The sequence below is a fragment of the Primulina huaijiensis genome, chromosome 16 (assembly GCF_012295235.1).
Source record: "Primulina huaijiensis isolate GDHJ02 chromosome 16, ASM1229523v2, whole genome shotgun sequence".
Lineage (NCBI taxonomy): Eukaryota > Viridiplantae > Streptophyta > Magnoliopsida > Lamiales > Gesneriaceae > Primulina > Primulina huaijiensis.
The window spans coordinates 2,926,105-2,996,824 of NC_133321.1; the positions used below are offsets into that span (position 1 = coordinate 2,926,105).

The window sequence follows — 70,720 nt, forward strand, 5'->3', positions numbered from 1 at the left end:
ATAATTCTTCAATATTAACCAATTGGCATGATCGATTAGGACATCCTGGTTCAACAATGATGCGAAGAATTATAGAAAATACACATGGTCATCCATTGAAAGACCAGAAGATCTTTCAGAATAATAAGTTTCAATGTAAAGCATGTTCTCTTGGAAAACTTATTATAAGACCATCACCAGCCAAAATCCAAACTGAATCACCAATGTTTCTTGAACGTATTCAGGGTGATATTTGTGGACCAATCCATCCACCATGTGGACCATTCAGATACTTTATGGTATTGATTGATGCCTCCAGCAGATGGTCACATGTATGTTTATTGTCAACTCGAAATGTTGCATTTGCAAGATTACTTGCTCAAATAATAAAATTGAGGAATCAATTTCCCGATTATACAATCAAGAAAATTAGACTTGATAATGCTGGTGAATTTACTTCCCAGACTTTCAATGATTATTGTATGTCTATGGGAATCATTGTTGAGCATCCTGTTGCTCATGTACATACTCAAAATGGATTGGCTGAATCATTGATTAAACGTCTGCAAATGATTGCTAGACCAATGATTATGAAAACAAAGCTCCCTATTTCTATATGGGGACATGCAATTTTACATGCTGCTTCATTAATTCGCATCAGACCAAGTGCATATCATAAATACTCCCCATTGCAGCTTGCATTTGGTAAAGAACCAGACATTTCTCATCTGAGAATTTTTGGATGTATGGTGTATGTGCCTATTGCACCACCTCAACGAAAGAAAATGGGACCTCAAAGAAAGATTGGAATTTATATTGGTTATGATAGTCCATCGATCATTCGATATCTTGAACCACAGACAGGCGACGTGTTCACAGCACGTTTTGCTGATTGTCATTTTAATGAGGAAATCTTCCCAATGTTAGGGGGAGAACAGAAACATACCGAAAAAGAAATTACATGGTATGTATCATCATTGTTACATCTGGATCCAAGAACAAAACAATGTGAAAAAGATGTACAGCAAATTGTGCACTTGCAAAGAATAGCAAATCAAATACCAGATGCATTTGCAGACACAAAAGGGGTAACTAAATCATATATACATGCTGCAAATGCCCCTGCTCGAATTGAAATTCCGAAGAAACAAATTGAAGATAGTCATGATGTCATTAAACGCCTGAAGCGTGGAAGGCCAGTTGGTTCCAAGGATAAAAATCCTCGAAAAAGAAAATTCATAGAGAAACACAATGATCACAAAATAGAGAATGATGTTCCTGAAGAAACACATAATGATCACAAAATAGAGAATGATGTTCCTGAAGAAACACATGATGATGAAAATGTTTTGTCAGAACCACAAACTGACGAGAATCATGAAATCTCTATCAATTATATTAATACTGGAAAAATATGGAACCGAAAAGATATAGAAGAAATTGATGATATATTTTCTTATAATGTGGCAATCGACATCATAAATGATAATGAAGATCATGAACCAAAATCTTTTGGTGAATGTAAAAATCGGCAGGATTGGATAAAATGGAAAGATGCCATCCAGGTTGAATTGGATTCGCTAAATAAACGTAATGTTTTTGGACCTATAGTCCTTACACCTGAAGGTGTAAAACCTGTTGGATACAAATGGGTTTTTATTCGAAAGCGAAATGAGAAAAATGAAATAGTAAGATATAAAGCTCGACTTGTTGCACAAGGTTTTTCTCAAAGGCCTGGAATTGATTATGAAGAAACGTATTCTCCTGTGATGGATGCAATTACGTTTCGGTATTTGATTAGCTTGGCAGTATCTGAAAATTTAGAAATGCGTCTTATGGATGTTGTTACAGCCTACTTATATGGATCACTTGATAGTAATATATATATGAAAATCCCTGAAGGATTTAAGATGCCTGAAGCACAAAGTTCAAAACCCAGAGAATGTTATTCTGTGAAATTACTAAGATCATTATATGGGTTGAAGCAATCCGGCAGAATGTGGTATAATAGGCTAAGTGATCACTTGATGAAAAAGGGATATGTAAATAATTCAATATGCCCTTGTGTTTTCATTAAGAAAACAACATCCGGATGCGTAATTATTGCTGTATATGTTGATGATTTAAACATCATTGGAACAAATAAGGAAATTCAAGAAGTTGTGTCATACTTGAAAGAAGAATTTGAAATGAAGGATCTTGGAAAAACCAAGTATTGTCTGGGTTTACAAATTGAACAAAAAGAATGTGGAATATTTGTTCACCAGACAAATTATACAGAAAAGATCCTTAAACGTTTTAATATGGACAAATCAAATCCTTTAAGTACTCCAATGGTTGTTAGATCATTAAACATAGAAAAGGATCCATTCCGTCCATGTGAAGATGATGAAGATATTCTTGGTCCAGAAGTACCATATCTAAGTGCTATCGGTGCCCTTATGTATCTTACAAATTGTACAAGGCCTGATATATCTTTTGCCGTAAATTTATTGGCAAGATTTAGCACATATCCAACAAAGAGACATTGGAACGGAATTAAACATATATTCCGTTATCTACGAGGAACGACAGACTTGGGACTTTTGTATTCAAAAGATGCTAATCCAAGTATAATTGGTTATGCCGATGCTGGATACTTATCTGATCCACACAAAGCACGTTCTCAAACTGGATATGTATTTACTCGTGGAGGCACTGCAATTTCTTGGCGTTCACAGAAACAAACACTTGTAACAACTTCATCAAATCATGCCGAGATTATTGCACTACATGAAGCAAGCCGTGAATGTGTGTGGTTAAAATCAATGACTCAACATATCCAAATCTCATGCGGATTATCATTCGACGAGAAGCCTGTGATACTATATGAAGATAATGCTGCATGTGTTGCTCAAATGAAAGAAGGATACATAAAAAGCGACAGAACTAAACATATTCCTCCTAAGTTCTTCGCATTCACCAAGGAGCTTGAGAAGAATAAATGTATTGATGTTCGTCACATTCAATCAAGTGAAAACTCATCAGATCTCTTCACAAAGGCACTTCCTACGACAATATTCAGAAAGCACATATATAATATTGGGATGCGCAATCTACGAAATTTGTGAAGAATTGTTCGTGTCAACATGAGGGGGAGTTTACGTGACTGCACTCTTTTTCCCTTACTATGGTTTTTATCCCAATGGGTTTTTCCTAGTAAGGTTTTTAACGAGGCAGTATAAAAACACGTAATGTATACAATCATTATGATCATCATCACAAGGGGGAGTGTTGAAAAATTATTTAAAAATGTGTTAAATATTTGTGTTGAAAATGTGAATGTTGAATGTTGAAAATTAGGTAAAATTAGGTGTTGAATATTGAAAATTAGTGTGTGATGATGTAGGTAATGATGTATTTTATTTTTGGATTATTTGTAAAAATTTTCTATAAATAGATCTCTCATTTGTAAAGAAAATCACAATTGAGTTGAGAGAAAAATATTATAAAGTGTGTAGTGTGATAATTTTAAGAGTTTGAGATTTTTACTTTTTACCATAAATTTTTACTTTTTCACAACAAATATATCGTAATTTGGAGTAAAAACTATAGATTTAATAAAATTTTAATGAATTTATTTAAAATAAAAATAATAATAATCCACTAAATATATTACATGTCAAGTCATATATTAGATATATTTTATGCAATAATTAAAACTAGATTATATTTATTACAATTATATAATAAAATATAAAAGTATATACGTGGATGAATAAAGTATTTATTATTAATCATCAACTTTGTTTTTCATTTATATATTTTACAAAATACTGAAAAATTGGCCTAAATGTTTCTTTAAAAATAAAATAAATTATTAAGATATGATGTAAGTTGGAAAATATCATATGTTTTTTTTAAGTGCAAAAAATGTCCAACTAGTCTAGTGATACAATATACTTTTAATTGAGCAGTCTTTCAACAATGAGACTAGATAGAAATATATAATCAAATAGAAAGTAAACAACTAGAAATTAGGAACACATAATTTTACAGAATTTTGAATACAATGTTTGTTGGGTGTAATAATTGTCCATGTTTGGTAGAGCGATCGAATCGTGGTGCTTGAGCTGCTGTGCGGTTTAAAAGATTTGAGTTGCACCATTACCACCAGCTATAGCTTTTCGTAAAGCGGTAAGCACTCGGTCCTACAATTAGTATCAGAGCCAAGGTCACGGGTTCGATTCTCATTGATTGCAAGGAGTGCAATTATTGGGAGGGAGATTGTTAGGTGCAATAATTGTTCCTGCTTGGTAGAGCGATCGAACCGTGGTACTTGAGCTGCTGTGCGGTTTAAAAGATTTGATTTGCACCTTTACCACCAGCTATAGCTTTTGGTAAAGCGATAAGTACTCGGTCCTACAATGTTATTCTATGTCTCCCTTTCTTCTACTCAATGAAGGAACTCACTAAAGACTTTGATTTATGCAATCTTTATACAAACTCATTTCAGCTAGGTCTTACCACTGTATATAATGAAACTCTTAGTATAAACTATAGCACACTACAAAAGTAAACTATCTATAGAACCCTTGGTCCAGACAAATACAAAACACAACTCTTTTAACAAAAAAATTGATCAGCTAAAGTTGGTGATAAAACACAGATAGATCCCAAATGATCATGTAAAAAACATATGCATGTGTTGTAGATCAGATCGAAGATGAATCAATAAAGAGTTCTCCAGATCTTTGACAAGGCAGATTGTGAATGCTTCTATAATCTTCTTCATTATTGAATCATGCCTTTATAAATAAGACTTCCTTCAATTGTTAGATCTTCATCAAACAGATACTTGTACTGATTATCGAAAAAAAATAAGTTGTATTTTGTCTTTTTTTCCTTCTGTAGTACATGGTAGTTTATTCACCTTGTCATGTACCCAAATATGACAATAAACGACTTTTGATAAGTTGATACATGAGAGAGAAAAACATGTGTATCTTTTTCTTATTAGAAGACATTCTTAACAATATGTGCACTAATTTTCAAAGGATCTTCTGAAATGTCTGGCTGGTTTGCAAACAGATTGACTTGGTGATTGGGAATACCAGCTAAAAGTTCTTGTAATATCCGGTTGGAGTCCTTGAGGCAATTTGATGCAGCTAGATTTTACTATGGAGGATCAGAAATGTGTATAAGGGAGAATGAATAAAAATTTTAAAATTTTCTAAAGCAACTTGAGCTAGCCGTTTATACCTTTTTCTTGGCTGGCTAGATATATCTAGACAACTAAAAATAATTTTCAACTGCGGAAAAGGTCTAACTAGATTGGTTTCTTGCAGGTGATCAACTAAAAATAACATTCATGCATGTGTCATGAGATTTTGTGTAAATTTAGTTATTTTTATTATATGTTAGGAATAAGCATTACTTTTCATGTGTTTGGGTTGATTTGCAAGTGATACAGGCAAGAAAGACTGATTAATTCGAGAACTTTGCTAGGGCAGATGAAAATGTCCGCCTCAGCGCGCACATAAAGAAAAATGGACAGGAAAACTGAGACAGGCACGTTGGGGCAGAGTTTTCTGCCTGCCCTAGCTCGCCTGAGGAATTAACTGTGAGGTAGGCGCGCTGGGCCACAGATTTCCCCTTGCCCTAGCGCACGTGAAACAATTTTTGCACCGTAGGTGCACTAGGACAGAGAAATATACCCATCCTAGCACGCCAGAAGAAAGTTTTCTGCATGAAAAGCGCGCGGGGTGGGTTAAACCATCCACCCTAGCGTGCTTAAGAAGTAAGAAATTCTTCGTCGATTTCTTTCCATTTTCCTAGATGTTGCCTACTGAATACAACCCTAGCACACGTTTTTTAGGGAAGGAAGATAAATTTTATCAAGGGAGGAGCAGTTGCACGCAAGGAGAAATGGCACGAAGTCAAGGAAACTTGAAGAATTCGCCTTTTTCGAGAAGCGTATCTTCCGTTCTTCGAATACACTAGTATTTTTAGTTTAAGAACATTTATTTAATTATTGTATTGGACATTTTAGCATGAATTTTAGTAGCTAAACTTTCTTTTTGTTGGGATTTAAAGGGATCCTACCCCGAAAAATTGTTTGAATTAATTAAATACTGTACTTTTTTTTCATTATTGATTATATTATTGTTTTTCTTTGAATTATTAAAGTTAGCTAATTTTGATAATATTTTATATTTTGAGTGAGTTCGAGAGAATAATTTGCAATATGAACGAGTAATATAATCCGTGGATTTACATTTATATAGACATATGAAATTGAATACACGTTGATAGTTATAATCCAATAGGTCAAAAGCTAAAGGATTCCATAGATCGTGCATGCAATTCACCGTTGATAAATAATTAAAGGCATTTAATTATTTCATCATATCGAATTAGTTTAACATATCTTGAGAAAGAGTGTTGATTATTTAGGAAATCCCATCAAAGGAAATGAAAAATGGTCGAGAATAATTATCAAAATAACGAGAGGTAGGTGAACCGAAATTCTCAAAAAATTTACTTCATATTTGATTTTAATTATTCATTTTGTTTTGTATTTGATTTTAATTATTCATTTTGTTTTGTATGCTTAGCCTTGGGACAATTTAGTTATTCAAATTCTAGTAGTTAACAAATCAATTTAACTTATCGTTTGCTAAAGAATAGACAACTGACAATAATATTTGTGTAATACAGTCACGGTGGAAGAAAAACTCGATCACTAGATGTAACGTTCGAAAGTCAATCCACGTAAACCGCATCTATGAAAATGATTTAAATTACTTAATTGCTTTATTTAATTGATTTTAAATGTTTGTTTTTGTCTAGATTTCGTTATGAACTAATTTTCCAGTCTAGAGGATGATGTAGCTTTGTGGATACGATAATTTGACTCGGTTGTTTATATGATGAATGTTTTTTTGTTTAATGGTGTTTCTTTGTCTTTATCCGACTTCAGTTTACTGGTCATAAATTGTTTGTTGTCTGATTAATTCTATACTCATGAGGGGTACTAGGATTGAAGATCATTAGAGACACGTCGTTGAATGTTTATATCATTCGGAAGGCGTATAACTTTAGCGAGACATGGGTAAGAACATCGTTTGTATTTATCATTTAAACTTAGATTCTTATTAGGAATGTTTGGATCCAAGTTTGAATTATACAATTTATTCGTCACGTGAGAAAGTGAGAATACAATAATTAAGTGTTTTTGGTCATTAAATAACTGGAATTCATGTATATAAATTCAACAGGAAATAATTATCGTGGAATTTAGTAAAATCACTCCTTAAGATATTTTCTCTCGTTGAGGAAGCCGGTTTTGGTCAAACAAATAACTTTTAAAGGCCCGAAAATTATTATTTTTCAAAACAAATTTTGTAAACTATTATTATATAATTAAATAGGTATTATTGGACCTAATTTACCTATGATTGAAGGGCACAAGTACTGCTTAACTAAAAAGCCCAAAACCACAACCAATTAAGCATACAATTTTCGAAAAAAATTTAAAAGGAATCCTAGGGTCTTCCAACTCCATAGCAACCGAAATTTCACACCATCAGCAAAAATTTTGCCATAGGTTTTTATAAAACCAATGAATACTTGGTTAAATGTTTCCCCAAGTATTAAAAAATCATTTTCTGAACATTGGATCAATGGAAATACTTTATGTCTATTCTTCATGGAATTTGGAATCCCTTGGATCTGGAGATGGCAACCAGAATTCGGTTACACTGATGAAGACATTCTCTATCTATGGCAAGTTAGTTTAACAAAATTTTGGGACAAACTATTAAAAGATGATCCTGATACTGGAAAACTTATGGTTTCGAAACTTTTCACAATATTGAAGAAAAAATCTCTTTATATCAGAAAGATTTTAATAAACAATAAGAGAAAGAACATGATTCAATGAGTCCCTTTAAGCTGCTTACTCAGACATATTCTGATATTTATTCAAAAGAAAAAATATTTGAATTCTACATTGAAGAAATGAAGAAAGATCTTTATAAGAATATTGGATGTTCTGACTCCAAAGCGGATAAATTAATGACATCCGAATCAAGTGAAAATCAATTCATCCATCAAATGCAGATGCAAGATGCTCAAGACCCAGAGGAAGATATTCTTAATTTTTCTCATATTATTGATATTTTTGAAAATTTAAAAAATTCAATAAAAAACAATATTAAAGATGATTAGCATATTCATCTTTAATCAAGTTGGTGAAATATCACGTTGGTGGCTCAAGTTGGTGGCATATCACTATAGACTTTTTGACTTTTGTAATCATGTTACTATTTGTTTTACTAAAACATTATAATATTTATATTTTTAGTTGGAATCCGGGGTTTGATGTTTGGTTCTTCCATCTATATATAGGTTGTGTTGTGTTCTTAGGAGGATACGGTCGAGTTTGCTCTCCTCTATTCCCTCTCTGTAAACAACCCTTCTTACAAATATAAATAAAAGCTTCTGATTATAACTTTGTAAGTTTACTTTCTTGTTTATTTTTTATTTTTATTTATTGTTTAAAATTTTTATATTTCATAGATTAGTCTGAATGACAGGCTAAATCATTCGTGCTAGATCATTACCTTACTATGACATGATCTATATTTATTTGTTATTTGGAATAAAATTGAGATAATAAAAGATTTATTTAAGTTTTGGAATTTAATGAAATATAAGGGTTTTTGGTTAAAACATAAGGTAAAAAGATGAACCAAGAAATGGTAAACACAAGGTTCGAGTAACCAGAAAATAATAAATTCATGTTGTAGCCCTTCAGCCTGCTTAGCCGAGAAATGGCGTTTAAGGCGTTTATGAGTGATTTTTTTTTTATGAATTTATGTTTCTAAGGTATCTCGATAAAATCCTCTGTTATTTAATTTCTTTGGTATATCTTTAATAAATCCTTTTATTTTTTGTAAAAGTTCCATATAAGAACCGTATATATATTCATTATTATTCTGGAATTTAAATGTTTCCTTTTCTTAGCTCAATTTGTTTTGAAAATGATATATCGGTTGGAAACCTTGCGTAGCTGTATGTCTTTAGGCTATATGTTTTAAAGAACAGGCTCGATAGGTCTAACGACACCACATATCAGATTCAATTTGATTCCAAGCCTCTTATTTTATTTTATTTTATTTTTTTTAAAAAAAAGATTATAATATTTTACAATTTAATTATTGAACATTTAATTTAATTATGTAATGTGTTGTATCGTTAATTTTCTTTTTACTTCTATAATTCAAATATCAAATTCTAATTGAAATCAGTTCAAATCATAATCGAAAATGGTTATAAACAGAAACATAAACCATTAGAAAATAAAACTAAAATCATATTCTGCGGTTTGGTTTTGATGCCAACTTCTATCAAAACTGGAATCATCCATTTAAAACTTGAGTCGGGGCGTAGGTAGAAGTCTAGAACCATTTTTAGTCTAGAAGGTTGGCTCCAAATAACATTTAGATTTTGTTTGGAACGATAAATTTGAAATTATTGATTTCGATTATAGTTTTATTATTTAAAATTACAAATGATTTATTTACATATTTGTAAAATAAAAATAGAATATATTTCAAATGAAAATATTATTGTGTGAACTTTAAATTCATCGTAATTAATATAAAATATTATATATAAATATTTAAAAGTGAATTTGAAATTGAGTTCATAAAAATAAATTTCAAATAACATTGGCGCTAAATATAACAGTGGTAGTCTACAGACCAAATGAACACGACTACACGAGAAGGATTCAGTTCAGAATGAGAATCGACATTGAAATGAAATCAAAACAGCCTTCGATCAGGCCGGCGGGGCAACGCTCCATAACTTCTACCGTTCTCTTCCGTGGCCCAAAGCGGTAGAGCTAGGGTTTATTCATTTATTGTTATAATTTTTTTTATTTTTTCAAATTCTTGGATACCGGGGGTTTCTTGTTTTCTGCTCTCTTTTCAGTTTTCCAGATCTGGGTTTCGTTTTCAGGTCGAGTGTTTGTGACAAAGATGTTGGGATTAAAGCTTCTACTCAACAGGGTTCGCAGCTTTCGCTATCGGATTTCCTTAAACGGAAGGTGCGGAGGACTTCCGCGCCACACTCTTCTCGGGTAATCCTCAAAATCATGTAATGGCCCATGTGTTTATTCACAAATTAATAAAAAAAAATATCACGGTTTTGATGTTTGAGAGTCTATTGCGATAAAAACAAATAAGCTAATAGTTAGAATTCTATTTTCGTGAAGGGAAAAAACATGAGCCACTGGTTGGATTATTTCACTGGTTTGCTAATGCGCGCTGACCCATGGCCCCCCGTTCATGTGGGTTATTCTTTATTGGTATATGGCATAAGTTAATCAACAAGTAGGGATTAAATCATAATATTTTTTTGTTCGATTTCCATGGAGTGCTTAGGATATCTTTGTTGTTTTGCTAACTATTCGTTGAAGAAGAAGACGAAGGAAAAAATAGAAATAAGAGACTAAGATGTTTTCCAAGAAATTGGCGGAATAAAAAAAATAAATGTTGTATTTCCAAGTATTTGGTTTGCCAAAAGTAGTTGGAAGTTAGCTACAACGGGAGTGAGAATAAAAAGAGGGAAATGAAGTAAGAGTGTATTCTGATACAAATAATGAACTATTTTCAAAGGGAGGGAATGTCTCTTCTCTTCAACAACCTCTGCAAACATAACCAAACAAAACATTGAATTCAGAAATAATAAAATGATATCTCCCTACTATCAAATGAAGTTGGATCTTTATCTGTTCTTTGTTCATACCTTTTTGGTTTGTCTACCAAAAAAGTTGTGGAAGATGTTGCAAGTGCATCATTCAAGACTTTAGGCATGTGCTACATTTATTTAGACTGTTCAGAAGTTTTAAATATGTAAACAGGTAAATTACGTATGTACATACTGTAACATAAGGTACTATAAGCAGGGGAAGGAGCAGCCCTTTATGTCGCCCTTAAGTTGTGAAGTGTCAAATTCAAATGTAGTTGGAGTAAATTCTAATGATGGTGGAGAAGCAGATGCAAACCTGTCTATTGATAGTGTTTTTCAAATGTTAAAGAATAATGGCGAGGAAAAGAAAGATTGCTCAAACATCTCTGCTCCAAATGATATTCAAGACTTACAACAAGCAAGAAACAGAGAAAATCCGTTTGAAGGTATGCAACCATATATTTTAGTTTGGTGATGAAGTTTCCATACGCCACAACCCTGTTAAAAAGGATAAGTCGTAGTTAACCATACTCGATCAAAAATCAAAGCATTTCAATATTTGGTTATATGTCTACAAGTTGCTTTGTCATCCGGACTTAGTATTCAATATAAGGTAGTTGAAGTTGGCAGAACCATAGTACGCTAACACAATTTCCTCTATTGCTAAAATAGTGTCTATGGTGTGAACCAATAAAATTAGAAATTTCCAGATTAATTTTCCCATCAATAGTTCATGAATCATATTGAAATTTTTGATATAGAGCATATAGTGATGCCTAAGAAATTTGAGAGCACATATGGATAGTGATTTAAGTGTGATTTTAATGTGTTGCATCATCTATACAGATGAAATGCAAGAGTTCTCCTCGGAAATGTTGCATTTTTGAAATAAATAACCTCTATTAAGACTCTGGATATTGATGATATAACCAGCTTAAAAGTTTACTTCAATGCTATCAACGAAATTATCGCTCGAGTGATGTGATTTGGTAGATAAAGGCATGTGTAGTAGATGATGTTAAAGTATATGTGTAAAATTCCATTTTGAATGTCACAAGAGAATGTTTGTTCAAAAGGATATATATATATATATATCTAATTTCTATACGAACTGTGATTAGATCATGATAAGCCATCAGCTGGAAAGGTGTTGGCAGTTCTTGGAGATGATTTAAGACCGATACAGAGTAGGAAAAGGAAGAAATTTTCCAGCAAGGAGGAATCCAAGCCTCTGTTCAATCACTGTAATGGATATATTCTTAAACAAGAAAGCAAACATCGTATCATTTCTTATACATTTTCTTCCACTTTCCCCGATTGTTATTCATGCATTTTTCCCTAACTTCAGTTGTGTGACAAAAACCTTGTGATTTTCGAAACAGATGAGAATGGGGGTGGCTGGTGGGACGACAATATGGAAGGTATTGACAGTGAAAACGTCGGTTGCAGTTCTGCATGGGAAGGAGTTGGTTGTACTACACTCGGAGGGATCGAATGGCATTAACTAGTAGTGCTGTAGGCCGGTATTTTCATGAATGATTTCCAAATACTGAGTTGCAAGAATTGATGTAGGTATCCATTTTCAGTTTATGTAATGTGAATGATCTGTTTTATTGTGGACATCGTCTTCCACTTTTTCACAATCTATTCCCTTGAAGGGAATGTGATTTTATGATTTTTTTCTATCTTTTTAGCTTTGGTTCTATTTTTCCAAAGAAGTAATTTATCTTAGAAATAATTCTGAAAAAATAAAGTGGAGAATGCTTTGTTGAGAATGAACTAAAAAAAGTATAATATTCCATCCAAAACTCTTAAAACAAAGAATCCAAGTTAGGACAATATTGTTTCCACATGTAGAAGACAACGCTGATTAATGCATGATCCCAAAGCACAATATTGAAATGACACCAATAAACATGTGATTTTTTCTCTTCTTTTCTTTTGTATTTTTTTGACAGTTGAACCCCAGGACGGGATAAACATCGAACTAATAGAATAATTTATAAATTAGGTTAGTCAGATAAACTACATTGAGCAAACTCAATGCGACGTATTCGTCTAAAAAAGTGTTGGTAGGGAAAATCATACTCCTGACTTATGGTAATTAACATATAATTCTACATGTCTTACAATGTTTCGTTTGAAATTATTATTTTTATTTGTATATATAAAATGGCTTGATTTCAAAAAAATCTTGTACAAAACACATGCACAGAGACCCTAACAATATTTTAATTTTGATAATTCTGTTATACCGTAGCAAGCATATGATTTTACACCCCTTTTAATTTTGTTTTTGTTTCCTTTTTCTCTTATGTGAAGATTGGTTTGTAAGAAAGATTTGAAGTCGAAAAATGAAATCATATAATGACCTATATAAAACAAATAAATAAGAAAAAACATAATTGAGCAGCCGACAATAGCCTCAATTTTGGATTAAAGACTTTAGACTTTTGAAACAAGCATACACATATCTTTTTGACCTTCAAATCCCAATCTCACTCATTGATGGTATGAGAATGCCTATAAATAACAACGATGATATCCCTAAGCATAAAACTCACACAACCCATAAGAACAATAGTACACAATCTACAACGTGTTGGATTGATTAGAAGGCTTAGAGAAAAACGGAATACTTACAAATTATTCAATAGTTAGAGGTAATACTCAATCTGTTTCTGCGTATTTGTTTATCATGTTCATCGATGTATAGAAACATGATTTTGGTTGAGAAAAAAAAATCTAACATTTAGTATGAAAGCCAATATACATCTGTCTTGAATATATTTGTTCTTCATTTTTCAAAAATTATGATATCATGAACTCTTCAAAAAAATTTATTTTTGAAAGTTTATGTAAAAAGCTTGAAGATCGGATATCATCATATTAAGAAATTTACCTAGGAATTTCTATGAGTATATCTAGGTTGAAATCTTGAAGATGATAATTTGTTTATGAATTTTGATATGTAATAAGCAAAAACTTTGGAAGCATGAATTGAAGGTTGTATGTGGACAGAGAAATCTGTTAAAATTAAGAAATTGATTTCTAAAAGTTTTGGGAAAGGAAGTTGAATTTTTAAAACAAATGGCTGAAGGTAGAAGATGATGATTTTTTGCATATGTATTTGATTTAGAGATCACGTGAAGTGTAACGTCCAAAAATCCCATTACGTAAACCACATGCATGAAAATTTTAATTTGCTAAATTAATTTAATTAAATGATTTTGGACGCATGAATGATATATTTTGAGTGATTAATTGTGTAATTTTGTCCGATTGCATAATTTAAAGATTTTCAGGTGAATATCAGTGGTTGGCCCAGGACGGAGGACCAGAGACGATTAAGGTATTAAAGATTTAAAATCTAAGTTTTTATTTTTAGTTAAGAAAATATTTATTTTAAATAATATAAGAATTTTAGTATTTTAAGGTCAAATTTAAATTAATTAATGGGAGTAAAGAATTTATGTATTTTATAAAGTATTTTTGGAAATAGATAAATCTTTTAATTTGAGGCCTTATAATTTTATTAATCTTAATGAGCCTAACTTATTACTTAAAAACTAGGGTTAATTAAGCCCATCGATTAAGTAATTAGAAAGTCATTTTGTTTTTATATATATATAATTAAACCCTAAACCTAAATACACACACTCTTACATGAAGGGTATAGTCGTCAAAAGAAGTGAAGAACTGCGGCTGATTCCAAGGGACTTGCAAGGAGAAGTTTTGAATTTTTTTCTCATTCGTTCTTCGATTTTTTTCCTTGTTCTTCCTTCCAGCAACTATCACCCTACTCCTTTGCATCCCAAGGTTGGTTTTTGGTGGATTTTCGATGAGTTTTTGTCGAGAAAAAAGGATAGAAATCGTCCTCCGTCCGTCACCGATGTTCTACCGTATCGAGATTCATATTTTGAGTGTTTAAACGCAAAGACACGTTCTAAACCTTTCTTTTTTGTATCGTTCAAATCATATTATGCATGTTTATGATATTTTGAATTAAAAACACGATGATCAAGTTTTATCAATATTTTGAATAATTTATTTTAAAGTTTCGAAGTTTTTAATGCACGTTTGAGTCGCGTTATGATTCCTAGGGACTCGGTGCCACTAAGGGGAAGGGAGATGATGTTTAGAAGTCCTAAATGGAGTCTCATGTAGGTTAGAAAAGGGCTGAAACGAGGGGGTAAAGTGCCGAGCCTCACTTGCGATGGAAGGCTGCGTGTGGGCTGTCCAACAGTGATCAAGCCTTGTGTTGGGTCGATTCATGGTCTTAGAGCGTCCTAGTGTGGTTGGAAACAAGGGTGGAACGATAGAGAAGCGTTGAGAGCTCGGTTGGGGCCTAGGGCGCAGGTTTTGGGGAAAGAAATGGTGAAATACGACGCATGGTGGGCTGTGCGCGAGAGCTGGCACGTGAGTGGTCTAGTCGGATCCTAAGATGGTGACTAAGGGGCTGGAGTTGGTCTAGCTAGGGGTTGGTTGAAGGTTGATCGAGGTAAAGTTGGCCACGATGCAAATCATGGGAAAAACATGCGGTTTGGCCAAGGCTGAGGGAAGAGGCTGGACAGTGGTCTTGTGTGGGCTGGACCGTGGCTCATGAGGTTGGACTAGGGTCTAGTAAGTCGTGGTTCGATTTTGGGAAAAAGTTATTAAGTTTTGAGTTAAATCCGGTCACGAAACGGAATTACAGTTTAGCGATTAAGTTGAATAAATCGAAGGGCGCGAATTTACGCTTAAGAAATTAGTAGAAGTAAAAAATAAGGTTATATGATGGTTCGGGATAGGCTCAAGTCAAGAAACATTGGAAAAAGTCAAAAACGAGAAGTTCGGGGTCCAGGAGAAAAATTGTCATTTTACGTCCCGGGTAGTTCGAATGTCCTGGCAGTGTCCCAAAAGGTCATAATACATGTTAAATGATTTTTAAAATGATTATAGTGAATTTATGATATTTTTACGATAAATGCTACAGTTGAGCGATTTTCCCGGAAATGCTAATTTTACGATTTTTGGAAAATATCTTATGTTATAAATCAAAGAAAAGGAAAAATATTTTGAAAAATGTGAATTGACTGTGACTCAGAGGATTGGTGGGGGATCCGTTTTAAGAAGAGACCGTGAACTTATTTTATTTTAGGTCACAGCTTAGTGACAAGAATTGCTGACGCCCCACCGTTAGGTACCATGATTTATAGATTGATCAATCGAAAGAGGATAAAGAAAAAGACTAGTCAATTTCAAGGATCAAACTTCACTAAAATGATTTATGAGAAGGAAATGCTTTACGATATTATGTGCTTAAATGATTTACAAAAAATGTTTATATGTCTACGAGTTTTTATGTCAATTTATTTTATTAAAAATATTATTTTAAATGCATGTGCATGTATACTTATTACTCGTTACGTATGGTTTGGACGTGATGAGTCGTTAGACTCACTAGGTTTGAATGGTCGCAGGTGATAATGATGTTGAGGGAGGCTCAACGCTTGAGTGGATCGGACATGCTAGTATACTTCCGAAGACCTTACGTTTTCCGCAATATTATGATTATCAAAGTTTTGATTAAGATTTTGAGGATTATTTTAAAGAGAGAATTATGTTTCGTTTTCAAAAGTTTAGACGCTGGATTTCGTAAGATTGACATATGCTTTTATGATTGATGAGTTATGGATTTTTATCTAAAATTCTGATTTATTTTTAAAATTTAGATTCATGTTTTGATATGGTTCGGTCTTCATGGGAAAAAATTCTATTTTTATTTATTGAAGTAAGAGATAAGATACGTTTCTTGAAGACTTCAATCTCATTTATTGAGATGAAGACTTGTTTTTAAAAAAATGACATTCAACCAATTAGATTTAATTGGCAGCATTTTTTATGGAAAATTGTCTGCCAACTTGATTGACATTCTCAAATTTTATAAAGTGAGAGCCAATTGTATAAATAACATGCAAATTTTTATTATTAAAAAATAAAAATTTAATGAGTTGGCTCATGCGGCCAACTTATGCAGATAATACCAAATGCCCTCAATTGTGGGCATTTGAAATTTGTTTTCAGAATTAATGTGTTATATAATATTATTTAGTTATATATATAATTCGATATACATATAGCATTTGGTTAAATAATTTATACACATTAAAATTAGTTCTTAAAATTCATGTGTAATTTAATTTGTCAATTTAAATATTTATTGTGTTATATATATGTTTAATTTATTGTTTATATATATACATACAATACTGAGTGGAATAATATCAATGCATTGAAATTAAAATCATAAATATTGCTTATGGTTTTGTAAGTACTAAAAATAAGACGACGTAATCCAACTGCATGCAAATATAAAAATATGGAAAATAGCTAATTAATTGATTTTAATTGCTAAATTGATTATGTTGATATGTTTATATGATTTTTAAGTAGTTTTCTACTTGAATGCATTAAAATGTATTTTAAAGGTTATTCGAGTTGCCATCGAGGAACGGAGACCGAATGTTGAAAAATGAAAAATATTTTCATTAAATAATTGTTTTTAATTATTTAAAATAAGGTTGATGTCTTTTGTTTTTTTTGAAAATAAAGAGTTTTGGGGCGATTTTATACGTCGAGACGTAAATTTTATCGGTATTCGATTTTCAGTAAAAATACGAACTTTTTGACAACTCAACTAATAGTATCACGAACTTTACTAAACGAAATATTTTATTAATGTACTAATGGGCTTAATTGGCCTAACTAACCATGTTAATGGGCATAAGCTATTATTAGTGTATTGATTAAATATAAAATACTAAACCCACCCCATAATTCAACATCACATGCCCCTCACCCCTAAACAACTTACAAGGACTCTTTATCCTCCACCAAATCACACGGCACACACAAATTCAACAAGAGGAAAGCTTCGGTTCTTGAGAAATTTTCAGCCTAGGGTTTCCTCGTTGCCGTTCTTCGCATTGTCAACGGAATTTTAGTGCGTAATATTATACGCAAAGGCACGCCATATTTCTTCCTTTACTCATCCATCACACCATGATATGTATGTAATTATGATTTGTATGAAAAAACATGTTCTATTTTTATTATTTTCGTTTTATGCTAAACATGGGTTTGAAAGTGTGTTTTGGAATCAAATCACATTATATGTTTACATGAAGGGGCTGCCATGATTAAGGATCTAAAGGGCAACGTTTTACACGATTTAAGGAGTCCTAGGATGCACATAATAAGCTACACACGAACTTGGAACAAGCTGGAAACGAATTAACATGGTTTTGTGTCAAGGGCTCAGTCAAGAGGGTTAAACCTTGCATGGCTCGGCTTGGGCGCAACCAAGGCTGGGCTGGGACATGGTTGGGTTTGGGAAGGAGTCATAGCCACGCTAGGTGTAGAGCTCAAAATCAGTATACGTAAAAATCATGCATTTATTTAAATTGCTAAATTATTTATTTAATTTTAAAATGATTTTTTTGGCAATGAACGATTAATGATTTGCATTATTTTAAATTATTATATGATTATTTGATGCAAGTTAAAATGTTTTCTGGAGTTTCATGTTTCTGGCGATTATTCGATGCGGATTCGGGGAAAAGTGACCGGCGACGATTTGGACGATTTGTAAAATGTGGTAGTTTATTTCAAGTCAATAAAGTGTCATTTTAAATGATTTATTAAGTTTTTAGCATTTTAAAGCTTAATTTAATTATTAGGTGATTTTTAAGATTTTAAAGTTTCAAAGTTTATGACTTGATTATTTTATTCTAAATTATGGGATTTTTAGTAAAGTTAATAGTGAGTTAGTAGTCTTAATTAGCAAGTTAATTATTAATTAAAGTCCTTAATCCCCACTAATCCACTAACCCACTATCTCAAACACACACATACACGTTACACTCACACACACATGCACTATATATATTTAACACACACTTTTGCCTATGACACACACATCTCTTGCACCCTTTCATTTTTTTTTTTGGAGAGAATTTGAAGGGTTCTTAGGCTCTTTCTTCAGCAGCCCCATCTCCATCTTTCTTCTTCAAAAATTTCAGCAACCACACGTTGATTTTAATAGGAAAAATCGGGCCTCAAGTCGCCCGAATCGCTTCCCGCACCGCGTCGTTTTGTTATTCGCCGTATTTTGAGTTTTAAAGATCAAAGGCATGTATATTCTTTGTTTTTGCATCGATCTTGTCATAGTAATTATTTTGATGTATATTGTATGAAAAACATGTGTATGTTATGTAAAAGTTTGAGCAAAAATGTTTGAAACGATTTTAGATCAAAATTTTGGATCTCAAAAACTGAGTCTGCTGTCTTTTCGAATACTGAGAATTTTCGGTCAATTTTCTGGAAAAACTTCAACATATAAAACGTAGGAATTTTTGTTACCATAAATTCGTAATTTTTGGACAAGAAACGAGTGAGTTATGATCATTTTCGTGGGACTGCTCAAGCTATAAAATTTCTGCATCACAAAATCTGTCACCTTCTGTTATTTTAAATTCTGAGACTTATAGGTTGGTTTTCTGGAAATGTTTTCAACATATGATTTGTATTACTTTATGTTATCTTCTATTTGACAGTAAATTCGTAATTTTCTGATAAGAAATGAGAGAGATATGATTTTATCGTAAACCCGCTCAAGCTGTGAAAATTTGTGCATGTTCTTCATGTTTTCTCAAGTTTTAGTTGCAGGCTTCGTTGGGATCTTCTGAATCTTTGTTGCTTTGGTTAGGGTAGCATGTCCAGAGCATTCCAACGAATCCCTCGATGTTTTTAAGTATATTCGACGTGCAAAGAAAATATTTTTATGTTTTTGAGGTATGCTAAATGTCTCGTGACCAATTATGAACGGGTTTGGAAGTCGGTGAACGTAGCCGAGGACCTCTCCACCCCGGTAAAGTATGACCAGGGACCAATCCACCCGGTAAAGTATGACAGGGGATCTTATGTATGTGGTAGTGGACATCCCTGCTAGTTCAGTCAGTACTGTGGTTTAGTCTGATCAGGCGCACTATGTTACGTGTCACTTGCTTTGAAACATATCTCTACACAAAATGATGAAGTTATGTATGTTCAAGTATGTATGATGCAAATTTGTTTACAAAAAGTTTTATGATGATGGCACGTCTTTGTTTATGTTAGTAAGTTCAAGTTTCAAGTATGTATGTTCTACTTTAAAAATGCATGTGGTTTTATTATGTATTACTCGTTATGCCCAGTTTATATGTGTTGAGTATTTAGACTCACTAGACTTGATCGATGCAGGTGAGGACGAGTACGAGGAGACGAGAGGTGGGGATCAGTGTGTTGGCTCGGACTACGCGGAGGCTAAACCCGAGGACCGCTTAGGTTTTAAGAAATTTTTATGCACGTATCAAATACTTTGATTTTCACGGGATTATTTTATGATGTTTAAACAAGTGCTTTTGCAAACTTTGATTGTAGTTGTTTTATTTGATGAAATTTTAGACGAGCAGATTATTTTTATCGTAATTTGAAAATTTATTATTTATTTGAGAAATTTTTTATTTTTCCGCAAATTTTAAAGTAGTTTAAAAACACGGTATGTTACAGTTGGTATCAGAGCGGTGTTCTTGTAAAGGGTTATGCTTACTGCCAGTTGCGAGAAGCTCACGAAGTCACACCTCAAGTCTGTAAGTTTTAACGTTTTAAATTCTTTCATGTAGTAAGCTTCAAGTCATGATTTCAGCATGTGCATGTTTTAGACTCGAATTACGTGCATCTTTTGATATAGATATTATGTTCATGCATGTTGGGTTTACATGTTTGGTAAATAATGGAACATTATGCCTCTTAGACATATGGTTGCCCGTGGAGCAAGGGATGAGAATGGAGAAGCTCAGGATGGGGAGAGGGCCACTCCTCCTTGTCCACCGCCAGATATGCGAGCTCAGATGTTTGCAGGGATGACTCAATTCTTCGTACAGTTTGCGGGGAACAACGCTGCCGTAGATATAGGTGCGAGGCCCAGACCAGAGGCTGTTTATGAGCGGTTCAGGAGGATGGACCCAAAAGAGTTCTCGAGGACTACTGACCCGATGGTAGCTGAGGGATGGATTAAGTCCATCGAGGTGATTTTCGCTTTCATGGAACTGCAGGATGCAGACAGAGTTAGATGTGCCACTTTCCTGCTAACAGGAGACGTCAGACTGTGGTGGGAGAGCGCATATGTGTCAGTGAATTTGCAAACACTTAATTGGGATGGTTTCAAGGAGGTCTTCTACTCCAAGTACTTCACTGAAGAAGTACGCTCCTGCCTGAATAGGGAGTTTATGTAAAAGGCCCGTATTTCTTATTTATAATTTTGCGGAATTATTAAAAATTTTCTAAATAACTAAATAAGAAATACGGGCCTTTTACAGTTGGAATCAGAGCCGACTTCTCTTAGTACGGTGTGGTTCGGGGACGAACCAAGCGGAAGCTGGTGGGCATGTGAGGCCCGGGGCCGAAGAGGGCGGGGGGTGATCGCCGGTGCCATCAGTTGCACGGACAATGAGCGGCTCCTGGCAGGCTTCTAGGTGGAGGGAACATGAATGAACCGATCCCACACGGGAATGAGAGGGATTCCGAGACTGTTCAATGTAATGGACTGTACAGTTGAAGAGGGCTTAAAAGATTTGATTTGTACTACTCATATCACGAAGGTGCATCTTCTTTTCGGTAGCTCATCACATAAGAACTCCAAAGTTAAGTGTGCTTGACTTGGGGCAATTTTGGGATGGGTGACCTCCTGGGAAGTTTCTCAGGGTGTGTGTGAGTGAGGACATAAGCACGCTGGAAAGACTCGTCTTGGTACAGTGAGGACAGTCGTCGAATCTGGGGCGTTACAGTTTATGACTTTGTGACAGGGAGACAGCAGCGTCGCAGAGTTTGTAAGGAAGTTTGAGAGGAGGTGTCACTTTGTGCCCCTAATTGCTAATGACTCCCGGGAGAAGCTGAGGCACTTCATTGATAAGCCATTTATTTTTGAGACAGCCAGACACCAGCAGATGTCGCACATGATTTCTTGCATCTGTGCGAGGAAGCTCATGAGGAGAGGCTGCCATGCATTTTTGGCAAGTATTGTGACAGTGACCGAGCCAGTCAGTCAGAAGCTAGAGGACGTTGAGGTAGTCAGGGATTTTCCCAGTGTTTTCTCGGACGACGTTTCAGGCATTCCACCAGACAGAGAGGTGGACTTTTTTATCGACTTGATGCCAGAACAGTGCTGATCTCTAAGGCACTCTATCATCTAGCACCTGCAGAGATGAAAGAGCTGAAGGATCAAATACAAGATTTGCTAGATAAGGGTTTCATTCGCCCGAGCTTTTCTCCATGGGGTGCACTGGTACTGTTTGTTAAGAAGAAAGATGGCAGCATGCGGCTTTGTTTTGATTACCGGGAGTTGAACTAGGTTAGAGTCAAGAAAAAGTATCTTCTGCCAAGGATTGAAGATCTATTTGATCAGTTTCAAGGAGTATCATTATTCTCAAAGATAGATATCCGATCAGGATACCACCAACTGAAGGTGAGAGAGTCTGACGTGCATAAGATGACTTTCAGGACGCGTTATGGGCACTATGAGTTTATGGTGATGTCCTTCGGATCGACGAACGAGCCAGCGATCTTCATGGCCGTACTTTGATCCGTTCGTCATAGTTTTCATAGACGACATCCTGATCTATTCGAAGAGCAGAGAGGAGCATAGTCAGAATCTAAGGACCGTACTGCAGACCCTACAGGACAGACGGTTGTATTCCAAGTTCAGTAATTACGAGTTCTGGCTAGATAGTGGCATTCTTGGGCCATATCATATCTCGAGATAGAGCGGAGGTTGATCCCAATAAGGTTGAGGCAGTCCGAGATTGTCCAACACCTAAGAGTGTGATAGAGATCCGCAGTTTCTTAGGTTGGCTGGGTACTACCGGAAGTTCATTCAGGACTTCTCTTCCATTGCGGTGCCTATGACAGCCTTGATGAAGAAGAATGCCAAATTCATCTAGGGATCAGAGTGCCAGGAGAGTTTTGACAGGCTGAAGCAGGCATTGACTTCAGCGTCAATTCTAGCTATGCAATCAGGGCAAGGAGAGTTTGTACTTTATACAGATGCTTCGAAGCTCGGTTTGGGAGCGATTTTGATACAGCATGACAAGGTTATAGCCTACGCATCTAGACATTTAAAGGTCCATGATAAGAATTATCTGACTCATGACCTCAAGCTAGCAGTGGTATTCGCCCTGAAGATATGAGACACTATCTGTATGGGGAGAAGTGCATGATTTTCACTGATCACAAGAGCCTGAAGTACTTCTTCATGCAGAAAGAGCTGAATTTGAGACAGAAGAGATGGCTGGAATTAGTGAAGGATTATGACTGCAACATTAGCTACCATTCGGGTAAGGCTAATGTGGTTGCAGATGCCCTGACCAGGAAGAATGCAGTGATCACTCAGTTGTCGGTTCAGAGACCACTGCAGGCAGAGATTCAGAGGTTTGAGCTTGCAGTTTTTGCCAGGGGCGATGCCCCTAGTCTTTCTACCCTGACAGTGCAGTTGACACTGAGGGACAGGATCCGAGCAGAGCAGACTTCTGACGAGCAGTTACAGAAGTGGAGACAGAGGGATGAGTCTAAGGGCCTGAGGTTGTATAAAGTTGAGGACGTCATAATCAGATATCATGACCGATTGTGGGTTCTTAATAGTTTCGTGATAGGACTTCGGAGGACGACTGGAGGATATAATGCCATTTGGGTAAAAGTTGATCGGCTCACTAAGTCAGCACACTTTCTACCTATCAGGAAGACTTTCATCATGACTCAGTATACAGAGCTGTATATCAGAGATACAGTTAGACTACATGGGATTCCAGTGTCCATCGTGTCAGACAGGAATCCGAGGTCCATGTCTGCATCCTGGAAGAGTTTGCATCAGGCATTGGGTACTAAGCTGCTATTCAGTACTGCCTTCCATCATCAAACCGACGGTCAGTCAGAGAGGGTGATTCAGATATTGAAGGACCTACTCAGAGCTTGCATGATCGTCTTCCAGGATAGCTGGAAGCCGAAGTTACCTCTCGTGAAGTTCACGTACAACAACAGCTATCAGGCATCCATCGGCATGGCTCCATACGAGGCACTTTACGGGAGGAAGTGTAGGTCGCCAGTTTATTGGGATGAGGTAGGGGAAAGAGCAGAGTTGGTGCTAGATATTTTCAGTCAGACTGTAGAGTTATTGATCAAGATCCGGGACATGATGAATACCGCTCGGAGCCGACAAAAGAGTTATGTAGATCAGAGGCGCATGGATATTGAGTTTGCATTAGGGGATCATGTATTTGTGAAAGTTGCACCGATGAATGGTGTGATGAGATTTGGAAAGAAGGGCAAGCTCAGTTCTAGATTCATATGACCATTCGAGATCCTAGAGAGAGCGGGGACACTAGCTTACAAATTTGCATTACTGCCGAATCTGGCGGGAGTTCATAATGTGTTCCACGTCTCGATGCTGCGGAAGTACATGTCAAACCCTTCGCATGTACTGAATTATGAGCCACTGCAGCTGATGCCAAACCTGTCTTTTGAGGAAAGACCCACTCAGATATTGGATAGACAGGAGAGGAGACTTCAGAACAAGGTGATCCAGATGGTCAAGGTCAAGTGGCTGAAACATTCCGAGGAGAAGGCTACTTGGGAGACCGAGACTGAGATGAAGAGTGGCTACCCGGAGTTATTCGGTACGTTTTAAATTTTGAGGACGAAATTCAATTTAAGGAAGGGTGAGGGGAGAATCGTAAGGTCTAGGAAATTCGAGCTGCGTAACCTGACTACATGCAATCTAGGATTTTACTAAATTATGTGTTTAATTATTTTATTGCATGAACAAGTGTTTGATTTCATGGTTTATTAAAGTTTCATGCATAAGGGCTTTTAGTAGTTTTTTCGCGCTCGAACGATGAACGGAGACCGGGGATAATTAAGGAGAAATTTTTTTTATTAAATGATTACTTTTAATTATTTAATATATGGTGTATATAAGTGAGATTTTTGAAGTTGGGCCTTGATAGGGTATTTTTACTCGCCGGGTCATGTTTTAAACCGGTAGAAAAACTTTAGCCAGTCGAAAGACTTTTTGAGAGTTCGGACAATATTTTCAAAATCGTACCTAAACGAAATAGTTTTCGGTAGTGTTATTGGGATTGAAGGGATTATTTTATTGCTTAATGAGCCCAAAATCCTTTTAACCCCTTTATTTTTAATTAATGGCCCATTAGCACTTAATATATGGATTTAACACTACACTAAAACCCTAAACCTAATACCACCCATTCGGCCGCCCCCTCCCTCACTTTAGCAGCAACATTTTTGAATTCTTCAGCAGCCATCTTCGAATCCTCCAAGGTTTTCAAAAAGCTTCTTCCCCGCCTCTCCGGTGCAAGTCCTACGCGTTGGTATCGAATTTTTCGAGCGTATTTACGCAAAGGCACGCCCTAAAACGTTTCTTCGTTTTATGTTGCTTCGTTTTTGCAAGGTTTTGTCATTAAAAATGCATATTTTTTTATGCAACTCACGTTTTGTTGATTATTGTGCAAGAGGTTGCTATGGCTAGGGGTTAAAGGGCTGTATATGTCGAGAGTGAAGGTGTCAAGGTGCTGGAGTCAGGACTTGGTCGGGCTTGAGTGAGGGCCGATCGTTTTCTTTGAGAGGCTAGGGTTTTTCACGGCTAGTTTGGAGGGAGGGAAGGTGCAGCCATACATGGCTTGATTCCAGCCGTGGAACAGACCCTAATGGGTCCGTGACAAGGCTGGGGAGGAGCCATGAGCAGCTGGACGTGAGGGTAGAGGTGTCAAGAAGGGAACAAGTCTAGTCAGGTCATTCCTTGGCAAAGTCGGACTATGCGCTTGCTTCAAGCTGAAGGCGTGGTTAAGGTTGGTCCAGTAGGGTGTCCTCGAGCTGATCTTGGTCCTAGGTGACGTTGGTTCAAGGCTGGTGCGAGTTGGTTAGGTTTAGGATCGAAAATGGAAGCCTAAGGTGAATTAGGGTTCAACTCTCCTTGTGCAGAAATTTTCCAGCAGCATTTTGGTCGTGTTCGAGGGCCTTAGGTGGTTTGATTTAGGTTGTTTAGGGGCTGGTGGGGTGTGTATAAGTGGTGGTTAAAATTTGTGAAAGTTTGGTTAAGTTTTAGGATGATTCGGGTTAAAACCGGGACCCCGGTCCAAGTTTTAAAACGAATCGTATAAGTTATGAAACATGCTCGAGGTTATGTCTAGGAATCGATTGTATATATGTGTTGAGGTGTTATAAAGAGTTTGGTTGGCTTTAGGTCGAAAGTTTGAGGTCCAGGGGTAAAATGGTCAATTAGGGTTTCTAGGGGCAAAATGATCATTTTACACCAGGGTCGAGTTAGCAGTCCTTGCAGCGCCCTGATCACAATTTGACATGTTTTAAATGTTTATGTTATCACACAATTTGACATGTTTTAAATGTTTATGTTATCACAAACATGACTTTTTATGAAAATATGAAAAATACGATGCATGCTTGATTTTAAGGAAATTTATGTTTATGCATGATTTTTATAAGTGATGAATACGATGACGTGTTTTTGAAGGAAGGGAGTTGGTTGTGATTAATATGATGATACGATAATACGATGCCATGTAAGGCCAATGCTCAGTGGATGGGTAATACTGTCGCTGACGTCCCCGCCGCCGAGTACCGCGGTTATACGTAGATGGATCCATCGACTAATACGATGCTATGAAAGTCACAACTAATGAACGAAATTCAAATAAAGAAAATGAATACGTATATGCTGACATGTTGATACATGTTATGCTTTGACACGATATGTTTAAGTTCATGCTTTTCAGATAATGAAATGTATGTTGATTACAGTACTTTTCACTGTTGCATGTTATGTATATGTACTTGTTATAACGATTAAGGTGTGTTGAGTCTTTAGACTCACTATGTGTAAATGATGCAGGTCAGCATATTGATGAGGAAACTGCAGGCCCCGAAGACTGAGTAGGCGAGGCTGGATGTACGCACGCTAACCCGAGGATCATATTTTTTCCGCATATTACGTTTATGAATTAGGAGGAACCATGAATATTTTTATACACTTCCGTTTTATATGTTGGTGGTTGTCAGGACTTTGCATGTTGTTGGTTCGACATGATTTTTGACATATTTTTAACTGCATTATTTTTACCAATATTGGAATCCTTTTATTTTAAAATGTGTGATTTACAACGGTTATTGCATGCATGCATTTAAATATATTTTCGAGTTTTAGCTTACAAAAAAAATAAAAAATTATAGCAGTATTTTAAGTAGTAGACGTTTCAATAACCCTACTAAAATATGGTGTAACTCTATTCAACTCTGAAATTCAGAATGATTTATTATTGGTTAAAACAATCAGGTTTTATTTCATTTTTTCTGATATTATTTATAGGAATTGAGTATATATATTATTTCAATCCAAAAATCATTTCGTTCATATCTTATTTCATTCAATCATTTGATGATTTCTATTTTCTTTCAATTTTTATGTTGTCTGCTAAAAAATATGAGTAGGTCTATTGTGAGACGGTCTAACGAATCTTTATCTGTGAGACGGGTCAACGCTACTGATATTCACAATAAAAAGTAATACTCTTAGCATAAAAAGTAATAATTTTTTATGGATGACCCAAATAAGAGATCCTTCTCACAAAATACGACCCGTGAGACCGTCTAACACAAGGTTTTGCCAAAAAATATTAGATGTTTGTATAAAAAAATTTGTTGGAATAAGTGAATAATTTGACTCAACCTATATATTAATACCTAAAAGCTTGGGGTCGCCCATATGGACGATACACCAGGGACACAAAAATATATAATAAATGCCATATTGGAAAATAAATGTTAAATAAAGTTTACAAATTTAAAGATTAAATTTCATTTTTTTAAAATATATAAATTTCAGAATTTTGGTCAACCACCTATTTCTCGAGGGTAATTAATTAAGAATAAAATTTAATTATAGATAATATTTATTTATTTTTTCCTAAAAATTTTTTTAGGGGTTTTTAAGTTAATATTTCCTTAAATCCTTCCTCTCGGCTAAAACTAGGTCCTCCGACATACAGAGCTCTCCTTCCTCCTGGACGAATTGGATTTCTATCTTTGGAGGTACGCTCTCTTCCAATTCCTTTGCCTGCTTCCTGTGTTTACATGGACTGAAAGTGATGAATATATATACCCATTTTTTCTGAATTGCCGTTTCAGTTTTATAAATCCTCTATTTTTAATCTCCTATCTTTTGGAAATTTATTTGTTCTTTGGTTTTTTATCCTTCTTGGTGTTGTTATGCTTCGTATTGTGTTGCTTGATTGTAAAAATTGGAGTTTTATTGTAGATTATGTGTGATATATGTCTTGTTTTTGTGAATTTGGGGTTCCGTGTTTTGGCTGTAAAGTTTGGTTTTTGCTTTCGAGGAGTTGGATTCTGTCTAATATCTGATCAAGAAGTTTATGCATGGGAAAGATTGGGGTGATTTCTTGAGCATTTTCGTTTTAGTTTTCTCAAAATTACTGCACTTGCCAAAAAGTTCACACTTTCTTTTCCACAGGTCTATGATATTTTTATTTGTTTTTAGGACGTCTTTTGTGATTTACTCTAAGAAATGGTGGAGCAGAGCTCCGACCCTAGTTCAACTGCAAATGCCCCTTCCATAGATGCATCTGAACCTGCAAATGCCCCTTCCATAGATGCATCTGAAGTGCTGCAAAATAGTGATGCTGGATATGGCTTCAGTCGGCCTTCCTTCTCGTACCTGAATGCAATCAATATGGCCCCAGGAACTTCTCAGTCATCTTCCTCCCCTGTTAGTACAAATAAGATACATGTTTTTTTAGATGGGTGTTGACGACATCAGAACACGCTGAATTAATATTGTTATACCTTTGACTGTGCAGGTGGAGTCACCAAGGTCCTTGGCATCCCTCCAACCCATGGCTTCTGGTCTTTCTATGCACACGGCTCCGGCTTTTTCTTATAATGACTTGCATTCTAGTGGCAGTCCCCTAGGCGCTAAATCCACTAACGTGGTAGGACCTTATTATTTATGTTAAGATATTATACGCACCTGCATTATATGCTCAGCAATTCATCACATTCTCAAAGGATATTTGATGTATTGTTGAAGTTGGATGACATCTAATGCATGTTATGGAAGTTCTTTACAATGTTCAGATGATGTAAAGTTCTAAATTGAATAACGATGGCAAACTTTTGGGCCCTTTTGTGCCAGGATTTATTTACTATCAAGCATACTTGGTGTCCGAGTAGATTGAACTGTATTTTGAATCCAATTTAGGAGAAAGCGAACATGAAAGTTTTGAATCCCGAGGGTGGTCGTGATCTTAAAGCTTTAGCTCCGAGCGGTGATGCAAATATTTACACATTGAATCACTTTGTAAGAAATGCTAGTTGAAATCGAAAAAGTATCAGTCTGATTGACAATTTATGGTATGAAAATTCTTTTAACAATTAATTTAATTAATTAGATGAAGTTTTGTTGTTTTAATCAATAATATTTGAATTCCTGGATAGCTCCATCAGTGTTTTATTTTCATCTATTTTTATTATATGAGTACTGAGCTCAATTTCCAGTATTTTCTACTTTTCTTTAGTGAAGTGCAATGCTGTGTAAAATTCTAAAGTGGTCTGTACTTGGAGCTTTATTGTTGATGCACTTGAGTGGGGAAAGCACTTTTTTAGTCCCTATAAGTTACAACTTACTTTTAGTCCTCAAACATTTTGTCGTGACACTTTTAGTCCTTAATCTTCAAAAAATAACAAAAACAATCCTTGCTGTCAATGGAGGCTTAAAGTTAATGTCAATATAAACAATTAGGGGGTTATTTCTCTGATGAAAGGGATTGGACAATAAAAATGCCACCATTAGATTGAAAAGAAACCCTTTTGGCATAAATCATTTTACCTAATTTTTGCTCAATGCTTGTGTAACGGTTAAATCGTACCCATCCATTTCTTCTTGTTCGGTTTGTTTCTTCATTTTAAAGTTTAACTGTTTTACCTTCTTTTTTCGGTTTTTATTAGCCATTGTCCGACGTAGTTAGAATCATTTGTTTTGAGGGTGGATTTTATTAGACATTTGTGTTAATGTACAGCATTTGCTTTGAACAAATCTTGTGTTCTTTGTGGAGAGACTGCAGGTATGGAAAGTTACATAGGAATTAGTCTATTAAGTTTTTGAATTTTTCGATATTCCGTTGCTTGTCAATTTTCCTGGATGAAGATTTAATTAATTATTCTCAGATTTTTTCTTAAATAGTAAAATAGTTTTTATTAGCAATTATTGGAAGATCTCCTTATGTCATATCTCCATGATTTGTTTATAGTTTGATGTTATGCTATTCCTAGATATGAATTATTCAATAACATGTTTTTTTGTGAACTTTTTGGAATGAACCATTGGCATGCAAAAAGGTGAAATGACAGAAAGAATCCCTAATGCACGATTAAGAAATGCTTCTTGGTCTGGTCGTCCGTAGTAAGTAGTAACAACTAGGATATTATGGGGTTTGGAAATATAGTATGGTTAATAATTAAGGTTCTTAATATTATTTGTTTATCTTAAATGAAGATTTTTATATGACGTTCAATTTTTTATACTTTATCATGCCATGTTTTATGATGTCATGAAAATTAGTTAATCTTGTGATTCCAAATTTTATCAAAGAACCTAGCAACTATGTATCTCGTTCTGAATGCGTATATAAATAATATATCAGAGAATATACATTTTCCTCTTATCCTCTATTACTGTAAGTTGCATCATGTGCCAATCACATGACCCTTACTGTTAACTTTAATCTTCAATTAATGGTGACTAAATTTGTCACGATAAAATGTACTAGGAAAGTGTTTAACTTGTGAAGTTTAAGGACTAAAAAAGTGTTTTCCCCTACTTTGAGAAATGTATGATGACTTTTCTGAAGTTATGAAGCTATGTTGGTGTGACTGGCTTTGACGTCAACTATTATTGATGCATGGCAGGTCATCGAGCAAGGTCACTCTGGAGTTGGCACGAGTGCTTCTTCTGCTGCACCATCTGTACTCTCTCCTGCTCCTCCATTCACATCACATCCTTGGTCATTCATGCCTGGAAAAGCGGTACATGCCTTAGGTCCTCCTTGCCCCCTGCCAGTTGCTATCCTGGATCAAAACTTGTCTCTTACTGGAAATGTCTCTCTTGATAGGAGTGCGCTCCCAAACCAGAACAATCCATCACTAATAGCTGTATGTGTTTGCTTCATTCCCAAACTTTATGCATTTTCTCTCTTCCCCCGTTTCGAGGTTGATGCCCCGCTTGGTAAAATCTAGGCTTTGAGCTTGACATGTGACTGAATGTTTAACAAAATATCACTATGGTGTCTATTGTCATGGTTTATCATATTCATAATTGTTTTGCTGTTAGATTATAAACCCAAGAGGCCTTCTATTCCAAAAGACTTGGCTTTTGGGTGGTGTAACACCATGGGTTTATAAGCTGCTCTTTTTTAGTTTTAGTTTTAGTTTTAAATGTGAGACATTTGTAACAATTTCGACCTCATGAGAAAAAATGTCTGCCGCGGCCCACTCTAAACAACTTTCACTCACATTTCAGTGTTCAGTGCATGCATCATGCACTTTAATTCAGCCTATAATATGTTTTTTTTAATTATTGACTCTGATCCGATGATAGTCTTTTCCTAGATCGCTCATTGCATACGCTGACTCTCAATGAAAGCACCAATTTTAGGTTATAAATGTAAGAGGTCTTCCAATCCAAAAGGCTTGTCTATTGGGTGGTATAACCTTATTGGTTTATAAGTTACTATTTATTATTTTTAATATTCAATGTAGGACATTTGTAACATTTTCTTAGTCAAAATGAGTGACTCAGTGTCAATGATTGAATTGCACCAATGACTCCAGCGCTGTTGTAGCCATACTGCAGAGCAGTCATGTGTAATTTGTTATTCGGTAAGATCCTTACTAAAAATGGCACTAAGTTCCTTACTAAAAATGGCACAAAATAGCATGTCTGTTTTTGGTCCTGTGTCCCAGAGAGATGTTTTTTACTTGTTTTACTGGAATCTACAATTGGTGAACATGAGTCTTGGGTTTTATACATATTTTGTTCGATGAATTTTTTTTTAATTTTCCGATATTGCTAATCCCTAATTCTGTTTATCTTTTCATTTTGGTTTAGATCTTTCGTGAATATATTTTTTCTTTTTCGTTTATCATTGTAATATCCAAGGACGAGTCTCGATCCTATTTTAGATTTTATATAAAGGTTGGGATCCATCTTAACCTTTGTCACTTGGCGGCTTGTTTTTTCTTTTTTCCCCGAAAGAGAGATTCCTACTGATTGGGATAGACTTTTTTAAGATAAAGTGTCTTTTTACCGAAAACTTGAAAAAGATTGAATTATCTTTGGAGGCAATAAAAGGACAACAACATCTGGAGCATAGTTATTTAGGGCGCAAGGCGCACTAAAGCGCTAGGGTACCTTGGAGCCTAACAAACATTATAAATAAAAAGTTCATTAATAGATAATGTAAAGTAAATCATAACCAGAAAAAAATTAATCATTTAAAGTTCATTAGTAAATCATCAATTTATAGTATATTAAAAAAATCAAATATCTAAATCATCAAATTCTTGTTCAATGTCTGCAACTATATCGTCGTCGTCGTCGCAATGATGAGTCATGAGTGTAGAAGAAATTAGATTAAAAGTTTGTATAAAGGATTACACTATCATCTAAATCATCAAATTCTTTATCATCCTGCTCGACTATCATCATCATCGTAAAAGAAGGAAGATTACAGTAAAAGTTTGAATAAAAGACTTATGAAATTTCTGTTAAAAAAATCTTGCGTAAATGAGCGATAGTTTTTTTAATCATTAAATAGCCACGAGATCTGCTAATTAAGCTTCAAAATTGGTTGAGTTTGAGTTAATTTTTATTCACCTACAAAATATCAGTCCACTTCTTTAAAGCGCACGCTTTTGCGCCTCTCAGAGCCTCTCGCCTAGGCAGAGGCGTACGCTTTAAGCGCGCGCTTGTTTCAAGTGCTTCGCCTGGGTAATAACCCAGGCGCAATGGGTGCGCCCGGCTGGGCCTGTCGCCTAGGCACAACCAGACGCACGCTTTTAATAACCATGATCTGGAGAGGGAAAAATGTTTGATCCGAGGGAAATGATGCCAAAGAGATATTGCACAATGTTAACATCAGCTGGTTACACGTACACTGATTATTATTCTTGTTGACTATTTTTGACAATGTTTAAATTAGTTGTATTAATACAACGTGCGATTAAGAAAAGTTGCAATCAGTTACATTTTACTAATTGACATCAATATTCCGAATCTAAACTTGCACATTTATAACTGGCTATGGTTTACTTGAGATCTATCAGTGCTTTGATGCCTAAAAAAAGATCTTATCAGTGCTTTTGGCCTAATGAGCGTGGGTTTGTTTCTGGCTATAGAATGTAAGAGCTGATAGCGGTCAAGAAGTCAATGCAAGAGCTTCTGCACCAGCTTTCACACTTCCCGCTTCTCAGCTTGCTCATACAAATTTAAGTACTTCAGCAAATCAATTTATTTCCAACAGTCAGAACAATTCATCTATGTGGATGTCCCCACTACCAGCTTTTCAGGCGTCTACTGGAATGCCTAGAAATCCTGTTACACCTGGACCCCCTGGAATTGCTCCTACCTTCTCTTCCATTCCATATATCACAAGTCAGCCTTCAGCCATGAATTCCACTACATTTCCAAGAAACTTCATGCCTGCTGCTCCTGTTCTTCCTAACCCTCCTATTCAGCATCAAACAGTTACTCCTTATGTTTCTCCATCTCCTCAGCCAGCTCCACCTGGACTATGGTTGCAGTCTCAGCAGATCAGTGGCCCCGTAAGATCACCATTTTCACCATATGCTGATGGTATTCCTGGTCCTTTTCCCATTCCAAATCGCGCTATGACACCCCTTTTTGATGTTCAACCTCCTGGAGTTTTTCCTTTGGTATCTTCTATTGGAGGTCCAACGTCATCTGTTGCTTCTGGTGGACATTCAGTCATTGCTTCAGTGCAGTCAGAGTTACCACCCGGAACTGGTATACTGGCACATCCAGTTTGAGTATCTCTGCATTTCCTGTTGTTAATTTGTATCTTGCATTTAATGATGCATGCTTGTTCTGCAGATAATAGTAAACATGCTGGTAACGATCGAACCGATCACGAATCTTCCGGAAAAGAACACCTGGATGCCTGGGCCACTCACTGGACCGAAACTGGGACGAAATACTATTATAATGCGTTGACGGGGGAGTCCACCTATGAGAAACCTAATGGTTTCAAAGGAGAGGTACTGCTACTGTTGCCATATCTCTGAGCATCATTGCTGCCACGAGGATTTAATTTAGTTTTCGTTTGCTTTTTTTTCCCCCCTTGGTCCCTTACTTCCATCCTTAGACAGTTAGATGAAAGTAAAATTCCTTCCATTCATTTTAAATGTTCCTCAATTTGCATAACTCTTCCACTTTTGCTCTTCAGCTTCTGTTGATTTACACCAGGTATTTTTTTTTGATAGGAAACATATATTTTATTTAATCAAAATAGACCATTACAATACTTAGCGGATGAGTTTTCCGCGAAATAATAGAAAATACAACAATTAGGTCAATACGTGACGAACTTCCAATCCATAACCACATCTGAGATAGATAGATGACCCAATTCTTTGATATTTCTTGTTGAATGCGCCACCCTGATTTACACCAGGTATTGATAAAGCCATGTATGCTTTGTGCCTATCCTTATTTAGAACAATGCAACTACTACCTAACCTTTTGCTCTGAATTCTCCCTTAAAGCAAAAAACCCAGAAACATGAATCTGACTGGTGGTTTCCCTTTTGTATATGCAGAGAGTCGTGAACAGAAAATTTTCACTAAATGCATGAAAACGTTGATGAACTTGTTTGATGGTTTATTCTTGAATTAATGGATTATAGGTTGGAAAAGATCTCGAAATTAATATTAGTTTGAAAAGGTTTCAGAGTGAAAATTAAACGTTAATAAGATAGGAAAAGTGGCCAAATAAAATCTGTTGCTACTTTGGAGGTGGCATGTAGTGGATGGAGTTGTGCTGATAAATAGCTGTATGTAAAATGTTGTGAATATATGTGGTTAGTCATGACCACGGGCACTTACATGAAAGGAAAGAAAGAGAAACAGAATGACAAGTAGTAGAAGAGACGGGAGAGGATGGTCGTTAGCTTGTCGCCACCCTTATGACGTTGTGTAAGTTACTCAAACAAAGTAGCAAAGTTTCAGCTATAATCTTTCCGTAAATATGGGGACGAGACTTGTATTTTAGAAATAGAAGACTAAGGTGATTGGAATTGGTGTGCTCTGAAGATGATATTTACATTCCATCAGAAGAGTTGTTTATCACCATTTTATTTGTCTTGTTTCGTTACTATCATTATTACTGACGGATCTTGATTCAAAATTGTACTTGTCACACTACTTATCATGAATACAAGTGTATCAGATGAAGGATTCAGTTTTTTATATGCTCCCAAACTATCTATTCAAAACTGTCACTGTTTTTTGGTCCTTGCATTGAGAATTTTAGATTAAAGACTGACTTAAACTCTTATGAATGCCAAATTTGCTACAAAATCCACTTTCTAATTTATGAGTAATATTTATTAACTTGTCCACTTGGTTTTAGATTTCAGACTTTGGAATTATCATTTCAGAATGCGAATGACCTGTAAAATTTGGTGGACTGTTACTGTTGGTAGATTCAAATTACTATTTGCTGCTTCTTGTGTGAGATAAGTGTGATTTATCTGGTGGATGGGTTTCAATGTCATGGTTTTTGTTACAGTTTCAGAGATCCTTAGATGAAATCTTTAGGCAAATCTCAGTGGCCATGCTGACATTTCACCAAACAAGAAAAAGTGGCATGCATTTATTGATTGCCTATTTTGGCATATAATATACCAGTAGGTTGTCTTTCATGAAATTAATTTGATTGTCTTTAACATATGGATAAGTTTCACATTTTTTTAATGTGCAAATCTGAAAAGCTGACTTATTGCTGGATGAGGGGTAATTTGCAATTTAATCTAGGTTATGTGTTGCCATGCCTCATACCATATTGTTAACTTGCAATATTATTGCTGTCTCAAGTTCTTATTAAGTTTATATTTTTAATGCAGTCCGATAAAGCAACTGTGCAGTCAATTCCAGTCTCATGGTAAGTTTCTTGCAAACAAGGAACACGATTGCCTTGAATTTAAGCTTGTCTATAATTGTTAACTATTAGATGCGGTATGGATTATGAGGCAATTCCAATCATACTATACCTGAATTCTCTTAACTTCTTTAGGCTCTTTAAACGGCAAAACATTTCGGTGTTGAACTAGTATGTTGACGTGTTTATAGTCATAAAGTTCGAGAGATGATTCATTTTATCATAAAACTAAATTTTCAAGTGCAAGTTTATCTTGGATACCACGAAGAATATGCATCAGATTATCAGAAATGAAGATGACTAATTAAAGACCCTGAATCATACTTGGACTTTTAGTGTTCCAGAATTATTACTGAATGTCCATGGTTCAGATGACAAATAATTGAAGAGCGATGATATAAAAATATGCAAACTGAGAAATAGAGAGCTGAAATGAAGGGTTAGGGGTAGGCTAAAGATGCAAGAAGCTCGAAATACTTTCAAGCTATATCAGGCAAATGACTTGCTTCCTTTCAAGTTTGTTCACTTGTCACTGTGGAATTCTATGTGAACCTTATGAGCTGCTATTTTGCCTTTGCTTTAGAGACACATGGAATATTTCTCTTGGAATGAGCAAAATGTTTTGGGTTGGGAATATGGACATGTTTCTGAGGATTTGTAATCCTGGATAAGCTGTCAATTCAGGTTTTATGAATTGAGGAGCTTGTCATTGAACTGTCTCTTTTACTTTTTTCGAAAACATTATTGTGGATTTGTGATGGAAGAAATGTTCAGCATAATTTTTCTGGTTCATTGCTTGAATCAATTGGTGGTTGTATCTAATATATCATTTTTGTCATGCGATCAGGGAAAAGTTGGCAGGCACTGATTGGACACTGGTCACCACTAACAATGGCAAGAAATATTACTACAACTCTACAACTAAGGTATTGTCGAAAGGCCGAAGCTGTTTGTGTGCCACGAAACAAAACTAGAGACTTTAAGGGATGACGTAAGTAGTTAGTCACAACACAAGCACTTCTGTACATAAGAAATGCATATCATCAAGCCCGCATATGTTAGCCAATGGAAATCATCACCCAGGTCTAGGATAATGTACGTACAATGACTTAACCTTGGCAGGTCAACCTCTCAGTGTCTGTCCTGGAATTCCCAGAATATAATGCTCAATGCATTTAACCAACATTGACTACTATCTTATGTAACTATAGTAAAAAAATAAAATAATTGGATTCACATTTATTTCCCAGATAATATTCTGTAATCATCCTGTTACTTTGTCACATCATTTTCATCCTGTGAGTATGTTTTCTGCAGTGATAATGTGATATTATTCAAGTTCCCTGAAAAAACTGTTGATAAATAGTACACTGAAAATAGGCATTTTCTCCCTGAATACCAATCTGATGTATTCATTCGCATCTACATGGCTCTGTATCTCCCCCTTTCAAAATTCTAATCTACATCTTATTCTTTTTTAATTCATATGTGCAACCAAAGAAATGGACCACAGGCAGCCAATGTGAGACCATATCATGGCATAAAATTATCCATATAGATGACCCTAATGAGTGGGATAAAGTAAAGGCTTATTGTTGTTGCATGCGCAGCTACAAAAATAACCACATAGGCCAATTTCATGTTTACATGATTTGCGTTGGGGCAGTTTCTATTATTTCATTGAGAGTTTATTCTCTATAAATTTCTAATATCCTTTTGGCCATTGAAATGCAAATCACGAAGGTATTGCTGGTTTTTTAAGGGCTAAGCTTGATGGAGCTCGAAATTTAGTTAGACATGGTTTTACTTGTTTTCAAGCTTGAACTTGTTTTGATGTGAGCTCTCAAATTTGAAGTAAATTCAGTGCCTTGAAACTTGAGAAAGGCAGCGCTGATAGGTGAAGAGAAAGCTGATTAAAAATGCGAAGATACCAAGGTGTTTGGGTTAATGTTTCATTTGTTAGAAAAAGGGATGACTTATAATACCTTTTCTAATGAAAAACACAGACCCTAGAATATTTAAGGAGTTTAATTGGAGAAAAGAATGAGAAAAAGTACAGCGCACAGAGCTACGTCAAGGGTTTGCCTTAAATATGCTAATGACTACAAGTTTTTAACAAAGTTCAAACATAGTTATTAAAGGCGTGACACTTTAAACAGGCGTACGCTTTAGGCTCGCCTCTGCCTAAGCGCATGGCAAGATGGGAGGCGCAGAAGCGTGCGCCTGGTTGTTGTGTTTCGAGATTTTGTGTGTACATATAAAATAATTCAAGCCCAACAAATTTTAAAGCTTAATTAACAAAGCCCATTCCTCGTGCTCAAATTCTCTCTGCGTCTATGAGTCGCTAAATTTGAGAGTGCAACTGTGCAGCAGTTGACCTTCCAATCAAGGTAATAATAATATTCATTTTTTTTTTGTCACTGAAGATTAGCATAATTATATTCCTCAGTTCTGTTTGTATCAAAGTTCAGCAATCACTAAGTTTAGCACTAATTGATCATGACTCATGAGAGTAGCAATACAACCAATACTCAGTTTTGTTTATGTCAAAGTTCACTAGACGCCGATGTACCCTAGCGCTTTAGTGCGCCTTGTGCCCTAAATAACCATGAGTTCAAATTCTTAATCATTCGAAGCATTATATTGATGTTCCAATTTGAAACTTATGAGGGCTGCATGTGATTGCCAACTGGAAAAGGTGAATTCTAGTGGCTTTTAAAATACATCCTGGAATTTCAATCTGTGGCTTAACCATCTTGGAGCCCATGATTTTGGATCTACCGTATATTAAGAAAGCTTTTAGCCTTTTTCTTTGTCCGTCAACTCTCTCTTCCAGTTTGTCTGTCTTCTCTCTCTGCCAGTGTGTCTGTCATCTTCATCATCATCTGCTTGCCAAAACCACTTCATAAATTTTTCAATCAGTACCTTGTCAAAATCCAGACATAAAAGAGTGCTGCATGAGCTGGCATGCAATCAATGAGTCTCTAGAATCATATAAGTGCACTTTTTTTTAATGAAATGATTCCATTAAAATAGGTAAAAAATTGTCCTTAATAATACAACTACGCGTGGCATTCCCAGGACAATAAGAAATTAATTAACGTAGTACAACTACACCAGTCATCCCAAGGACTAGGAAAAACCATATGTAAAGAAAAGCAAGGACTATCACAACTGTTATTCATCACATCTAAGGTATGAGGCATACAACGAAAGCACAAAATCTTAATTTTCTTGATTATCGCTTCAACATCCGGCTTCTCATTCTCAAACTTGGCTCGAAATCTCGCATTCCAAATCAGATAGACGGTAGCCGCAAGTGCCATAAGTCTGAGCTTATTGATCACAGAGTTACCTTGGTATATTCCCCGGAAATCCTTGAGTACTGTATTAGGAGAGCCCATGTTCTTCTTCATGCTAAGCCAATCACGAACCGCATTCCATATCCCTTTCGAAACTTGACAATTGAAATAAATGTGTGCAGCCGTTTCAATATGTTCTTGGCACAATAATCTATCTCGAGTAAGGACTTTAGAATGTGCAAACAACCAAAGAGTGAACCTGTGCTTAGGGATGATGAACGTTTTATGCAGTAGTGGTTTCCACGGCTACCTACCCACTTTTTTAACAAAGAAGTCATAAGCACGTGAGAGACCTGGACCAGCACTGAACCAATTAATTAGTGTCAAAGCAGCTGCATTCACGGAGCCTTCATGCAACAACAAAAGTCTCTAATACGCAGTATTTGCTTGATTAAGGGTGATTCTTCCTTAACCCCATTCCATTCCCAGACTTACCATATTGATTATAGGTATGATTCACCCACGAAATCCACTAGCAATCTTTGTTAAGATGAATCTTCCATAAAGTTTTAGCTAACAGTGCTTTGTTCCCCAGGCTTTCAGATTTTTTAAGCCCCAACCCCCACCCTCAACAGGTTGACAAAGCACTTTCCAAGCCACAGGTGGTCGTTTGGTGGGCCAAACAAATTTCCGGCACAAGGTATATATATCATCTATAATATTAGCAGGTAGGGGGAGCACTGAAAGCCAAAAGCAATCAATACCTTGGACCACTGATCTAATGAGTTCCAACTTCCCAGCGAATGAGAGGGTGTGTCTTGGCCAAGATCTTATTTTGTTTGCAATGTTATCCACGAGGTTGCTGTAATATGGAGTTCTCATTTTCCTCGAAGCCACCGGGATACCAAGATAACGGAAGTGTAGGTCACCAAGATGAAAGCCTGTAATGTCAAGAATTTCCTATCGCACCTTCGTATCTATGCTCACCATAAAGATGCTAGATTTCAAGTGATTAATTCTCAATCCTGCCATATCCCCAAAGTCAGAAAGACAGTTCATAATCATGGAAATACTTTGAGTGTCACCTTGAGAAAAAATCAGCAAATCACCCGCATAGGCCATATGAGTGATGTGAGCATTAAGACATTTCGGGTGGAAGCCAAACAATTGCGATCGTGACATTTTCTTAAGTGGCCGAGATAACACCTCAAGACATAGTGTAAATAAGAAAGGAGAAAGTGGGTCATCTTATCGCAGCCCTCGTTTCCCAACAAAGTGCCCATGGTATTGTCCATTCATTGACATCGAATAAGAAGTAGTAGAGACGCATTCCATGATCCATCCTATAAATCTGCACGGGAAGTTAAGAGCTACAAGAACTTATCTCAGAAAATCCCAATCAACTGTATCATAAGCTTTCTGATTATCCACTTTAAGAGTGTATCTTGGCGAACCGTGTTTACGTGCATACTTGTGAAGAAGCTCTTGAGCCAAATGAATGTTATCAACAATAGAACGGCCCTGAATAAAAGCAGATTGGGCCTTGTCAACCAGCCTGCCAATAACCTTCCTCAATCGTTCAACCAACACTTTTAGAGATAATTTTATAGAATATCCTACAACAAGAGATAGGCCGATAATCATTGAACGATGATGCATTAGTAGATTTCGGAACCAGTGTGATAATGGAGGGGTTCCATTGTTTCAATAGTCGACCATTGATAAAAAATTCTTGCACAGCTACAAAGACATCACGACCAATAATATTCCAAGAAGATTTGAAGAAAGAGGATCCATACCCGTCTGAACCAGGGGCTTTGTCATCATCAATATCAAATAATGCTCCTCGAACATCCTCCAATGTCACAGAAGTTGTCAAACTCTCCCAGTCACTGACCATAACACTCGGACCATCTTCTAACAACTCTCTGGCAACCGATTTCCTTTCCACTTTACACCCTAAAATCCCCTTATAGAATTCAATGAATTTACGAGATATAGCAGCCGTGTCTGTTGTGGTAGATCCATCATGGTTCTGTAGCGGAACAATGGCATTCTTTCTGTTATTTCGCTTGATGAGATCATGAAAAAATTTGGTACATCTATCCCCTTGTTTCAGATAAGTACACTTAGTTTTTTGGGCGACGAAGGACCTCTCAGCTTCTAAGACCATCTCCGTGTACCTTCTGGTGTCTTTATACTCAACATGCATGGTACCCGTAGCTTACATGGAAGTCTGCATTTCTTCCAATTTCTTTTTAGTAGCCAATGCTCGAGAGGAAATAAGACCGTAATGGTTTATATTAAGGTTAATAAGAGGCTTCTTCATACCCTTGAGCAGATGTTTCAACTTGTATTGTAAGGTACCAAACCCATTAAAATGCCAATGCTGCCTAACCAAATCTTCAAAACCTGCATTCAGAGCCCACATTTAAAAAATTTGAACGGTTTCTTGCTCTTAAGACAAGGCTTCATCAGCGAGACTGTCATCAAAGTGTGTTCTGATATACAACCCGAAGCAATGAATTCTGCAATCCCTCCTTAGAAACCTGAGACACCCCATAAATGATTGATCATAACTCGGTCAAGTTTACAGCTCACCTTCGGGCTCATCCACGTAAACAAGGAATCAATATATCGCATAGCCGATAAATCAAGAGATGCCACACAATCTACGAAGTCTTTGGTCTCATAGTTATTCACTTTCAAACCGCCCTTTTTCTCATGTGGAGACAAGACATTATTAAAGTCCCCCAAAAGTATCCATGGTAAACTACAATTCTCACCAAAACATATTAAATCAGCCCGAAGATCACGTCTCTGTACAATAGTGTTCAGCCCGTATGAAAAGGATGCACAGAAAGTTTTATTTTTTATGAAGCAAGTCAATCGAACATGTATAGCTTGATCATTCATACTCAAGATGCTCAAATCCGCGGTATTAGGATTCCATAGAACAAAAATACGGCCCTTGTTACTAGACAAGAAGTTATGAGAAACTTGCATACCTTGGAACCGGAGTCTCATCATGTTGACAACAATAGATGTTGCTTCCAATTTACTTGCTTATGGTGATTATGAAACTAAATTCCACTGGGGAGAAAAACTATCAAAGCTGAAAACACGTGCTTGCAGAACTTTTAGAAAATTTTAAGGCCGCTTGTCCTACTAATGAGCTAGAGCCTACATTAGAATTTTGTTCTCCAAGTATTTTCTAGCTTACTTATTGACATCCATCCACTTCAACTCACATCTTTGATCTTTTGATGCAATGTTGCGATATATAGTAGCAGAATCTGCTCTTGCTCTGAGTTGTTATGAGGGATCTCTTGTTGGCGCTTGTGGTTAACAACCTATAGGATTATCTATACATTAAAAATCCTTGTAGTGGAATGTTGACTGTTAACTTGACATGCATGTATGTTGTCAGAGTCCATCAATGTGGAACTAGATAGTTATGCGTATGTATGTGACGATGCTCTTAAAGGATGAATGCTATGCATATTGTCGCTTGTTATCATTTTGCCTTGAATATTCATTGGTAATGACTTGGAATGTTCTTGTTGACATCTTCTTTAATGAATTTAACTTGTCTTTTGACATCATTGCTTGGTTTTTAATCAGTTTAGTAGCTGGCAGATACCTAATGAGGTAATCGAGTTACAAAAGAAGCAGGCATCCGATTCCTTGAAAGCTCAATCAATGTCAGTGACACATACTAGTGTAGTAACTGAAAAAGGATCAGGTCCTGTTAGTTTAAGCACGCCCGCTGCTGATAGTGGTGGTCGTGAGTCCGTAACGCTCAGACCCTCGAATGCCCCTGGTTCATCTTCTGCATTGGATCTCATAAAAAAAAAGTTGCAGGATCCGGGAACCCCAGATACTACTCCCATGAGTGCAGCTTTGTCAGGTGCAATCCCATTGGAACTAAATGGTTCAAAATCAATTGAGGCTACCGTTAAAGGTCCCCAAAATGAGAACAGCAGAGAAAAGCGGAAGGATGCTAATGGGAATGGTGATTTGTCCGACACATCTTCTGATTCCGAAGATGAAGACAGAGGTCCCTCCAAGGAGGAACGTGTTCTCCAATTTAAGGTATTTTTGTGTTTTATCCTCAAGTTTAAGATTTCCTTTTTGGAAGATCCTAATTTGTTTATTTGTACTTTGCCTTGAATCTTATGTTTTGGCAACTTTGTGAGATATATCTTTAAAGGCAGTTTCCATTCAACCAAGGGGAAACAATCATAAAAGAAATTTGTATGAAATTTGTTTTTCAACTATTGATTTCATGACTAAAATTCTTTAAGTTAAGTTGAGGTCATATTCTGCATCTTGGGTTTACTCATATGAGTTTTGAATTTATTAGGAAATGCTCAAGGAACGGGGAGTGGCACCATTCTCTAAATGGGAGAAAGAACTTCCTAAAATTGTGTTTGATCCACGCTTCAAGGTCTGTTGATCGCATTGTAATAAGTTACTTTTTCTTGGCTTGGGGTATGTCCCTATTTCTTGAGCAGTTTGATGTATGTTTGGTGTTCCTATGTTTGCATTTGCATTTAAATAAACATGTTAAGTGGTGCTTATTGCACAAGTTACTTGGATTAGTTAGTGCTCTGTATGCTGTCCTTTCATCTGTGTTGATTTCTTGAGTTGCTTGATTTCTTTCACATTTTGAATAAGTAGACACGTGATATGTAATAAGGGTATTATTAATTTTGTCTGAGGTGTCTACACTCAATAGTTGTGCCACTTCAGTACTTGAAGCATCCTCAATTCTTTTACTTCACTCAATGTGAAGACTCTGGATTACCCAAGGATGTAATTTTTCTTTTTATGCTGGTCGATCATTTTGGCTAATGTACTGCAGCAAACTCATACCTATAAAATTTCTGGAGTACGCGTGATGCGGGTTAGAGGACTGCCAGCAATAGCATGCTTTTGAAATTGTTAGATTTTATTGATTTGGTTAGCAGTACTAAACAAGCAAATCATCAGCCGATTGAAAGAAAAGGGCTGCCTTGCTTTGAATATTCCGTGACACAATTGGAGCCAAGCTTATATAATTCTATTAAAAACTATAATAATAGAAATTTGTTGAAGAGAAAACACCAAATATTGAACAATGAATTTTTCTAGCATTCCTCTCGAGTTGAACATAAAAATCTGAATTGAAGGGTTCAACTTTAAGCGCAAAATGTCTTGACAAAAATCTTGCACAATGATGAAAAAATTTGTATGTTCACTGTTTTGAATAAATTTTGAACATGAGACCCATGTTCCTGTAAGTAAAACTTATATTTTGCTTATCAAATCATCTTGTAGTAGAAAGTATCATTGTTTTAAAAAAAAAACTACTTTTTTGCATCTTAATATCTCCCTCAAGTATAGACCGGAGAGGCCCATCCGATATGTACATCAATTGCATGGTGTGATTCAAACTTGATACAAATGGATCGATAATGTAAACTTTTATTAATCTTCCCTCTATTGGTTTGTATACTCTGTTTACTTTGTATGCATCTTCTATGCACACAATAACAGAAATGTTCTTGCAATTGCTTTGCTGCTTGCAATCATTTGCTGTTGCAGGCTATCCCAAGTCACAGTGCTCGAAGAACAATATTTGATCACTATGTTCGAACACGTGCTGAAGAGGAGCGGAAGGAAAAAAGAGCTGCTCAGAAGGCTGCTTTGGATGGTTTCAAGCAGTTACTGGAAGAAGCGAAGGAGGTTTGATTCAATTGTCTCCAATTAAAGTATTCTCTGTTTCTTTTGGAATCTGATTACCGAAAACTTTAATTGAAGTCAGGGATCTAAGACAAACCCTTTGATATTTAGGATATCGATCACAACACAGATTATCATTCCTGTAAAAGGAAATGGGGAGAGGATGCCCGATTTCAGGCTTTGGACCGGAAAGAAAAGGAAATTTTATTGAATGAAAGGTATGATTCATTACCGAATTGATTTGGAAATGGCATGATTTCATCCCTCAGTGTCAGGATTTTGATTTGGGTTATTAGACTAAAACGGATTAACTTGTTTTGTAGATACGAAGAATTAAGATTGAACCTTAGTCATCTTGGCTCCTATTATGATATGCATATACATATTAAATACAAAGATGTGTCATTAACATTTGCACAGTAGAATAGAGAAAACAAAGATCGATTCTTGTTGTCATTTTTCTAGGTTACACCATTGGATTGAAAGCACACTTTTGCCTGCAAAATGTACAAATTTAGCGATAATTAATGGGTACAAATTAGGCACAAAATATTAAAAGAATATTATTTTTCATTCTATTTTGTCCACACTCTCCGTCAAGTTGGTGTAAAGATATATATCATGAACAACTTGTTGAGTGAAATCTTCAAATTTTGGTCTAAAACATTCCTTTGTCAAAGCATCGGCAATTCGCTGCTCAAATGTGACAAAAGGCACGCAAATGACTCTACTTTCTTGTTTTCTTTTTCCTTGATAAAATGTCTGTTAATGTCAATATATTTAGAACAATCATGTTGAACAAGGTTATTGACTATGCTAACGGCAAACTATTATCACGGAATAACTTCATCGGGACTTTAAAGTCTAACTTCAACTCTTCAATAACCTTTTCCAGCCACAATATTTCACACACACCATTGGTCATAGCTCTCAGTTCTGCTTGAGCATTACTTTTGTCCGCAATATTTTGTTACTTCTCCAAGTAACGAGGTTTTCCTCAAACAGAGTTTCAATTAACAGAAGTACATCTTTCATTAGAGATCAAACCTACCTAATCTCCGTCTCTCTAATTTCCCTTTTTAAATAGAAGCCTTTCCCAGGAGAGTCAAAGCCAACTATGTTGAGGAACGTGCATCAAAATAAAAAGGATGGTGATTTTCTGGTGAGAATGTTGAAGGTTCCCACCGGATGGAGAAGGTTTTTATGGCTTCAAAAAACACTCATCGAGTCTAGAAAATCTTATAAATATGTGGAGGCTCCGTAAAGAGACGGTGACGCTTTCATTATGAGAATATTAATTTCCAATATAGAAAGAATTCATAGAAATTGGTTGAATGAGAGATGATGAAAAAGAACCAAGAACTGGAGTTTCTAGAGAGGAATAATGCTTAATTAATAGGAAATATTGGGGAAGATATTAAAATTATATTATCTCATGCAAATAGATGATTGTGGTTGTATGAAGGACCGTCTTTTTAATGGCCTAGGTAATTGTGCATACATAGTGGGGTTATTTTAGTCATTACAAGATACTACATAAAAGTAATCCACTATAAAATAATACTAGACACCATGTAGTTTATCACACCATATTATTTATCTTAATCTTTCAATTTATTCTTACTTTATTACACATCCTTCGATTATACCATCCATCAAACCAAGTGGTATCTTAAGTTAATGCTTTGAGTATTACGTAAAAATATATGCTCTGTGTGACATTAGGACCAAAGCAGAGCACATCAAATCATATTTCATGTGTATACTCTTTGTTGTTTGCGCAATCTTTTAAGTTGTAATTGATAAATGCTCTGACAGAGACAATTGGACCAAGCAAAGCTTGTTTAATCCTATATCATGTGAAGGGACTTGGTTGCTTGGGTGATCCTTAACTTTTATTTTTATTTCATGAATATAACATGTAACTCTGTCACCAGCTGATTTTGGGTTCTGTTGCAGGGTTCTTCCTCTCAAAAGAGCTGCTTATGAAAGAGCTCGAGCTGAGCGTACTGCTGCTACATCATCTTTCAAGTCCATGCTTCAGGATAACAGTGATATAACTTCTAGTTCCCGCTGGTCTAAGGTAGGGTGATTCCAAAGTTGATGCATTTGTTTATATGATGGGGTTGACATCAGTTTTTTAAGGGCTTGCAGAAAGAGATTTTCCCCACCTAAATAATCTGGGAAAATGCCTATTTTTGCCAGTTTTAGTACTAAATTAAAAATTCGCAGCGCATAAAATAAAACCAGTGTTGAAGGCTTGAAGCCCAAGGAGATGGCTTTTTTCAATTTGTTTTTTTAAAAACTTAATGGGATTGCAACGAGTTTCATGAAATGAGTCATCAACGTGGTAGAACCTTTTCCCTTTGCCAATTTTCGTTAGATCATTAGAATTTAATTTCATTTTAAAACAATTTTTTTGCTGTAGGCTATAAACCTGATTGAGTTTTATGTATGTTGCTGCTGGTCCTATCTATGAAATTTTAAGTAATATGTCATCAGAGTTTCCCAATATCAGAGTTGGGTTGATTCGAATATGCTGAGTTGTTTTAAGGACTAAATTGATCTGAGACTAATTTATTCCTCATTTTTTGCTAGTCTTGTGTAAATAAATTATGAGAAAGGCAAGCTAAAGGTGAAGCCCAAGGACATGGTGTTTTTCAATTGTCAAAACCATAGTAGGGTTGTAATGGATTATCATGAAGTTGACCATCAGTGTGGTAGATCCATTTTCTTTGCTGTGGTTTTTAACTTGATTTACTATTTGATGCACGCCACTTCTAGGAACTTCTCATTATCTGAAAATGGCTCTTGGTTGTTCTTACAATTAAGGACGCGAATATACTTTTGATGAACAATTTTTTACTCGAGTTTAACTTGAGTAAAGTTCAAGTCTGAGCTCAAATAGTTTGTTGAACTAAGTTATCAAGATTTATTAGAAAAAAGACTCGAAATATGACTCAGGTTCATGAATCCTTTTTAATTTAAATATATATAAACTATCAATAAAGATACAAAGTTAGTGAGCTCTCAAGTAAAATAATTTGTGTTCAAATTCAACTCAAATTCGAACAAGTTTGAACTCGGTTTGTGTTTGATAATTTTGAATATGAATGAAATACTGTTTGACTAAAAAGCTAAGTGGGTGGGTGCCACTTTTGAGTTTGATCTCCCATATTGCAAGCAGCCAGTAGGAATTGAAAATGTTGTGATTTCTCAATTTTAAATGAGACCATGTTTTTAATGAATGATTGTTCAAATTCATGATATGGAAATTAAACAATAATTATATTTTTTTTTGAAAATTAGTTAGCAGTCTATTCGTTCTATTCTGAGGATATGAAATTGCCATTTTTCCCCAACTGAACGATGTTTTGATGCAACGAATAATGTTCCTTCTCTGGTAGGTGAAAGATAGCCTAAAGAGTGATTCCAGATACAAGTCTGTCAATCACGAAGACAGAGAGAAGTTATTTAATGAATATATAGCGGAACTAAAAGCAGCTGAAGAAGAGACAGAGCGGAAGTCAAGGGCTAAAAAGGACGAGGAGGTAGGATTTGTGTGATTTCTACTTATGTTTGAACTGATTTATTGTACTTCAATCATATTTCCTTATATTTACTGTCAGTGCCGATTCCATAATAATGACTACTTATGCTCATGCTGTATCTGTAACTTCATAACTTTTGCACGCAACTTTTCTGTTATTGATCTGGGTTTCACAACTGCTCTTCTTCGAATTTATCTTTGCTACTCCATCCCCTCCTCCCATCTCTCTATTATCCATCCATGCGCTCTGCGAAGTTTTTGGTTCCGGAATCGAAGTAGAGGTTCTTAATTTATGATATGCTTGCTGTCTTTTCATTATTTTTATAGGAAAAATTAAAGGAAAGGGAAAGAGCATTACGCAAGCGAAAAGAAAGAGAAGAGCAAGAAGTTGAAAGGGTGAGATTGAAAGCTCGCAGAAAGGAGGCTGTTGAATCATATCAAGCCTTACTGGTAGAAACAATAAAGGATTTTCGGGTACATGCACTCTGTATTTTGTTCTTCGTGATGTAGATACAATATTGTTTTGTTTGTCGCATAGATGCAATATTCTTATTGACGAAGGGTATGCATTATCTACTGTATCATCTTGTTGATTTTAGATGGATTTCTCTTGGTTAACTGTCATTTTTAATTTCTATACCTGTTAAGAGTTTGCAAAATTCACTGAAGATTTTTTATATAATTTATAGGCTGGTGGCATAATGGGCTAAAGAATGTGTTCAATATTTTTCTCAATAATATGACTGACTTATTCTATGGACAATGCAGTAAAAGAGTGTCCTTAGAGGAGGGCACCCATAGTATTGCAATTGCACTTCAAACTTTTGTATCTTGTTTCAGTGTTTCATGCTAAATGAGAAGTTATTTCTGAAGATAGATTGATCGATCCTTTTCAAGGCTATAAATAAAGTAGCCACATCTCATTTTCTTTTCTCGTTTTATGTTGTATTGTACCATTGAAATACTTTTTACTTAAAAAAAAAGCACATCTTCACTTGTCATGGAATTTGATTTAGAACTATTTTCCTAAACTCATTGATTGTTACTTTCTTCTAGTGTTGTAAATGGCGGTAAGAGGATGAATTTTTTTTACTATTTTTTATACATAATCATATATAATCATGCAATGCAATTACAAATAGTTATCATTGTTTATGCAATACATGTAATAAAATGATATTTATGCATAAAAAACTTCATATAAAATAATACAATTTATAGGTAGTGTAAATAAATATAAAAATGCAACCAACAAGATAATTAATAAATATTCATTGTCATATTAATACTAAAATAGTAATATCATTAATAATTATGTGGGCGACTAGTCTGGCGGCCGCGGCGAGCAGTTCAAGGATGAAGGAGGTGGTGGTTGTGGGTGACTGGGTTGGTGGGACTATTATGTATTGGAAGAGAGAGTGTATAAGTGTATTAATAATTAGGTTTTTTTTTTAATTTTTTCGACTTTGACCTCATGGCCTTCCCTGTTCATCTTTTACCGCCTACAGAACCACCTAAGGCAAAGGTGGTGCGCGGTCGGAGGCCACCTTTCACTTAGGCCGTTGCCATTTAGAACACTGTTACATTCTAATATTTCATCTGCTCTCCTTGTAATATATGTTATCCCTGGGGGGATGCTATTGAAGATAATTTGCACGGTTTTCTTCCCATGCATTTGCTGTGGAAAATGGAAACAATAAACATTTCTCATATGTCACAGAGATAACGAGGGGTGCTAAAGCATATTTTTTTGTTTATAACCATTTCCATTATCGTTACAACTGCCTCTTGCCACCCACATATAATTACCATTATTGCTATTAACTATTTCATTTCGTTATTGCTGTGCATTTAGGCGTCTTGGACAGAATCAAAGCCTAAGTTGGAGAAGGACCCGCAAGGGCGCGTGGCCAATCCTCATCTCGATAAGTCAGATTTAGAGAAGCATTTCCGTGAGCACGTTAAATCCTTGCATGAGGTCAGCAGGCTTTATCCGGTATCTTACAATGTTGATTCCGGGCTGTTAATTCATGTTCGATGCATCCGAACATCAATATCACACTAATTTGTTTCATTGCTGTTGCTTTACCTTTTTTTTCTTTACTACGTGATACTTTTATACAACTTCTGTGACTGTTGCTGTTAAATGTTTATATTATTGTTTTGAAATTATGCCCGTGATATTCCATTTTGCTTTGAAACATATTGGGCTACAATTGTCGTCATTATTTTTCAAAGGTCCCATATCGATTGTCCCCGGATTTATTCCTTGATGTTTCCAAAGAGTGAGGATTAGTGACATTCTTGCAAATATCTTTATGGTCTCATTGTCGTTGTTTATGCTAGAGATGTGCGCTGGAGTTCAGAACCCTGCTAACGGAAGTCATAACTGTTGAAGCCGCAATTCCAGAAATGCAAGAGGGTAAAACAATTTTAAATTCTTGGTCTACGGCCAAACAGCTCTTGAAAAGTGATCCTAGATATAAGAAAATGCGAAGAAAAGAAAGAGAATCCTTGTGGCGTCGACATGCAGAGGAGATCCAACGGAAGCAGAAGTCATTGAACGATCAAGATGCGGAGAAGCACGCAGAACCAAAAACTAGGAACTCTGTCGATTCCGGGAAACATGTATCTGGATCACGAAGAACACATGATCATAGATGATAGCTCCTTTTCCCCACCTGTTAGTGAGAAGTTCTGGACGCAAACTCCTTTTTTCTATATTTATGTTCTTACCAAAGACATTTTTTTGTTGTTTTCAAGGATTTCGACACCGATTAGAAAATTGTTTGATCGAACAATTTTAAATGAGTTTATCAAATCTTATCTTTGAGAATAGGCTAACATGCTCGGATAGCCAGTTAAAGCTTAATGGATTGTCAACTTTTCGACCATAAATTGTCACTCTATTTTTTTGTTTACTCGCAAAAACGTGAAATTATTATTAGTAACATAACGTTGGACTACATCATTTTATGGATATTACTATCGAAGAAGGATAAACAATTAGTAAAATTTGAAAGCTTATTAATAAATTGGTATATGAAGTTTTGTTAATGGTTTAATTTTGTTCTTTATCACAAGAAGTGACTTGTTCTTGCTGAAATCAAATTGCTTGTACGATTTTATGGTTTTTCTACCCCCATCTGCATCCGTTCATATCATATGCCATAAAGTCGTAAGCGTGTTACTACCATCTCCTCGTGCAGTGAAAATTGCGGAGACAGTTATTGTGCAGTGAAAAGAATCAGTTTTCTAAAATTTTAAAAGCAAGCGTGGTTTTGAGATTGATCCTTTGAATCTATATTTATGGACTTCCAACATTCATTTTAATCGAAATCTGCATGAAGAAAAATGATATTTGGAATGATGAAAACATTTACTCCATAGTTTCTTAGTAAATACGGGAGTAAAAGATAAAATGTCTGAAACCAAATTAAACTCATGAAATGCTTCTGCTGCAGAATCAATATCATTATTTGAAAGGCAAAAGCTTGTGTGAGACGGTCTCACGGGTCATATTTTGTGAGACATATATCTTATTTGGGTCATCCATGAAAAAATATTACTTTTTATGCTAAGAGTATTGCTTTCTATTGTGAACATCGGTAGGATTGACCCGTCTCACAGATAAAGATTCGTGAGACCGTCTCATAAGAGACCTACTCTATTTGAAAAGACATTAGTTGTTGCGAGGAATTACATTAATAAACAGAGAAAAAAAAGTAGCCTAAACTAATGCTATATATCGTGCATGTTGTAAGCGAATATATGATGGATAAAATACTATTTTCAAGGGAAAGAAGCGTGCATTAACGCAACATCGAGTGTTAATTAAATTTCAAAGTGTTTCCCTGTCGGCAATAGATGGAAGACTGTATTTATTAGGGTTGGTGGAAAAAACGTTTATAAAACATGGGTTGGTATATTTGACTAATAATTCAAGCAGAAGACGGAAGACGTGTATAAAACGTGTCTTCACACGGACAAAGGGCTCTATAATAGAGCTCCCCTTTCATTATGAAATCATCCTTTCTTCGAGTTTTCTCTCATCTAATAGCATTTGAGTGCTTAGTTCTATAATATTTGTGAGGTGTTTGTTCTCCTGTATTAAGAGAGTGTGTGTTCTCTTTGAAAACACAATGACTGAGTTTTACACCATAAAATATTATAGTGAAAATCTTTTCATCTTGTCCGTGGTTTTTACCCTAATAATTTTTAGGATTTTTCCACGTAAATCTTGGTGTCCAATTTATTCTTGATTTTCGTATTTATTATCTCAAATTACCGCACGTAGGACCAACAAGTAGTATCAGAGCATTGGTTTAAAATTTCTTAAAATTCTAGGTACGCTATGTGGTTGCAACCTAGACTGATCTTCCACATCAAAAAAGTTTTTTTGAGATTTTTTTTATTAAGGCGGGATTATTTTGTCCAGACTACTAAATAGTTGTAGACATAATGACGAGCAGGTACGAGATAACAAAGTTCAATAAAAGCAATTTTATGCTATAGAAAATAACGCTATAAGCAATTTTAAGAAAGGAGAATCGCTTGGCGCTTATTGGAGATATACAGGTGGAAATTACGGACGATGTAAAGTAGAATGAGATGAATGATAATGTTGTTGCCAATTTACACTTGCCTATAGCAGACAAAGTATTGTCAAGTATCTCTGAGATAAAAACGACAAAATTATCTAGGATACTCTGACAAAGATGTACGAGAAAAAGTCGCTACACAACATGATTTTCCTAAAGAGAAGGCTTTATACTCTTCGGATGACGGAATCCTCATCGTTGATCAACCATATCAACATACTAAATATTATATTTGCCCAACTCATTTCCATGGGGCATAAAATAGGGGAAAATGGACGTGTAGAGCTTCTACTTCAAAGTCTACCAGATTCATATGATCAACTTATCATCAACATAACCAACAATATTCTTATGGGCATTCTAAAATTCGACGATGTCTTAACTGCGGTTCTCGGAGAAGAAAGCCGGCGCAAAAATAAAGAAGATATGTTGGTAACTTCGAAGCAGACAAAGGCTTTACCGATGATAAGAGGAAGATTTATGGACCGTGACTCTAGTGGGAGCCAAAGATGAGATAGATCAAAGTCGAGAAGTAAGAAGAAAAATATTTGCTGCTTTAAATGTGGTGGTAAAGGGCACTTCAAGAAAGAGTGTACGAATATCGAGAAAAGTTTTCAACGAAATGTGGCCAGTACTTCAGGCGGTAGTGAAATATTATTCAGTGAAGCAACAACAGTTGCAGAAGGCAGACACAAATTTTGTGACACATGAATTATGGATTCAAGAGCGACGTGGCACATGACGTCTTAGAGAGAATGGTTTGATCATTATGAACCAGTCTAAGGAGGATCTGTATTCATGGAAAATGATCATGCCTTGAAAATTGTTGGGGTCGGTACTATCAAAATTAAAATGTTTGATGGCACAATTCGCACTATAGGAGGTACGACATGTGAAAAGACTGACGAAGAATCTTTTGTCCTTGGGGCAATTGAACGACATCGGGTGCAAAACACGTATCGAGAATGAGATCATGAAAATTCTGAAGAGTGCGCTTGTGGTTATGAAGGCGGAAAAAGTTGCTGTAAATCTGTATGTACTTTTGAGAGAAACACACAAAGAGACAGAAGCTGCTGCCGGGACTTACAAAAGTGTCATTACCTTTTTGTGAGCATTGTGTTACTAGTAAACAACACAGATTAAAATTTTACACTTCTACTGCCAAAAACAAAAGCATATTGGAGATGATTCATTCGAATGTTTAGCAAGCACCAGTTGTATCCATAGGAGGAGCGAGATACTTTGTCTCGTTCATTGATGATTTTTCTAAGAGATGTTGGGTTTATCGAATCAAGAAGAAATAAGACGCTTTTAAAATCTTCAAAGATTTCAAAGCGCGGGTTGAACTTGATTCAGAAAAGAAAATCAAGTGTTTGAGGACTGACAATGAAGGAGAATATGCCAGTGATGAATTTGATGCATATTGTCAACATGAGGGCGTCAAAAGACAATTCACGATAGCTTACACACCTCAACAGAATGGAGTGGCGGAGCGGATGAATAGAACCTTGTTGGACAGAACAAGAGCAATGTTGAGGACTACGAGTTTAGCAAGTCATTTTGGGCGGAAGCATTCAAAACCGCTTGTTATATTATCAATCGTTCTCCTTCAGTGACGATTGATCTGAAGACTCTGATGGAGATGTGGATCGGAAAGCTGACAGATTATTCCTATTTTCATAGATTTAGAAGTCATGTGTACGTTCTGTACATTGAGCAAGAAAGATCGAAGTTGGATTCTAAATCCAGAAAATGTATCTTCTTGGGATATGCTGATAGAGTTAAGGGGTTTCACTTGTGGGATCCTACTGTTCACAAGCTTATCATCAAAAGGGATGTTATCTTCGAGGAAGATAGTAAAGAGAGACAAAGGCACACTGAATTCAGAAACTACTATATTTCAGGTGGAAAATAAGACGGATGAAGGTCAAATTTCTTATGAAGCAGTATCAGAGCATGAAGAACAAGAACATGTTGAGTATGAGGTTTCCAAAGTGACGCAGTCAACTCGAGACAGAAGACCACTGGGTTGGATTTTAGATTATGTCACTGAAAGCAATATTGCATTTTGTCTATTATCAGAGGATGGTGAGCCATCGAGTTTCCATGAGGTTACTCAAAGCTCGGATGTATCTTTGTGGATGATAGAAATGCATGAAGAGTTGGAGGCATTAGACAAGAATAAAACTTGGGATCTTGTTACACTACCATGAGGGAGGAAAGCTATTGGAAACAGATGGGTCTATAAGATCAAGCGTGATGACAATAACCAAGTGGAGTGATATCGTGCTAGATTGGTGGTAAAAAGATATGCTCAGAAAGATGGCATTGACTTTAATGAAATATTTTGTAACGACCATTGGCTATCCCGATCTCGGGCTCCCTCGGGGGCCTTGTCCCGTCTTGGGTTCCCACTGGGGCCTTTTCCCTCACGAGTTTTCCCATGCGTCATTACTCATAGAACTTCTCCAGCCCAGAGACTGGAGATTTTAACTTCCCAGGATTAAAACCCAAGACCTCCTGGACTTATATAGGTCTTGGCAGCAATCCTGGTACCAATTGATCGTATTTCCACAGTGGAGCCTAGTGCACACCCCCATGGACCATGTGGAGCTAAGACTGCAGTCGACCAAAGGATAAAAGCTAGTCACTTTCAAGGATCAAACTTCATCCAAAATGATATATGATTGAAAGCTTATGATTAAAATGATTTTTATGATACATGATTTATGATGAGGATTAAAGCTATTTTTTTAAAATGATTTATTTATGCTTAAAACTTATTTTAAATGATTTTAAAAAGATTTATTTATGCTTAAAGTTATTTTAAAATGATTTTACGATTTATGATTTAATTATGCTAAAATGATTTTAAATGGTTTATTTATGTTGAAAAGCTATTTTAAATAAAAGTATGATTTTAATACATGTGATTGTATATGTATTATTTGCTATCCATGTTTAGAACGTGCTGAGTCTTTAGACTCACTAGGTTTGTATGATGCAGGATATTATGATTTATGGAAGGCGGTGATAATTGAGAGGATCGAGTGCAGCAGTACACACCCGATGGCCTTTATGTTTTCGCACTAGCTAGATAGATAAATGATTTAAAGATTATGATAATGATTTTTATTAGAGATATTTTTATGCTTTGCTTTATTGTTAGTCGATATTTTTAGAATGTCGATTTAGGAATTTTGGTTAGTCGATGATTTAGGATTTTATTTTATGCACTTGATATTTCATATGTTAATTTATTATGAATGGTTGGAAATGTTAAGTTTATTTATTTAGTATTTTTGAGTTATGATTTATGCTTTAGTATAAAAAAATAGAGGTCGTTTCATATTTTCTCCTGTGGTTAGGCTTACAACAGTCAGAGTAGTGTTGGTATTGTTTGATGTGTTTGACATACATCTAGAACAGCTAGATGTGAAAATGACATTTCTTCATAGAAATCTTAAAGAAGAAATCTATATACTCCAGCCAGGTTTTGCGGAAAAAGGCAAAGGGAACTTGGTTTGCATGCTGAACAAATATCTGTACGGTCTCAAACAAGCGCCGAGATGTTGGTACAAGAGATTTGATTCCTATATCATGAGTATTGGATACAAAAGACTGATTGCAGACCTTTGTACGTATTTCAAGAGATCTGGTGATAATTATATCATTTTGCTGTTGTATGTGGACGACATGTTGGTAGCAGGCCCTAAGAAAGATCAGGTCCAAGGATTGAAGGCACAGTTAGCTAGGGAATTTGATATGAAGGACTTGAGACCATCAAACAAGATTCTAGGGATGCAAATTCACCGAGACCGAAGTAACAGAAAGATTTGGCTTTCCTAGAAAAATTATTTGATCAATGCTTCAAAATGCAAGATAGCAAGATAATATCGACCTCTCTTCCATTTAACTTCAAGTTATCCTCCGAGATGTGTCTTAGTTCTTCATCTGAATCTTTCCATCATCAGACACCGAGCTGGACTCATAGATAGAAAGAAGCACTGATGAATACATTTCTTGAGTAGACAGCCCCAAGAAATGACGAAGCACAGACGTTTCAATCTTTTGAAATACTCCGATAACTGCTTCATCCTTGATATTGGAAATGGAATTGAAGTCGACTGCAACATCATTTAAGAGAAATGCGGGAGTTTGGGTTGCTTCCATTTGGATTTTGATTTTCATATGGAAAAATAGAAGAAATGCAAGTAATTTGCTCTGGAGATTTGAAAGTTATGAAATTTAAGAAATTGTAAAGTGAAATATGAAATAGGAAGTTTCTAAATATGTTTTGTGACTTTTCAAATTTCAGACACGTGTCAGTTCGTGAGTAGTTTGACCATAAATACAGGTCATTCAACAGTTTTTATTTATTTGATCACTAAAATCAGGTAGTTACGCAAAAACGGGATTAGATTTAAAATTTGAATAATTTTAAATTAAAAAAAATCTCAATTAGGCAGGATTTTCATCGAATCAAAGTTGGTCAACCTATTCGATAAGATCAATTGATTCGAGTACTGACTGATCGGTTTGAAACTGACTCAATTCAGTTCATGAACAACTGACAATCTGTCTTAGTAGTTAACTTACTAAAATTCAACATTCCCCCTAAATTAAGCATTAAGATAAATCAATGAGCCCTAAAATATTTTTAAAGTAGGAAAATTTAGTCTCGAGTAGAGGCTTAGTGAAGATGTCCGCTGCTTGCTGTTCAATTGATATGTATTCCAGCCGAATGTCCTTCTTTGGAACATGATATGTGATGAAGTGATGTCTGACATCAATATGCTTGGTTCTAGAATGAAGAAATGGATTGTATGTGATCGCAATTGAGCAGGTGTTATCACAAAAGATTGGTGATTCTTCAGCAATAACTTCATAGTCTTTCAGTTGTTCAGAACAGTTGAGCACACTAACTTCCAGCAGTTAGAAATTCAGCTTTAGTTTTGGAAGTTGGATGTTTGCTTCTTGCTAAATCATGAGATCAGTTTGTCTCCTAGAAACTGACATGATCAACTTGTTCTTTTGCGATCTAGCTTACATCCTGCATAATATGTATATGAATATCCAACTAAATTGAAAGAAGAATCTTTAGCATACCATAAGCCCACATTTTGTGTGCCTTTAAGATATTTCAATATACGTTTGACAGCTAAGAAATGAGATTGTTTAGGATCAGCTTGAAATCTAGCCCATAAACATAAGTCAAACATAATATCAAGACGGCTAGCAGTTATGTTCAATAATAAACTTATTAAACCTCTGTAGAGTGTCGTCTCAGCTGAAATTCTTTCTTCATCTTTATCTAGATTAATCGATGAACTCATGGGAATGGATGCAGCTGAACATGTGTATATGCCAAATTTTTTATTAGTTCTTTCGTATATTTAGTCTGACTGATATAGATACTAGTTTCCAGTTGCTTCACTTGTATACCGAGAAAGAACGTCAGTTCACCCATCATACTCATATCAAATTTGTGATACATTAATTTAGCAAACTGTTTTCCTTAGTTTGGGGTTAGTTGACCCAAAAATAATATCATCAGTGTAAATTTGAACAAGTAGAGAATGATCTTTCTTCGAGAATTTGAATAGTGTCTTGTCAACTGTTCCTACAGTAAAATAATTATCAATTAAAAATTTTGATAAAGTGTCATACCAAGCTCTAGGTGATTGTTTAAGACCATATAAAGTTTTGTTAAGATGATAAATATTGTAAGGAAGTAAATGATTTACAAAACCTGGTAGTTATTCTATATAAACTTCTTCCTGTAACTGATCATTTAGGAATATGCTTTTAACATCCATTTGATATACTTTGAAATTCTTGAAGGATGTGTAGGCAAGAAATATTCTGATTGCTTCTAGTCGAGCTACTGGAGCATACATTTCATCATATTCTATTCTTTTTTCTTTCCTATAGCCTTGTGCGACTAGTCTTGCTCTGTTGCGTAAAACTGAACCATCTTCGTTCAGTTTGTTCCTGTACCCCCACTTAATACCTATAATAGATTTTGAAAGTGGTCAAATCCAGACATTGTTATGGGTAAATTGATTTAGTTCTTCTTGTATAGCAATTATCCAACTGGGATCAAGCTTCTTCAATTTTATTTGGTTCTATTTGAGAAATAAAAAGCAGAGTGTAAAAATAAATTAAGCATTTGTTTTCTAGTCTCTATTTGATCAGATGAGTTACCTATTACCAAATCATGACGATGATTTTTGATCCATCTGTAGGTTGGATCTGTCAAACTTCTTTGTGCAACTGGTTCAGTTTGTAATTGACGAGTTTTTCATGCTTTAGTTGGAAAGACTTCAGTTTTGTTTGAATATTATCTTGGTGTACTTCAAATTGATCATTAGGAGCTGCGTCCTGTCTAACTGGTTGATTTACCACTTCGGGTTCTGGTGCTTGAAGGATATTTCTGACAGCGTGAGCTCATCTTCACTGTCATTCTCCATACTGATATATGTTAAGCGATTTGTTAGCTCAACTGGATCTAGAGGTGACTACCGTGTGGTTTTGCAGTTTTTTTAAAAAAATTCAAACCGAATTTTCATATGCGGTCGGTTAGTATTTAAAAAAACAATCGCGATTTTACATGTAGAATTAGTCTTACAGTTTTGAGCGGTTTCAGGCAGATGCGGTCAATTTAAGATTTTTTAAATAAAAAATATTAGAACATATATTCTAATTTATTTGAAAACAACAACAATATAGTGTCTTTAAATATAAAAGATAGTTCAAATCATGCAAAGATAAAACTAGATAAAACAATATTCAAGATTCAAAACTAGGTTAATAATTTAAAAACAAAACACACTCACAACAAAAATTACATTTACACTATTTTATCCTTTATTTTACTTTCAAACTTCAAAAAAAATATTGTGGTAAAAGAAATAAATACTCTAATAAAAGACTAATATGAAGAATAATTAAGAAGAAGATAAGTTTTCTTTATAGGAGTAATAATTTTGATGCGAGTTGAGATATAATGAATAATTTCTTTAATTGAATATGTTGTTTACAAATTATTATAATCATATGTCAAATATTATGGCATGCGCTTTAGGCGGTGCGGTTTGGTGCGGTTCTTGGCAGAAAAATTAATCGAACCATGTATGCGGTGTGGTTTATGATTACTATTTTAATCGCGGTTTTTATAAATTATTAAGAAAAAAGATGTGGTGCAATTCGGTTTGGGCGGTTTGGGCAGTTAATAAAAAAATTTGATCACCCCTAACTAGATCAATTGAGTTATCAGTTAGTACAGTTTCATAAAAAAACATGTATTCACTACAAAAAAGAAGGCCTATGAAAACGGTTAAAAACCGTTGTCGTAGGTCTTTTAAAACCGTTGTTAAAGCCCCTGTGGTTAAAAGGTGCGCTCAAAGACAACGATTTTTATCTGTTGTTGTAGCTACAATTTGCGACGATTTTTAAAAAATCGTCGCAAATAAAATTAGCGACGGATTTGTGTAAGTCGCTAATTAGCAACGGATTATGCAACACCGTCGCTAATTATCGACGGTTTAATAAACCGTTGCTAAAATCAGAGACGATTAGTTCATGATTTCCGTCGCTAATAATTTTAGCGACGGTTAGTTTATATTTCTGTCGTTAATATTTTCAGTAAAATAAAAAAATTACTTTTAATAATTTAATAAATCTAAAAAAACTTGTAATTTGAATAGGCTAACAATATTCATGATCTTAACTAAAACTTAAAAATTTATCAAAAAATAAAGCGAAAAAATTTACACTAAATCGAAACTAAAATCGTGTAAGAAAAAAATTTTAAGTGTTGTAAAGAGGTGTGTGTTAAAATGGACCGAATGTGCGGGTATTTATAGACAATTTCCGACAGTTTTTGGTTAAACCGTCGCTAATAGCGACTGTTTAACCAAGAACCGTCGTATTTTTAAAATTTGCGACAGTTTTTTTATAACTGTCGCTATATTTAGTGACGGTTTTGCTAAAACTGTTGCTAAAATTAGCGACAGTTTCAAAAATCGTCGCTAATTTAAAACATGCGACGGATTTAAATAAAATCGTCGCTAAATATAGCGACGGATTATATACTGTCGCTAAATTTAGCGACGGTTCTAAGCAAAACCGTCGCTATTTTTAAATTAGCGACGATTTTTCTAAAACCGTTGCTAATTTTAGCGATGGTTTCAGCAAAATCGTCGCTAAATACGTTGTAAATCACACTATTCTAATTCAACAACCGTTTTAGAAAACCTTTGTTGATTGCCCAAGAAAACACGCTAATAGACAACGGTTCTATAAACCGTTGTCTTTGACCCTAAAAACGCTCAAAGACAACAGTTTTATAGAATCGTTGTCATTGACCCTAAAAACCGTTGTCTTTGACCCCTAAAAGACTGTTGTCTTTTGCTTAAAAAACGCACCTACGACAACGGTTTTCATTAAAACCGTTGTTAAAAAGCATATGACAATGCTTTTAGTAAAAACCGTTGTCGTAGGTGCGTTGTTGATTTTAATTTTTCTTGTAGTGATTGATTCTTCAACTTTAAGTCTGAGACTTTAATAAATCCTTTGAGAAATTTAGTTGGTTTACTTCAGTTCTGGTAGTTCCATTAAACTGCCAAATCTCCTTCAATTCAGTTATGCTTTACCTGTTCAGTTATCGGTTTAGTTCAAGTTTTCTGATCGGTTATTGGTCAATTTGTAAAACTGTGAAACTAATAAATTCCAACACTAACTCTTCACACACTTTAACCAAAACTCGGTTTTTTCTATGCCAAACCAGGAGTAACAATCTCGATGTATTTTTATACAAAATAATTATATGAACATCTTGCTTAAAAACAAACAATGTTGTACTATCAATACTTTTTTGTTTTCAATTCAGATATTTATATTAAGATCTTGTATAAAATGCATCCGTAGTAACAATTATGGTATAGTAGGAATTTGTTCAACCTCCATGATAGAGTGTGGCCCCGTTGACTTGGAGTCCACTCTAGCAAAGTGAAGTATTATTCACGGAGAATTTAATAAGGCAAGAAAATTGTGGACTTTGCTTTCATGCTTGCGTTACTTTCTGGTCATTTTATGGATCTTGCTCGTTAGTGGAACCATCGGAGACGATGTAGTCAGATGCTTAGAAAAGGAAAGATTGGTGCTACTTAAGGTCAAAGATGATTTGATAGATGATTATGGCATACTCTCTAATTGGGGACCTGAGAAAGCCAAGAAAGATTGCTGCAAATGGAATGGTGTTCGCTGCGATAACCGCAGTAATCACGTCGTGGCGTTGGATCTGTTCGGTCACAAGGGGAGAACTACCTATTTTTATCACTTGGCCGGTAAGACAAGCCCGTTTTTGGTTGAACTAGAATATCTTAATCATCTCGACCTCAGCACCAACGATTTTAATGAGACCTCTATTCCTGAATTTTTTGGCTCTCTTGCGAAACTTAAGTATCTCAATTTGGCTAATTCCAATTTTCGTGGTTTGATCTCATGACATCATCTAGGGAAACTATCCATGTTGCAACATCTTGATCTTAGTGAGAACTGGTTACTAAATATTACAGATCTTGATTGGCTTTGTAATCTACGCTCACTGGAATATCTTGATCTCGGTGGACTTGATCTCAGTACAGTTACGACATGGATGCAAACAATAAGCAAACTTCGTGTTAGGTAGGGGTGGGGCCAACGTATTAAATTAAATAATACAAAACTCTCATCTCACATCGAAAACATTGTGAAATTGCTGGAGGGAATTAGTTATAAATAAAGCTCAATTCATTCAGTTATTGTATCCCAAAATCAAAAGTTTTTTAACTTTGATAAAAAGAGAGTGCATAGAAAAAAAGAGCGTATTTTTTTCTTGAGTGCGGGAATTCTCTTTGTGTGAGTTAGTGAAATTATTTTCTCGGTATACTCGGGTTGGGAGTGTGAGAAATATTGAGTGTATTGGTGTATACACTTGTTGTAATATTTCTTCCGGTTATAAAAGTTGCAGTGCTCCGTGGACGTAGCCAATATTGGTTGAACCACGTAAATCTTTGTGTTCTTGTTGGTTATTTTATTCCGCACGTTTTGGGTACTATTATCATCGTGATTGGCATCGCTTCGGTGTAATTCCCCAACACTTCGCACACTGAAAACGTTGCACATGCTGGGCTGTACCTTTTCATCAGTTCTTCCTACACCACTTCCTTTCATCAACTCTTCTACGTCTCTTTCTAGCTATCATCGATTTTTCTTTCTGTTCCCTGAAAACCATATCGATTTTAGCCTGGTCTCTTAACATGAGCAGTAGCTTTAGTCATATTGATTTCAGTCATAATGCTATGAAAGAGAAGATTCCTGTTGCTTTGGGGAATCTTGAATCCCTTTCCCATGTCGATCTCAGTGTTAACATGCCTGAAGGTGGGATTCCTGATACTTTAGGGAATCTGACATCCTTCCTTTATGTTGATCTTTTCACACTATAACAAAAATGATTTTTCGCGGCGGAACATCGACGACGCACATTAAAAGCATGCCGTCAATGGTAGTATTTATAGCACACCAATCTATGTGCGCTTTTAATATTATCATAGTTCATACAGACAACGGAGTGCAAAAAATACACGTCGTAGATAGTTATTTCAAAGTCGAACTACATGTATGCTATTAAAATTTAATATTCACGACGTGCGCCACACGTTATTAATATTATTACAATAATTTTTTTATTTATAATATAATTTATTATTTACAACACACAATTTAATAGAAGAGAGAATAATTATAACAGAGCGCCAAATCAAAATCTCTCACGTGCCCTCTCATTTCTTCATTCTGACGCCGATAGAGTTTTTCCATCTACATAATTCTTTGTTCTTATTTCTTTTTTCTAGTCAGAATTGTGAAGATTTGTGTCACAGTTTCAGATTTACACGGCGCTTCTCATCTCTGGTAAGTTCCAAATCTATCCATGTTTATAAATCTTCCTTTTCTCTCAAATTCGTGGTACTTGATTTCATTGATTTTGTAGGATATTTTGGTCACGGTTTGTTATGAATTCAAGTCAATTATTTATTGAACGGTCGAACACGGTGATAGCGTATATATCAAAACACTAGGGCTCATGAACTGTAGCGCCTTTACCCAAGTCACTACTAAACAGACTAATAAGCATGCAACATTAAAACTTAATAACAACAATTAAACAGTGGAAACCAAATAACTTAATCATCTTACAACCCAAATTAAAACAGAACAAAAAACAACAGTCTTAAACATTAATAAAATCATATCAAAAACATAATTCTGAACGAGAAAACGATAAACCACACATAAAACCTCCACTGGATCACCACAAAAAACCCAACTGCTCTAGCCACTGTCCTGGTCGTTCGCACCGTCCAACCTAAGACCTGCCCCGTGGAATGGGGTGCACAAGATGAAAACAAGGACGTGAGCGACAATCGCCCAATACGAGAATGTACAAGTATAAAACTGATATGATGCATGCGAAATGCAATATGCTCGGATATCAAGGATCAAGTCAAGAATTTCATGCTCAGTCTAGAGGCGCCTGAGTGTGTAGTCTCTGATCTGCCCTAGGCATGTTTTGGCCCCCACCCTCATCATCAAGACGTGGACCTACAATGTCCAGGTCATCAAAGCCCGCGGGTCCCGTCGGACGCTGTAGCTCTCGATGCCCCATCGTCAACAATACAGAATAGGGCTGAGCGGCCCCAACAAACGAGGTATATCTCAAAAGATATCAGGCTCAACTTGATATGTCATGCATAATATGCCAAAGCAGTAAAACATGTATAATGCAACACATAAATATGCAGCATATAAGTGTGTATACTACCCTTGGATATCTCAGTCAGTACATCACGTACCTCACTAAAACAATCTGAAAGAAAGCTTTTAACATAGACAATACCAACAATATGAAATCACTATCAAACCAGATTCTGAATTACTAAACATGCTATAAAGTTTTTCCTAAAGGCTTTAAGATTATACCTGCGTCCGTCGTCAGCCCGCTGATGATGTCTCGATCTCAGTTCACCGACCTCTCCTCGAGTCGACACTAGCTCCGAAACTTCCCGACACCAAAGTGCCCTAGAAATTGGCTAGAAAACCTAAGGTAAAAGCCTAGAACTCTCTCTCTGAAGGATGCGGTGTAGGAAACAAAAGAATTCGGCTTCCATCTATAGGCTGCATCCGGACTATTTCAGAAATCTGAATCAATCTTATCTGCCACGTGTCAGAATCTCATTCGTCTGGTTGGATTTCTCGAGATAACGTAATCGGAAGTAGATCGGGTTATCTATTTAAAATTCGGTGGATCCAACAGATTAATCCCAAATTATCAATTCGTTAATAATACTTAATCAACAACTCTTTAATTATCTCTTAATTAATACTTCATTCAAAATAAGAATTCGGGTCATTACATCCTCACCTCCTTAAAAAGATTTCGTCCTCGAAATCAGAACTAAAGTACAAAACAACTGAATAAAATACAACTCATGATTACAAAGATACAACTCAAAACAAATGCGGATACTCTGAGCGCATACGAATCTCTAACTCCCAAGTCGCCTCTGCATTACCTCGGCGTTGCCATTGCACTAAAACAAGTGGAATGGTCTTGTTTCTGAGCTTTTTCTCTTTCCTACGCAGGATTAAAAGTGGCTGCTCGACATAAGTCAAGTCTTCTTCAAGTTGAACATCTGTCAGACCAAGAACGTGCGATTCATCTACTACATACCGTCATAGCAAAGATACCTGAAAGACATTATGAATGCTGGACAGATACGGCGGCAAAGCCAATCGATATGCCAAATTTCCAACACATTCCAAGATCTCAAAAGGTCCGATGAATCTTGGGGCTAATTTTCCCTTGAGTCCAAATCTCATCACCCTGCAAAATGGTGAAACTTTAAGGAAAACTTTTTCCCCTGACTAAAACTGTAGAGGTCTACGCTTGGTATTCGCGTAACTCGATTGACGATCTTGTGCAGCTTTAATTATCTTTTTAATCAATTCCACTACGTCAATCGCTTGTTGCACTAATTCAGGTCCTTGCACTTGTCGTTCTCCTACTTCGTCCCAAAACAATGGAGTACGACAACGTCTACCATATAATTCTTCGAATGGAGCCATACCAATGCTGCTGTGGTAGCTATTGTTATATGCAAACTCCACAAGCGGCAGATGATCATGCCATGCTGGTCCAAAATCTAAAGCACAAGTACGCAACATATCCTCGAGTGTCTGAATAGTCCTCTCAGACTGACCATCGGTCTCTGGATGATAGGCAGTACTCAGACTCAATGTCGTTCCCAACGCTTTTTGAAAACTTCCCCAGAACCTTGAGGTAAAGCGTGGATCTCTGTCATTGACTATACTTGTTGGAACACCATGATATTTAAGAATCTCTTGGATGTATAGTCTAGCCATGCGATCGAAACTATATTCCCGACTATACGGAATGAAATGTGCTGACTTATTCAGTCGGTCCACAATAACCCAAATGGCATCACAATTCTTAGAAGACAACGGCAAGTGGGTGACAAAATCCATCGTCACATGCTCCCACTTCCACTCAAGGATAGGAAGATTCTGAAGTAATCCTCCTGGTCGTCGATGTTCAGCTTTCACTTGCTGACAAACCAAACACTTGGCTACAAACTGGTAAACACTTTTCTTCATTCCTTTCCACCAAAACCCGGTCTTCAAATCCTTATACATTTTCATGCTTCCAGGGTGGATACTCAACTTACTCCTATGGGTTTGAGATAAAATCTCGTCTCTTAATTCATAATCTTCTGGAACTACGATTCTTCCCGACAGACACAAGGTTCCATCTGTTTGGAACGCAAAGCCAGATGTGTTGTCTCCATTAGCTAACCTTGCTAACTTTTTCACTTTCGGGTCAGAAAATTGAGCTTCTCTAATTTTGGCATACAACTTCGGTTCAGATAAAATGCTCGTTACTCGAATGTGTTCCATTCCTTTCTTATGCTGGAAGTGAAATCCCAGAGAACAACAATCTTGGATTACACTTGATATGAAACTTTTCTGAAGTGCAGATAATCTCACCTTGCGACTAAGAGCATCAGCTGTAAGATTCGCTGATCCTGGATGATACTTGATTTCGCAATCATAATCCTTTAACAAATCCATCCATCTTCTTTGGCGCATATTCAACTCTGCTTCAGTGAAGATATACTTCAAACTCTTGTGATCTGTAAAAATCTCAAATCTCTCTCCGTAGAGATAATGTCGCCAGATCTTCAAAGCAAACACAATCGCTGCTAATTCCAGATCATGAACTAGATAATTCTCTTCATGTTTCTTCAACTGTCTGGATGCATATGCATTCACATGACCATTCTGGGTTAAAACACACCCAAGTCCTTGAAGTGATGCATCAGTGTACACAATGTACCCTCCTGATCCAGATGGAAGAGCTAAAACTGGTGCAGTTGTCAAACGTTGACGCAATTCATTGAAACTATTTTCACAATCATGTGTCCATTTGAACTGCACATTCTTACACGTCAGCCGTGTCAATGGTTTGGCAATCTGAGAAAATCTTGAGATAAATCTCCGGTAATATCCTGCCAAACCTAGAAAACTTCTTATCTCTTGAGCTGATTCCTGTCGTGCCCAACTCAACACTACTTCGATCTTGCTAGGATACACTGATATCCCATCTTTGGATATAACATGTCCTAAGAAGACAACTCTGTCGAGCCAAAACTCGCACTTGTTCAACTTAGCATACAGTTGGTGATTCCTTATGGTTAGTAACACAATCCTTAAATGTTGTGCATGCTCTTCAAGACTACGAGAGTATACCAGTATGTCATCAATAAAGACAATGACAAACTTGTCAAGATACTCCTGGAATACTCGGTTCATCAAATCCATAAATACTGCTGGAGCATTCGTCAAACCAAACGGCATCACTAGAAACTCGTAATGCCCATACCTTGTTCGAAATGCAGTCTTAGGGATATCATGTTGATGAACTCGAAGTTGATGATACCCAGACCGTAAATCGATCTGCGAGTACATTGAAGTTCCTTGCAGTTGATCAAACAAGTCATCAATTCGTGGTAACGGATATTTAATCTTGACTGTTACTCGGTTCAACTGTCGATAATCTATGCAAAGCCGCATAGACCCATCCTTCTTTTTAACGAACAACACTGGTGCTCCCCAAGGAGACACACAAGATCTTGTAACTGTTGCTTCAACTCTTTCATCTCCGTTGGTGCCAATCTATAAGGCGCTTTGGAGATAGGTGTGGTTTCTGGTACCAACTCTATCTCCGCTTTTACTTCCCTCTCCGGAGGAAATCCAGGAATCTCATCGGGGAAAACATCAGGAAATTCATCGACAATTGGAATGTTCTTCACGTCGATCACATCCTTCGATACGTCAACAGCATAAATGAGGTATCCTTCTCCTCCTTTCGCTAAAGCCCGTTGTGGCATTACAGCAGACACTACTAGCATTGGAGGTCGAGCTCCCTCACCGAAGAAAAACCAATTCTCGTCTCCTTCTGGACGAAACTGAACGAGACGTTGATAACAATCTTCCATCGCTCTATACTTAGTCAATAGGTCGATTCCCATAATACAATCGAAATCTTCGATAGCCAATATCATCAAATTGGTAGACAAGTATTTTCCATCAAACTCTAACAAACAGTCTACTACAAGTCGCTTGGCTAAAACCTCTTGTCCCATCGATGTAGACACCGACATCAAAACATCTAATGACACGTAGGGTAGTTTGTGCTTCTTAACAAACATAGATGCTATGAATGAATGTGATGCCCCAGTGTCAATTAATACATATGCAGGAATACCACATAAAATAAAATTACCTGCAATGAATCTCTCGTTTTGCTCTTCAGCTTGTTCTAGGTTTAGGGCAAACACTTGCCCTTGAACTCGTGGACGTTGCTGAGATCCTTGTGATATTCCACCACGACGAGAACCTTGAGCAGGAAAACCTTTCTGTTGCACAGTTGCCTCAGACTGTTTTCCACTGTAAGACCCTGCCATAGAACCTCTGCCAACACTCTGATTCTCCAAATTAGAGCAATCCCTCTTCATGTGACCAAAACCACCACAGTTGAAACAAGCACCTGTTACTTTTTGACAATTTTTCGTCTGGTGATTTCCTCCACATTGGCCACATTGCAGCTTTTTTCTACCAAAGTTGTGCACCCCTCCAGAACCGGAAGAAGAAGAAGATGCAGACTTTTTGACAGACTGACCCCTCGGTCCCAACGAACTAAAACTTTTGCTAGCTTGCATAGCCTTCCTACTAGCAATACTGATCTCTGCTTGACGACAACGATTCACTAATCCTTCATACGAAGTAGGATCGTCACAGACTAAAACCCGATCAAAAATCTCCTGGTTCAAACCATTCAAAAAGTGAGAATATTTTGCTGCAGAATTCTCACTGATGTGAGGAGCGTACGGCAACAGATCCATAAAACGCTTTTGGTAATCCTCAATGCTTGAATCTCCTTGCTTAATGGTCAACAGTTCCATCTCCTTCACCTGACGAAGAGCTGGCGGAAAGTGATGCTTGATGAAGGCCTGACGGAAATGTTCCCAACGAATCCGCCCATGCTGCTGAACTAGAATGACAGAAACAGGTTTCCACCATTTCTGAGATTTTCCTTGGATCATGAAATCAGATACCTCCATCTTCTCGTCCTCGTCATAGTACAGCACTCGAAAACACTGCTCCATGATATCGACCCAAGCTTCAGCAACATCAGCATTCTCATCTCCAGTCAACGGTGGAGGTCCAATCTTCATGAAATCCATAATGTTGACACGGTTCCTACGTCTCCTTTCATCATGATCTCGGTGACGCCTTCCGTCACGATCTCTAGGACGATGTTCTCGGCCAGCCTCATCGTTGCCATAACAACCATGTCCCACACTTCCGTGACTGCTTCCATCTCCTGACATCTGAAAGGAAACCAAAATCAACCTCTAAATCCTCAAAACAGAATTACTAATGTCCCAAAAATCTTCGCATGCTCTGATACCACCAAATGTAGCGCCCTTACCCGAGCCACTACTAAACAGACTAATAAACATGCAACATTAAAACTTAATAACAACAATTAAACAGTGGAAACCAAATAACTTAATCATCTTAGAACCCAAATTAAAACAGAACAAACAACAACAGTCTTAAACATTAATACAACCATATCGAAAACATAATTCTGAACGAGAAAACGATAAACCACACATAAAACCTCCACTGGGTCACCATCGAAAACCCAACTGCTCTAGCCACTGCCCTGGTCGTCCGCACCGTCCAACCTAAGACCTACCCCGTGGAATGGGGTGCCCGAGATGAAAACAACGACGTGAGCGACAATCGCCCAATACGAGAATGTACAAGTATAAAA

At 36.0% G+C, this 70,720-nt stretch overlaps 3 protein-coding genes and 1 long non-coding RNA gene across 13 annotated transcripts; 3 read left to right on the forward strand and 1 right to left on the reverse strand.

The window, feature by feature from the left end:
* The first annotated feature begins 9,697 nt into the window (after positions 1–9,697).
* LOC140961891 (uncharacterized) lies at positions 9,698–12,391 on the forward strand. 5 transcript variants are annotated; one of them, XM_073420659.1, is made up of 5 exons: positions 9,698–9,865; positions 9,988–10,108; positions 10,892–11,165; positions 11,841–11,963; positions 12,102–12,391. In XM_073420659.1, exons 1-5 carry the CDS (start codon positions 9,768–9,770, stop codon positions 12,221–12,223), a joined length of 738 nt encoding a protein of 245 aa, XP_073276760.1. In that variant the 5' UTR covers positions 9,698–9,767; the 3' UTR covers positions 12,224–12,391. The 5 variants fall into 5 exon arrangements, with proteins under 5 accessions (XP_073276760.1, XP_073276761.1, XP_073276762.1 ...); XM_073420660.1 differs by having other exon boundaries at positions 11,859–11,963; XM_073420661.1 differs by having other exon boundaries at positions 11,877–11,963.
* A 15,410-nt stretch (positions 12,392–27,801) lies between these two features.
* On the forward strand, positions 27,802–51,490 carry LOC140961566 (pre-mRNA-processing protein 40C). Of its 6 annotated transcripts, none has more exons than XM_073420171.1 (17): positions 27,802–27,915; positions 28,382–28,609; positions 28,701–28,832; positions 30,808–31,050; positions 33,295–33,922; positions 34,010–34,173; positions 36,039–36,076; positions 36,921–36,999; positions 43,000–43,470; positions 43,742–43,825; positions 44,965–45,105; positions 45,214–45,320; positions 47,062–47,185; positions 48,510–48,653; positions 48,980–49,126; positions 50,508–50,630; positions 50,999–51,490. In XM_073420171.1, exons 2-17 carry the CDS (start codon positions 28,409–28,411, stop codon positions 51,314–51,316), a joined length of 3,144 nt encoding a protein of 1,047 aa, XP_073276272.1. In that variant the 5' UTR covers positions 27,802–27,915; positions 28,382–28,408; the 3' UTR covers positions 51,317–51,490. The 6 variants fall into 6 exon arrangements, with proteins under 6 accessions (XP_073276272.1, XP_073276276.1, XP_073276275.1 ...); XM_073420175.1 differs by having other exon boundaries at positions 30,808–30,924; XM_073420174.1 differs by having other exon boundaries at positions 28,701–28,829.
* Positions 34,181–35,307, forward strand: LOC140961567 (uncharacterized). Its single transcript, XR_012172372.1, has 2 exons — positions 34,181–34,381; positions 34,590–35,307. It is a non-coding gene; the product is annotated as an uncharacterized lncRNA (long non-coding RNA).
* Positions 51,491–65,805: 14,315 nt separating the features above from the next.
* LOC140961735 (uncharacterized) lies at positions 65,806–70,121 on the reverse strand. The gene is made up of 5 exons (XM_073420407.1): positions 69,161–70,121; positions 68,593–69,091; positions 67,597–68,110; positions 67,044–67,284; positions 65,806–66,017 (listed from the first exon to the last, which is right to left on the reverse strand). The coding sequence occupies exons 1-5, from the start codon at positions 70,119–70,121 to the stop codon at positions 65,806–65,808; spliced, it is 2,427 nt and encodes an 808-aa protein (XP_073276508.1).
* Positions 70,122–70,720: the final 599 nt, after the last annotated feature.

Coding starts and splice junctions, on each gene's coding strand:
- LOC140961891 (XM_073420659.1), top strand. CDS start 9,768: ATGAGAATCGACATTGAAATGAAATCAAAACAGCCTTCGATCAGGCCG. Junction 9,866..9,987: donor CTCTTCCGTGGCCCAAAGCG/GTAGAGCTAGGG, acceptor TTTCGTTTTCAG/GTCGAGTGTTTGTGACAAAG. Junction 11,166..11,840: donor CAGAGAAAATCCGTTTGAAG/GTATGCAACCAT, acceptor AACTGTGATTAG/ATCATGATAAGCCATCAGCT.
- LOC140961735 (XM_073420407.1), bottom strand. CDS start 70,121: ATGGATTTCATGAAGATTGGACCTCCACCGTTGACTGGAGATGAGAAT. Junction 68,111..68,592: donor GAAGTAAAAGCGGAGATAGA/GTTGGTACCAGA, acceptor ATACTCTCGTAG/TCTTGAAGAGCATGCACAAC. Junction 67,285..67,596: donor AACATGAAGAGAATTATCTA/GTTCATGATCTG, acceptor TTTCACTTCCAG/CATAAGAAAGGAATGGAACA.
- LOC140961566 (XM_073420171.1), top strand. CDS start 28,409: ATGGTGGAGCAGAGCTCCGACCCTAGTTCAACTGCAAATGCCCCTTCC. Junction 43,826..44,964: donor TGTTTGATCCACGCTTCAAG/GTCTGTTGATCG, acceptor TTGCTGTTGCAG/GCTATCCCAAGTCACAGTGC. Junction 48,654..48,979: donor GGGCTAAAAAGGACGAGGAG/GTAGGATTTGTG, acceptor TTATTTTTATAG/GAAAAATTAAAGGAAAGGGA.